General features: G+C 40.0%; 2 protein-coding genes across 2 annotated transcripts in view; both read left to right on the top strand.

Annotated features, from left to right (window-relative positions):
• Positions 1-8,250, top strand: part of LOC149283535 (integrator complex subunit 1-like) — a 24,006-nt gene extending 15,756 nt beyond the window's left edge. Inside the window, exons 35-47 of the mRNA XM_089497413.1 lie at positions 16-146; positions 647-734; positions 814-1,040; positions 1,227-1,350; positions 1,940-2,067; positions 2,776-2,968; positions 3,665-3,792; positions 4,188-4,300; positions 5,002-5,115; positions 5,825-5,895; positions 6,821-6,912; positions 7,468-7,577; positions 8,135-8,250. Coding sequence (XP_089353539.1) covers positions 16-146; positions 647-734; positions 814-1,040; positions 1,227-1,350; positions 1,940-2,067; positions 2,776-2,968; positions 3,665-3,792; positions 4,188-4,300; positions 5,002-5,115; positions 5,825-5,895; positions 6,821-6,912; positions 7,468-7,577; positions 8,135-8,250 — 1,635 coding nt within the window. The remainder of the gene's footprint in view (positions 1-15; positions 147-646; positions 735-813; positions 1,041-1,226; positions 1,351-1,939; positions 2,068-2,775; positions 2,969-3,664; positions 3,793-4,187; positions 4,301-5,001; positions 5,116-5,824; positions 5,896-6,820; positions 6,913-7,467; positions 7,578-8,134) is intronic.
• A 23,840-nt stretch (positions 8,251-32,090) lies between these two features.
• LOC149283534 (MICAL-like protein 2) lies at positions 32,091-51,915 on the top strand. Its single transcript, XM_089497476.1, has 16 exons — positions 32,091-32,233; positions 37,216-37,264; positions 38,850-38,991; positions 41,966-42,138; positions 42,279-42,400; positions 42,582-43,685; positions 43,796-44,019; positions 44,185-44,278; positions 45,319-45,794; positions 47,268-47,454; positions 49,024-49,145; positions 49,324-49,414; positions 49,846-49,919; positions 50,250-50,364; positions 51,215-51,264; positions 51,815-51,915. The coding sequence occupies exons 1-16, from the start codon at positions 32,091-32,093 to the stop codon at positions 51,913-51,915; spliced, it is 3,267 nt and encodes a 1,088-aa protein (XP_089353602.1).
• The last annotated feature ends 20,174 nt before the right edge of the window (positions 51,916-72,089 follow it).

Genomic DNA, 72,089 nt, shown 5'->3' with positions numbered 1-72,089 from the left:
TTAACTTTTTTTAAGGTGAAAGCTTCCGGTGGATCTCAGCCCCCTTCCTTTCGCCCATATCTGTTGGCTCTCCTAACCCATCAGGCCAACTGGACCACGTTACACCAGTGCATCGGTATCTTATTAAGCAAACAGAGAGAACAAAGGTACGTTTACCACAATCATACTGATAGTTCAGCAGAGCACAGCCATTGTGTATTATTGTATCATCTGCACAATACTTTTTTTTGTTTATTTTAAAATTGGAGGATTTAAGAGTTCTGAGAGTACATTAAGTGGTTAACCTCAACAAGAAGCTAAATGAATCTTGTGTGACTTTATGGTCTGGCTCAGCACAGACAGACTTGAGTATAGCTGATGGCCAAAATGTAAAAAGTGCACCCTATAACGTATTTCCTAAGCAAATTGTGCTAGAAGTCTAAAATACTCTGAACCACTGTCTGGCGGGTGGGTAAAATATTATTTTATGACCCAAAAGCAATGCAAAAAAATATATATATATAATATAAACTAAACTACTAGTAATAGTAATCTAACCTAAATCATTTGTATTTATTTGTTCAGTGGTATCGGTTTGGTGAATTGTTGTACTATTATGACGGCATTAGACATGTTGTAAAAATAAAAATGTATTTGTGATGCTCAGGTTTGACCCGTCGGCCTCCCTGGACTTCTTGTGGGCATGCATTCATATTCCGCGTATATGGCAAGGGAGAGACCAGCATACGCCGCAGGTAGACGCCGGAATTTTGTTGTGGACGCGCCACTGTGCCGAATGCACCCATTTTGAACCGCTTGCTTTGATCGTTTCAGAAAAGGCGAGATGAGTTTTTGTTGCATCTGAAGCCCTCTGAGCTGGTTTGCCTTGTGGACCTGATTATCTCTGAGGCGGAAAGAAGGAGCCAGGGGCCCAAGGAAGCCTCTCGTCCGCTGATCCAGTCTCGCTTGCCGTTATTGATCAGCTGTTGCCATGGAAACCAAGAAAGCATCAAAAAGGTCATGGAGTATCTGAACAACTGCATAAAACAATGGGGAAGCAGGTGAGTTAACCGTCCTGTTTCCTTGTAGCGAGAATCCATCGTTTACACCAAGCCTTTTCCCGGGTATCCCTAACCTACCTGCAGATTTGTTTCTAGTATTCGAGTTAAACGTATTTGTTTTCCTGATCCTCTCGCTAGGTATTGAAGGTCAGGCTAAACCCCCTAATGCTGTGTTTCTCTTTGTAGTTCTTTGGGGAAGCATTGCCAGGATTTTCTCCTGCAGCTATATCTCCAGCTGCCGGAATCGATAGTTCCCGTGCCTGATATCTTGGTGTCCAGCGAGGGAGCCACAGACAACAACACCTGCAAGGCAAGGAGGCCTTTTCTCTCTTATTTATTATTATTATTTTTAAATGCAGTTGTCCTAAATGTGACCAAGTTGCTTCTGTTCAAAACAGCATGAAGAATTGTCTTCAGGAGCTAAGAGGACAGGGTCATAAATAAGGACTGTGTGTGTGTGTGTGTGTGTGTATATGTGTATATATATATATATATATATATATATATATATATATATATATATATATATATATAATAACCCAAAAAAAAAACGTTACAACTAGTCTTTAAAAGTATGTATTCCTGTTTGAATAGATTGTCTGGATGGCTGACACTGATTTTTCCCACTGATTCTGCTTACTGGTTTTATAAGTATATGGTTTAATAAATCTTCTCCACCTCATGTCATTTCCCAATAATATCCTCATCAGCACTACTGATGTGTTCTATAACAGCTGAGAAACATGGAGATGTGGGTTAGCCGTCCCCAATATACAGCATGCATATTGTCATCGTTATACATACATCTCAAACAGTACTTTTACTGTGCAAATGTTTTGCTCACTGAATAGGCTAGTGCTAAAGAGTTAATTTTGCTTCTCTCCTTCTTGATACATCAGATGGATGCCCTTATTCACCGGTTCATTACTCTCCTTGCGGACTCGAGCGATTGCAAAGAGAGCCGGATGTCCGATGCCAATATGGCTTGTCGTAAGCTAGCCGTGGCTCATCCCATCCTGCTGCTAAGGTATACACGCTATGAATTGTAATGTGTCTTCTCTCGATGCTATAGTTAGGGCTGTTGGGCCTTGAAGTTCAATGGGAGGTAGGAAAAAAATATGAATTATCTTGGCTCCCTCTGCTGGATATTATCCACAGAGCTGGTTTATTGGCCCCGTGCTGTTGGCAGGACTGGCTCCATGACACCTTATATTACATTTTATTATTTTCCCGTTTTCTTAGTTAATGATTGGATTTGTGTTATTAGGGTAAGACAGCATCCAGCCAATTACATATTTAAAGTACACATTTGAGGAGATAATGGTGAACTGCTTCCACCACAACTTTTAAGTTTAAACCTTCCCATAGCTGGTGCTTTCTGTTTGCCAGTCTGCAGAATTCTTTTGAAGCTATTTAGTGATGCATTGACTTCACGTTTAGTCAATCAATGTTTCACCCGGAACATTTCTCTCTACTGTTCCCTCCATCCTCACATAGTGAAGAGATAACTTAAATGGAGGGATGATCAGGCAGATCTTAACACCAGGAAGTTAGGATACCTTTGGGATTCTAATACTTATATATTTCTTATTTTAATCTGTAAACAGTTACTTGGTTTTATTTAGTGAATGGGAAAATGTAGGATTTAGGAAGAGTGACCGACCTCTTTAACATCAAAGTACCGGATGCCATTATGTTCCTGATTACATGGCCTTGTTTGCTGTTTTGCGTGTAGGCACTTGCCCATGATCGCGGCCTTGCTTCATGGAAGAGTGCACCTGAAGTTCCACGAGTTTCGCCAGCAGAACCATTTGAAATTTTTCACCCATATCCTGGGAATTCTAGAACTGCTTCAACCTCAGGTGTTCCACGGTGAACACCAGGAAGCCTTATGGGACGCTCTCCTCTCCTTCATCAGACTTCTACAGGTAACAGCCGTCAACGCAAGCAGATATTTACCTTCTTCAAAGCTCTGCTGAGTTATAGAGAAAAGGAACAATGTTTGGATGGTTATGATTTCTGTTTTCCAAAACTGAGCTAAATGTAGGCCTATTGCCTGTCCACGAACATTGTGTATTAGACATCTTTTGCAAAGTCGATTCGTTTGAAGATTGGGCGATCTGTTCTGTGGCGGTTCAAGCAGTTGGCTGATCTGTAAGTCATAACAAGGCAATTACAACAATCCCCAGTGAAGTACATTTTAGCCAGCACTGAATCTGACTTGCAAGCTATGGCTTCTATGTCTTAAGGGCTCAGTACATAAACTGTTTGCACCTTCAAATTATGGCCAGTTTACCCTTTAATGCACTTTAAAGAAAATGAATTCACAGCAAGAAAATGTTTACATTTAATAGGAATTATTAAGGGTCCGTTAATAAGCGAGAAGTTTTGTTTTTACTTACGTGATCATCAATGTAATATACGTGTCTGATCTCTCAAGAGCCCCGTGTCTATTTAAATGTACGGAAACATGTGTCTTCTTGTTTCTTTTACTACAGCTTCAAGAAATAGTCTCCCTTTTTGGGCAGAAACGCATATCCTTGTTTTCTTGCATGTGTTACTTGATGATTTTGTGTTGTTCCAAAGATCTGTTTTATTTTAATTTGCTGATTTCTCTTTTACAGAATTATAGGAAATATTCCAGGCAGCTTAGTGGCTTCATCAGTAAATTTGTACAGTTCATCCACAAGTACATTACGTGCGCTGCACAAGCGGCCGTGTCCTTTCTGCAAAAACACGCAGATCCACTGCAGTGAGTGATTTTAATTTAGAATCTCCGTTATAAATCTATGTATGTTTGGTGACTTTCTCTTAATCTGAGCTGTTTCCGTGAAGGCACGTGTTACTAGATTCTTTGCGTTTGTGTTACTGCTATGTACTATGACAAACTTTGGTGCTATTAAATATATATCAACAACTGCTTAACACAGACGGTGTGACCCTGAGCATTCAGAGAGTTTTTTATTATTTCATGTTAATATATATATATATATATATATGTCACCAAACTTAAAGGCTTGTGACAAGTTCAAAAAATTGGGGGCTTACTTAGGTAACGTTAAGTTGCTGATTTTGTGTAAGCGCAGTGCTGAGTTGTAGGGTTCTGATTGTTCGGAAAAGTCAGTGAATCTGCATTTTATCTTCCAGTGGTTTGTCGTCTGAGAACAATGATCTTGCAATGCTAAAGTCTCTCCTGGCTGGCCTCAGTCTGCCCAGCAGGAGCGGAGAGATGGAGAAGAGTCCCGATGATGAGAGAGAAGGTAAGAGATAGAAGATGGCCCCCTGTAGTGCTGCCGGCTTATCATAGCTGTATCTCAATAGTTGCTTTGTAGTCGCTGCAATGATCAAAGAATGGAAACGCTCGCCACTTCATATAATTTATTTATCATCCACAATTAAGTCATAGATATACATACCATATAATACACAAATAGATACAAAGTAAAGCCTCAGACAACAAAGAAGCAGAACACACGAAAGCATACACACAAAGTACTTTCATATGTATTCATTGTCCAGGGCTTGACTGGGACACTGGAGTGTGTGTTTAACAGCTCACCGAGTTTGAAGTTTGCTTGTGTTCCTGACAAATACCTACAGTTATTCTTTACTGTATTTGATGAGCCTCAAATGATGCACTTTTTTTCCTTGTCCTCTTTGAGTTATCCTCATCAGTGACTTGACGCGCCGTTTTTAATACAATACTCCTGCTTATCAAACAGCTTCTATAGGAGTATCGCGGGTTTCTTTTTCATGGGAATTTTAAATGGGAAGCTGTAACATGTGTTATCTTAACAAACTGCAATTCTTCTATAACAGCAAATATCTTAGAGCAAGCAGAGAAGTTTAAATATATTCTTCGGTGTCCCATGCGGCCTAACCAACAACGAATACATGTTAAAGTCGCCTTTAGCTTTCTTCAAACTAACATATTTTTGCTTTGATTTACTCTTTGGCGTAGATGAGACCGCTGCGGGCTCTCTTCCTTTGGTCAGCGTGTCTTTTTTTACTCCACTTACTGCCGCTGAAATGGCGCCGTACTTGAAAAGGATCTCCAGAAGTAAGACGGTAGAAGGTAAGCATCGCTTTCACCTCCTGGAGAAAAGGTCAGACATATCTTCACCAGTACAGTATATATCATCTGATCCATCCCCTAACACCTTTTAATCCTTTTACCTCCATTGATTTTCAGCCCTTCCTCTCCCCTCTTAACTCATTTTGTATGATTAGTGTCGCTCTGCTCACTAACCTGTGTAGACATGTTGAGTATTATGGTATCATCGTTCGTCATTGTTGCCCAACAGTCAGGAAACACCACTGATGTTCCAGACAGAGAGGAAATAAATAAGATTTCTCTTTGCTGGATGATAACTTTCAGAAGAAGCCAAATATGGTTAAAGAAATCCCAGGAGCTGAGTATAAAGTCACACCGCAGTTCCATGTCCGCTTTTTGTACTCCTCTCTATAACTTTGCTGTCATAGTATATTTATATATTTTTTGTTCTTGTCGGTCTCTGGGCCTGCATGCAATCTGATCAGCTCTTGAAAGCCAAAAGTATTGCCCAAGGCAAGCAAGTCGTGCAGGGCTGCCAGCTGGGATCTTTCTCCCAGGATCCATGCCGATATGTCATCGCGTTTCGTTCTCTTTCCCAAAATGAATTGTCTGATTGAAAGACTGTTACATCCAAAGCTCTGAGCGTGTCACGCTGACCCGGCTTCTTCCCAGTCTCAGCCTGTGATGGATTTAAGCTGATGTCTGTTGCATTTGTTTGCTTCTCTTCCAGATATCCTGCAGGTCCTGAGTGACATCGATGAAATGTCCAAGCGTCGGCCTGAGATCTTGTCTTTCTTTGCGGTGAGTGTGTCCTGACTGCCGCCTGTGAACAGCACAGATAAACCCGTACAAATCACACTAAGGGGTTCTAATGCCATCGGTCCCTTTTATCATAAATCCTGTTTCTGTTTAATTATCTTTTTTTATAACCGGTACTGTCACTTTCTTCCTTAATAAAGTTTGCAACCCTGTATACCATTTTGCTTAAAGCTGTCTTTTTCGTAGCTTGAAGGTTTTACGGGTTTTCTTGTATTCAATGTACGTTTTTAAACTATTTATTTGCTTTTCAGTGTAATGTAAAGAATTCCTTCAGTTTAGAATGCTTTTTACATTGTATATCTAAGCATGTAAACACTTAATATGTGAGCCTGTGTCCCGGTTACCCCTACTCGAAATTGCTTTCAATGAGTTTTTCCCAAAAGACAGTTGACCCACATGTATAAGGAGATTTGTGTGTGTACAAGTGTTGCAAATGACTATTGTACCTTTAAACAATTTTTACTGTAATGTCTTCATAGGCGTATAGAGGCACTTTATCACTCCCATCACTCCTGTGTTCCGATGGCCCTTTATCACTCCCATCACTCCTGTGTTCTGATGGCCCTTTATCACTCCCATCACTCCTGTGTTCCGATGGCCCTTTATCACTGCCATTACTCCTGTGTTCCAATGGCACGTTGTGTTCACTAATCCAAGTTTAAAAGGCTAATTCATTATTGGAAATATTTTTTTACAATTATGTTACATCTAAAATGTCCTTATTTTTCATGAAAACCACTCCATACCTTTGAACGGAAGTGTATATATAATGGAATAACCATTGGATCCAACAGGAAGCCATCCAGTTGCGGTGAACCTGCAATTCCCGTAATTAATTCTTGGCAAGTCATGGGAATGCTTCCTTTAGATTTAACAAAACCATGTTTTCCGCATTTTCTCTCCACAGAGCGATTTCCAGAGGTTGATGAGTTCATCAGAAGAATCCTGCCGCAACCAGGCCTTCCGGTTAGCTTTGCGTGCTATCCAGTGTAACCCCAGGTACGTACCCTGTAACGGGGAAACTGCGCTCATTATTGTTTATCCCCTGCATGCATCTTTTTAACATATTGCTATTTATACCATTCTTGTCACTGCACTAGCATACCCCAAATATATGTGTAAAGCCCCTGAAATAAGTGATTAATTACATACACAGGGGTAAGACTAGCACAAGCGACATGAGTCTTGCATTTCAGCTTTACGGAGTAAAAATCTCCATTAGCATATCTGACTAATCTTGCTCATAGAGGCAGTCTGTGACTCAAACCGGAGGTAAATTTCCTATGACTTAGGCTTCAGCCTTCGTAGTGGTTGGATGGACTTGCCTTTATCAACAGATTTGCGCATGAAAAATCTGTGCGACAGGTAGATACCCCTCTTCCTTTGTGTTGGGCTCACCTGGAGATTAATTCTCCACTTTTGCATTAATTAGCATGCAAGGTGATGTCGCTAGGCTTCAATGAGACAACCACTAGGGCACGACTTCATTCCCGGCGCTCTGAATAATTTGTTTCCGCTTGCTCGGTGTTAAAACGTAATATCTTGTCTCTTCAGCATCGCCTCCGACTTCCTTCCTACCTTCATGTACTGTCTCGGAAGTCGGGACTTTGAAGTGGTCCAGACAGCACTGCAAAACCTCCCGGAGTATACCCTCCTGTGCCAAGGTATAGCTTTTACCCCGTCTATGATCATGAAACAAATTCGCTTCTATTGATTCCTACAAGATTTTTTACTTTTTTGCTGCTGGGATCAACAACCAGTATTACTAAATGGTTGCTCCCACGCCTCATACCTAGCTGTAATAAAGGAGATATATACATATTTATAATAAAGGCTATTAGAAATATGTAGTTCCATCTGATTTCCATACTAGTTTTGTAAGTATAACTTATTCCAAAGTGTGTCACATTTTCTTAGAATGGGGTATTGAAAGGTTACAACTGTCAAACATAAAGTTTGGGAAAGGTTTTGTTTCACGGAGCCGGTGATTTGCTATTTTGTCATCTATACATTGGATTCTCGATATAGTCTAGGCTCCAAACAATGAGGTTCTTTGCACCAACCCATAGAAATGCTGCCAAAATCCTTGAATGTCTTCACTTTCCCCGTTGCTTGGAACTCTGCAACCCCCCCCCGGTTGGCTTGCTTGAGAGCACAGGGTTGGCGGGGCATCATTGGTGTAGAAAAGGACGGTCCTTGAGAATCGTTTTTGTCTCCGCAGAACACGCTGCGGTGCTTCTTCACAGAGCGTTCCTGGTTGGCATGTACGGACAGATGGACACAAGCCCTCAGATCTCTGAAGCCCTGAAAGTTCTTCATATGGAGGCCATGATCTAAAAACACAGCGCATTCTTGAAATATGGACATTTGTCAAAAAAGGACAAACCTCTCTTAACACCTTATAAGACCTCTCGCACTTAAAGGTTTACGAGATACAACATCACCCAAACGCGTGTATTTTTGTAATGTGTTAACTATGTATTTTATATTAAAACAATCTGTGAGCTATTGGAAGTGCGTTCTTGGCAAACATTATCTTTTGGTAATTGGTAAATTTACATTCTTTTTGAGTAAATTAACCCTAGTGGCAAATGCTTGATATCTTTTTTTTTCTACTACAAAATCTCATTAAAAGACATGCCCAGGAGTAGTTTTGGTTAAACACAGAACTCTACGCTGTTTTGTAGCATAGCATTCAAAAAAAGGCTATTTTTATTACATATCGTACTAAACTTGTATTTTCTGCTGACCTGGAGGCTGCCATTGCTGTCAGTCATGTGACACAGCTAATGAGCAGCCATAAAAATGATTAGCAGTAAAAAAAAATATCCAGAATCTGGTGCCGCCATATTCTGAGGAATTAAGCGCACGCTTCCACAGTCTTAACACTTTTGCATTAAAAACACAACAGCAAACACAATTCGTACCAAGTCATTGCTATAGAAACTTTTTTATATTTACTAGAAAGCGTAAAAAAAATGTCTTGTCCAAGTGGAACAGCAACTTTAAATAATTTGCAATGTGACAATTATTTAGAATGTAATTTGTGTCCAAACAGAGGGCGATATATTCCTTATGATTTTACAATCTACCGCCCTACCCTGGAAATATTAGTTGAAGACGCAGGCATTTATTTTTTTTTTAGTTAAATAAACGGAATTTTCGGATCAATACACAAAAACATCTCATTGTCAGCCATGGTGTGGGTGTTCGTTTCCCCAGGGCAAATCAGTTTAATATCAGTCGCTCCCAGATCCAAAACCGAATTCACTAAAACTACTAAGATGAAACTATATAGAAAGCAGAAGAACTATAATAATCTTGGCAGGAGATTCAATGGATCTGAATTACCATTTTTAATGAAGTAGAATCATTATACTTTTTATTGCACTTTTAAGCATTATATTATTTTTTATCTGCAGTAATTAGAATACGGGGGCCAACATCTTGCTTGGTCTTGATCTTAAAATAAATAATAGAACACAATCCAACCGGTTCTTCTTCGGTTTATTCAATTACGATCGTCTAACCACATCATTGAAGCAGACACCTGGGAATCTATTCGGCTTTCATCACTTACTTATGTTTACAGCACATCGTACAGAAAATAAATCAGAGAGATCTGTCGGTGATATCTAAGGAGACAGGAATCCATAAGGACCTCATTCTAAAACTAAAAATGCGAAATGGTGTCCGGCCACTTCGATATGTTCGCATTTTGGGGCTAAGACAAAATGTTTTCATGTCAACTAAAAATAACTGATTGTCCCATCTCAGAGATGGGTTTTATGGATAGTACTCCGGAAAAGAACTAATTTCATCCTGGCTTAATCCACATAATGCATATACCCACAGATTTGAGTCCAAAAGCAAGGGAGATCTTCATTAAATGATTTAATTAGGGAAACCAGTCTCGCTGTTAAAAGGGGAGCTGTCTTCTTCATAGCACTTGGTATAAATAACTTTATTAAAATATTGTGCTTTTTTTTTTTAGTATAGTTTACTTAAAAGTTCACCTTATGGTAGCCAAGATCTGCGGCAGGACCAGCGTTATCTAATCGAAGTTCTCCTGCTTCTCCTCAGACTTTTACAAAAGCTGCCTGAACTAATCAACAACAATCAGCAACTTAAGCGGAAGAGATAAGGGAGGAATAATCATAAAAATCTCAAAAAAAGGCATTTTACTCATCAAATGAGCCTCTGGGTGATTAAAAGCTCACCCCTTATGTATGTAGCACGGAAGCAGCCATCTGAACGTCCTGTTCTTGGGATCTGCATGATTATTCCTCCTTGTTAAGATTTTCTTACACTTTTGTTACATTAAAATTTCTCATTTGGTAGCGTAATTTTTTTTTGGTCAGTTTAGCTTCCATACGTATCAACACGTTTTAAAATAGAAAATGTAAAAAAAAATATATATATATTCTTTCCAAATGTATGACATTCCAAAAAGAGTTCTTGAAATATATCTTTTTGGTGAACTTTGAAGAGCGTATACAGGCTTGTATCGGCAGATCAAGGTTATTTTTTTTTGGGGGGGGGGCTGTAAAATCAATTTGCGGATAGACTGGAATTTCATCTGGTCTCGATGTCCTGTTGAAAAGCTGAGCTATTGCTTTGTGCAATTAGCCGCTAACGGCCTGTCAGTCACCGGCGTTCTGGGTGAATTAAGCCATCGAGCGGCTTGATGGGGATGCGGGTGATACTCGCAGGTGAGTGGAGCTAATTAAATTACCTGCTCTTTTAAGGCGATTTGGGGAATGTCACGCTTTCCGTCTATGTTCGAGAGAGAAGGGTTTTTTTTTTTTCTCCTCTCTCTTCTTTGTGAAATTGATCTGACTTCAAAGCTGCTTCAGAGCTAATCTCGGCAGAGGTAAGTAGGCAGAGTTTATTTAAAACAGTTTTATGCTATTAGAAGGATAAAAACGTAAAAAACAGCCTAACATTAAAAAAAAACAACAAATAAAAAACCCACAATCATATAGTCTGTAAATAGAGATGAATTAAAGGCATATACTTCTGGTCACGATTCGTCTTGTTCTCACAATCTGAAATTTCAGGTGACATCATTTGTGAGCAAGTTTTGAAAAGTTACCGTAGTTTTTTTTGGGTGGTGAAAGAAGAGAAATTTGACGGCAGATAAGAAGAGTCTAGTCTGTTCTTTTTGCTTGGTTCAGGAGCCATTTGCCTGTCCCATGCATGGTTCAATTCACTCACTGTAGTAACCTTTACCACTTCTGCTGTGAGGCTGTTCCAGTTATCTACCACCCTCTCAGTAAAGTAAAACTTCCTTACATTACATCCAAACCCTTCGACCCTGCGATGCTAGATTATGTCTTCTTGTTCTAACATTTCTCCTCCTCTTGTGTTTTGTTCTTCAGAGGAAGGCTGGCAACATTAAGCCCGAGAAGTAATTCCAGCCAAGTAGCCCAGTGGCCAAAAGCACATTTTGGAGATAGCGTGCCCGATACATACAATACATACTATCTAGTCTTGTCTGAAACACATTAACAGAAAGGTCCCCCTGGTGGCTGCATGCGGCATTGCACGTACCGTCTCTTTAAATCAGAGCAGCCTACCAGGCAACTGCCCTCCTTCCCCTTTAACGGCTTCTTTAATAGTAGAAATGAGTTTAATGCCACTCCGCAGTATACATTGCCCCAATTGCTGGGGAAATCTGACTATGCTATACGACTCAAAAAAAACAAGTATTGACCATATAACAAAAAGTATAAAAAGTACAAAGTAAAAGTGCCGGGCCCTCCCCCGATCGCTGCCTGGGTGGCAAGGGTCAACATTATCTCCCACATGGAAGACCTGGTGGCATCTGCTTTTGGTCGTGAATATGCCAATGGTCTCAAATGGTTGCCGTGGGCAACCTTTGTCTCCTCCTCCCAGCTGCTCGACCTGTACCTTCCGTAATGACCGCAACCTTCTCCCGATTCGCTTGTTAGGGGGTCTTTGCCGCCCTGGGTGCCCTGGCCGTTTTCACTTCAGGCCCCTATGTATATGTTGAATCACTTATCGTGTAATGCTCAGTGTCATACCTTTGGAGCGCGTTCATGTTCATGCTTATGTTTTTCTTTTTCTTTTATTGTTTATTGACGATACCATTGTCATGATACATCATGATACTCCCTTAGCGGGAGCTGCTGGCACTTTCTTCTTGTATGATCCCAGTTGGTACTGGGCAAAGTAGAACATATGCAACGGTAATTCAGTTCATACATACAGCAAGCAGGATTCGGGGCATCGGGGCTCTTATCCGCTACCTGTATAAATCACGCCAATTTTACTGGGAAAAAAAAAATAGGTGATTTCTTTCACCCCACATATCCAGTGAGAATCTAGAAAACATCTACCGAGTTTATTTTTTTTCTGGGTCAACGCAATGGATGCATTAGGGATGTCTGTTTATTCTGTAACTCGATCCTGGATCTCAGTCACACGTCTCGATAATTGACTGAAGAGTTTCTTTGAAGTTTTGTGGGTTTTTTTAACCAAAAAAAAAAAGTTCTTTCTTTGGCAGGATGTGATTGAGCATCTCGCAAAGGAGACTCAGGTACGAGGACGTACGCGCTGAGAACACACCTGCGTGAGCTGGGGGTTTATTCCGGGATCCAGAATTACTCATTTAGAGTGTTCATCATTGCAGAAGTCATGCGGATCTCTCTGTACCGGAGAAATATTTTTAGGAATTTTTCGCATCTTCTAAACTCCGGGATCCGTTACTGAAACAGGTAAGATACAGAGACTGGACGTTACCAGTTCTGGATTTCTTTGTCTTTTGGGCGAGTTCTTTGACAGGGATTGACAGTTTTCTGAAAATATTCATTATTTTGCTATTCAAGAATGTTGTTATATTGCTAGGCAGCACTTATAGCAGAGGCTCGGCGGCGATGTCTCGTTTCGATGGATTTAGCGGAATTTAAGGTGCAGTGCCACAAAACATTAACTGTACTATACAGAAACTTAAGCAACTAGACCTTGGTAGATCTGTCATTTTATTATTTCCGCTTAAGGTTTAATCACATAAAAACAACACTGTAACGTTTAGAAGTGTTTTCAGTTTCTATGGCAATAACCTGCCAGTGCCTGTTTTTTTGTCACATGACAATGAATAAGGCAATGAATTAGAGGCAATTTTTTATATGATTAAGTAATTATTTCTGGTAAGGTTCTACAGGACTGGGAATGATGTTTGTTTTGCCGCAAAAAACCCCATAATATATTATATATATATATATATATATATATATATATATATATATATATATATATATATGTAGCAGGGCCCTCCTCACCTGTTGTTCTGTATGTCATCTTGTTATGTTATATACTACTTGTTATGTCCTGTCTACTCATTGTACAGCACTACGGAATATGATGGTGCTATAGAAAACAATACATATTAATACTATATATATAAGATTTAACAAAACCCATTCTATTTTATTTATTTTTTATTTAAAAATTGATTGTGGGTCAACTAATCCGTTGCATTCATTCCCACTGCAGAAAGCTCTGGTCCTCATGACTCTCAGCCAGCAGCTGCCCAAAGCCTCTGGAGAGCTGGATTTGGCTGTATCTGTTTATGTGATAGTGTATATTGTATATATATATAAATATATATATATATATATATATATATACATATACAATGACCTTATAGCGCCAGCAATTTACACAGGGCTTCTTAAAATATATATATTCGACGGGTCTGACAAAACTAGAACCGACAGACTAAGATTAGCCGTTATCTCTCACCAGGTCTCCATTTGGCAGATCATGTTCATTCCTGGGCACCCGCTGTCTCCCATGCCGATGGTCTCTCACATTTACAACCCTATCTTCCCCAGTCAACTCTCCAACATCTTGCTCTCACCCCCTTTTTTCGGACTTCAGCTTTTCCAGCCCGGCAGCCTCCTCGACGCACACAAGCCGCTTCGCTTGCCCGCTGCACAGAATGAATTGCCAGGTAAGCTGCCAAAAAGAGACACCTCTACACCACGCACGGACAGAGCTAGTTATAGCAGAGTCATACTGCCTCCTCATATGGATGACTTGGGCCCTTTTAAGGACAACCTGGCAAGGGTTGTGTTCTAAGTACCTTAGTACCGTTCCCTGCAACATAGTCCTAACATGTGTCCTAATCAGACCTCATGCTTAGCGAATCATGTGTGCCTATTTAGTCAAATAACGAACCATATTCTCCAAACTAAACATTAGGTCATTAGGTCCAGGAAGGTGGTACACCAAAAGTAAATGTAAAATACTTAACATACAAAATTTCAGCATTTTCCTAAATTCCTAAATTTTGGACCAGTTGCTTACAAAGAGTAATACATTTTTTTTTTAAATATATTATTATTTTTCAAATTCCATTTTTTCTTATTTTTTATTCCATTGTTTATGTCCAGTATCATGGTGTCTTAATAAAAAAATGTACAATTTCCATTTTATTTTTTTTACTGCATTGTAAATCACTAAACATAAGAGTCTTAGACTATTATAATATTCCTATCTAAACCAAAAAATACATTAAAAGCCACCATAGTAAAAAAAAAATTAAAAAAAAGTAAAAAAAAATTCTGTTTGCTTTCTCTATCATCTTAAACAAATTCTTAAAAAAAAAAAGAAAAGCCTACTTTACCATAAATCAGTTTTTCAATCTTCAACTTGGAGCTTCCGCAGTGTTTTACTGCCCAGCTGTGTGCAGACAATATTATTTTCATTAAATATTGATAACGGAGAATTGTTTAACATTACAATGAATGTTACTTGTGCCGAGACATTATCTATGGCTGTAGGTTTTGGAAACATTGTTTCATGAATTATGGATGACGGTATATTGACAACAGATTAAGCTACGGGGAGGATGGACTGTGTTGGGATTTGCTTGTAACCGCTAAATAAATAAGTTGGACGGCAACATTTGCGGCTTAAAAATACTCTTTATATTAATTTAATAAAGACCGGCCGGGGTTTGCTACTTCCTCTGTGTCAACGAACGGGTTAAATAAGACTTCAGAAAACATTCCGCTCGGTATCATCTTAATCAACTTATTTCTCTTTTTATAGCTGCAGGCAATATGGCACCCAACATAAGTTTGTAGGCCTATCCAGCAGGGATGGGGGCCAAAGGTGTAGTAAACAGAGAGACACGTTGAGTTTTTGATGCGACGTCCTGACGACAGAAGTCTTTTATACACTTAATCTTTTATTCTCTGTGAGAATTCTCATCCTCGGCATTGTTTGTGCTTTTGTACCCTTAAGATGAAGGTCGCCCTTTGAAGCAACGTCGAGCCAGAGCAAATTACAGCAGCTGGCAGCTAGAAGAACTGGAGAAAGCCTTCCAAGCAACACACTATCCTGATATCTTTATGAGAGAGGCCTTGGCCCTTCGGCTGGACCTGATAGAAGCTAGAGTACAGGTGAGATGGACGCTGTCACGCAACGAGAATATTATTATTATTATCATTACAAGGACTTAGTTAACCTCGACCAGGCCCAGCCATCTGGCCATCACGGACTGGAGTGTATATGCCCAGCTGCGTGCTATGTGAGCATAAACGTGCAGACCTCATCAGGTGGCCCTGGCCTTAAGGTCATCGCCAGGGCTGCCTCTTCGTCGCCATGACCTTAAGCGCAGGCTAAAGTGTCCTCAGAATGTCCTTAGCTTCGGTCAGCGTCTCTGTAGGAACACATTATGGTGTATGATAATGCAGTGACGGGATTTAAACATGCATGGGATAGACAAATGGCTCCTAAATCTAAGAAGAGAAGGTCTGAGTCTCAAACAGATACATTAGATGGGCCGGATCTGGTCTGCCATGAAATGATATGTTTCAATGGGACTTTTATGGGCTTACTGGGATCTCTGTAAAAGCTACGCCAAACGTATACAGATCAACCTGTAGATTCATTGCGCTATTCACAGTGCATTAGTTACTAAAAATCTAAGCAAAAGCAGAGTAGAGTAATAATATAAACATATATTTTTTTGAAAACTAAACTATTTGTCCTGTGCTACATGAAATTAATACGGACTAACAAAACTTCCTTTCTATGATAAGCACCTCTTTAAAAATTTCCGTCTTGTCAGCTGGAACAAATCACGTATAATAAGCTCACATATTCAAAGTGGAGCCTCTTTTTTTTTTTTACAGAACACTGTATTATTTTGGAGAATACTTTGCGCCAAAATCACTCCATAGCATGCAGGCAAGAGTTGTATTATTTTCTGTTTTTTAATATATTTTTTTAATTGAATATGGATGGAGAAGAGGCGTTATCTCCTAAAATATTTATGCCCATGACCTTTGATCTTCTACATTTTTTTTTATATTAAATTTGCTTCATCTGGAAAATCATCTGGTGACGATGAAGGCCAGCTATGTCACAGAGAGATATGATCTCATAAAATATTTATGCTTAATGCCTTTGGGATAGAGCTCCATGATATCTTTTTTTAATTTTGGATTTACTTAATCTAGAAAACTTTCTGGAGATGACCAAGGTCTACGACACTAATGTCACTGGGCATTTACTAAGGGTGCAAAAAGATATCATTTCTATTCTTTATGGCCCAAATTTCATCCCAGGAACCCTTAGGCAGAAACGTCACACACCTTAAAAGTATAAAAGCCTGGAATATACTTTAAATTGAATTATTATGGGGAAAATTCATGGTATATGGACTTAAATGGGAATTAATTACATACTGAGATGCCCCTGTCTCATCTGTGAAAGTGTCTTATCTGCTTAATGGGGTATCTATTTCTAAGTAGAGCATCTCACTAATGTGAGACCAAAAACATGGTGTAATTTCTACAATGTTTCCTATATTAGGACAGAAAGCAGACACAAAAATGCCTTTAAATATTTAATTTCCTATTCAATGAAACAGGTAGAGTTCTGGAATTACACATTGATTTGAATGTTGGGGAAGATGGGTAATATTTCCATAAAAGTAATGATTTTTTTCTTGTCTTGGCTAAGAAAATGCAAAAACCTGGTCAATTAGTAAATATATCAGTAATTAATTCATGTAATTTCTACAATTTTACTTCAGGTTTGGTTTCAAAACCGCAGAGCAAAGATGAGGAGGCAGATGAAAACGCAGGGTCCTCCAGATAGGTATCCGGAGTCAAAGAGAAGCCCACATTGTGATTTTGGAGAAGGGCCAGAGGAGAAATCTTTGGAGGCTCCAAATTCTCCGAACAAAAGAAATCAGGATAATACAAAGGAAACAAAGCTTGTATCAGACAAAAGAAAGAACAAAGAGATGCAAAGGTCAAACAGCATCGCCACTTTACGAGCCAAGGCACGAGAACATGTGGCGGGGATACAGAACTTGGTCATGAAGAAAGAAACCACAGAGGACTCAACAACATCAACAACAACACAGCACAAAACAGCCGATAGAAGCCAATAAGGAGACAATCTTTTCTATAACGTCTCCGGAGCTTTCAAAACACAGTTATCACTGCAGGGATGTTTTATATTGTTATACGTTCTATAGACGCAGCAGACGTGGGGGTCTAAGATGCATCACCACTGAAGTTCATTTACCATCTGTAGACCCACCGAAAAGCTGGTCATTCTCCGGCGTGCCAGCTGGCTTGTTGGTCTGCAATAATAGTATAGACAGGAGGACACGGCCGGATCCTTATGGGATCACGAATTCTTCCATTGTACCCTGTTTTGTGCTCTCGCAAGGCGAGCTTTATCAGATAAACTTCTCTTTTGTTTGGATAAAGCCTAAATAATCAATTTTTAGAAGGAGGTATTTCAATGGTCTCTCTTTTTTGTGCTTTTTCATATTTGTAATGGAAAAGCCCTACAAAATCACAAGTTCATTAATTATGATCATTTGCGTAAAAAAAAGAATATGTGAATTTATGTTTCAGCCTAAATCCTTCCTTAAAATAATCTTCTTTTCCTCCAGAGTTGGAGTTTTTGAAGATTGATGTTTTTGCCCATGACGTATCAAATATTTACACTGAAAGAGCTGGGGGGATGTTCGTACCAGTAATGAACACCATAAACTAAGCATTTTCCCAGGCCTCCTGAGAGCAAGAATCATGTATACACTTTCACTGACCTAATTTCATGCCTCTAGGAGATGTTACGCTTACCGTTGCCTTAAGCATCTACAGAAAAACACAATTCTTGTGAACTGTTCTGTGTTCCCAACATAATTGCATCCGTGAACTATCCTTGTGTTAGAGTCGGTGAGGTTATACCAGCTGACATACCTCACAAAAATACTTCTTCCTAAATATGGAATATACGGTATTTTATTATATCACCGTTATAATCACGTCCTACGGAGTCATCCAAACAATCATTATTAAAAGGCCTATCACCATGCAAAAACTCCATAGGAGGTACAGTGGACAACAAAGTCCCCAAACTTCATCTACCGGAGAGGTATGGCCTCTTCCTTCATTCTCTGACCAAAAGGCCAGCCGGAGGGCCTGATCTTCTTGGTCCCCCCATACCCTAAACAGGGGAGCCAATGAAGCCATCAAGGGAACGTGGTGACCAAAAGGCTAGTCCTCTCCCTCCCCCAAACAGATTCATCTTCAAGGCCCAGTTCCACTGTAGCATTTCCAGTTGCAACACCCCTATAATAAAAACGTAATAAACATTAAATCAAAATGTACTAACTGAAGCGCTGAGCGAAAAAAAGATTTATAGATAAATTCTTTCATTAGCTATCTCTGCCGTAATGTGTCTTCTTAATACTAGACCCCTATAGCATGGAACACTTTATGATGTATTGTGTATGTGTGTATATATTCATTTCACTGTGTCAGCGTTTAAAGGGTTACAGGCATATACTTTTACGTTATTGATGTGCTAATCCGCAAGGCTTCAAAGGTAAAATATACAGAATACAGAGTGATTTTACATGTTAAATTGATGCAAAGAAGTCAAAATGTAATAAGGGAAGAACATAGTTAATCAGAATGAACGATCTATGCTTAACGTACTAGAGAGTGCAGTAAAGATTTTGTCTAAGTGGAACAGCACCTTTAACGCAACAAAACATAATAGATTCATCTGTGATGGGGGTTTGTGTCAATGGTTTTAGACATGTTAAGATTTCTGTGGTTGGAAAATAAGGCTTGGAAATTCTGAGAAACAGCGTATTGTCAGCAATCTGTCCTCCATGCCACATATGAAAAATCTCGGAAAATAACATATAATATGAAATATTTGTATTATATCAACAAGAAAATCTTCACTTTGTCATATATGCCTCAATTAGCCTCTAGGCGGCGCTCAAACCTCGACAATGACAGCAGCCCTAACCTAAAAACTGACAAACTAAAAAAAATAAATAATTGCAATACATTCAAATATAATTCTTAAAAAGTATTGTGTTACGGTATAATATAAGAATACATTTGTATATATTTTTTATGTATATAACCTTTTTTAAAAATGTGAAAACGCTGATGTCATTATAAGTCATTATGTAATAATACACTTGCACGTGGCAATATTTTAGTCTAAAAAAACCCAAAGACTTTAAAAAAATGCATTTCTAAAAAGCTTTTTAACTATTTTACGTTCATACCACTACAGATATTTTATATTAGACACGATCATTTAAAAAAAAAAATCTAAAACATATAAATACGAAACTTTTCATTGCAAATATTGAAAACAATCCATCAATACAAGTTGTATTTCAATAATTGTATTATTAATCATTTTTAACAAGACGTTTAACCATCTGAGCACATTGAATTTATCAATAACATTGCCAAAATAAAATGTCTATGGTAATTTTTTTTTTAATTCTAAATCATTTTATTTGTGTGTTTTTTTTTTTAATTCATTTATTTTGTTTTCAGCATAAACCAACAAAGCTACCAATAAAAAAAAAAAAAAAAAAAATTCTCTGATCCAGCATTCAAAGCAACAAAGTGTTCCCTGTTCTCCAAGAATATGTTTTCAGGAAGGTCACAGGTCATTGGCTGCAGTCATGGTAACAATGTTTCTCACCAGTGATCATCAGTCCCCGCAGAGCTGTCTCCTGACATAGCCCTTGTTAATCTTTGTCTCTGGATCCCATTCATTACACGTGTGCATGTAACATGTTAACTCACATCTTCCGCCAAAAATATGGTTCAAATAAAACAAGGGTTATCGTTTCACAAAAGACTTTCCATATTTTCTTCAATGACGAGCTGAGAAGACAGCTCTACTAATAATAATAGTAATAATATTATTATTTATTGATAGTTCCGACAGGTGTGGAAGTTCTCACTAGAGATTATGAATATCTGGTTGCTCAATGCAATTGGAGTTCATTATCCCAAATTTGCAGAAGATATCAATGTTGTTGGGTTTTTTGTTTTTTTTGCACGTGACCGTTAGATGCCCTTAACCCTTTAACAAAAATGTAGGAAAAAATATAATTGATTTGGTATTGTAGGATATCGTTACATCAAGGGAGAGATAACATAATCAGAAGAACTAATCCTCAAGATTGTAAGCTTGCGAGCCGGGCTCTCTCCACCTAATGTATCGGTTTGTCTTAGTCTGTCGATTCTCGTCTTGTCAGACCCTTTGAAGATATCTATTGTATTAAGCGCTGCGTAAACTGTTGGCGCTTTATAAATAAAAGATAATAATAATAACTAATCATCATACCTGGGAACTGGGTTTGACCTGGAGTCTCCGAGTGAAGCGTTGGTTCTCTGGATCTCCAGATCCCATTTCACGGTTTGCTGGATTTTAGCTGTGTCCATTCCCTGTCTTCACTACCAGCTAGCCCTGGCCCCCTCATGGAACCATTTTCCCAAAGGAGAGAGAGAGAGCGAGAGCTCCGGGGAGCCTGCCTTGGTAACTTCCCAGGTATCCTACTCATGGATCTTGAGAAGTGGACGTCACTATGGTCCCATGGTGTACACAATAATTGGGTTATTAAAACATACATTGTTTATTGTCTTCTCTGAGCACAATTACATTGGTTTATTGCGAGCTGTAAAAGTGCAATTTTGGGAAAAGGGATCTGCTTTAATCCAGGTGTGTTCCATAGTAGACACAGATCACCTATATATTAGCCAACAATATATAGTAAAGCCACAATATGGGACCGTTTTTTTTAAACACAGGTTTCACTTCCAATAAAATATTTACTTATGCCTATTGAGGTGACTTCTGTTTCGAATATTGGGTTACAATTTGTTGCATGCAGAATGCCGTGGATGCTATATCAGTTACAAATGCTCTAACAATGAGTAAGCCGGTATTTTAGGGGTTCAAAGTGACTCATTTTGGCATCTGTTTAAGTAATTACAAATTTTTGAAGGGATTTCCCTTCCTGACCGGACTACGCATGTATCCAGCACTGCGAAGAAATAAAGTCCTACATACAACGTTTCCTACACATTCCATAATACTGTACATCTGATATCACGGTGCGTCCCATTAGTAAAGTGTTATTCTATGTCCTCCTTGGTTTTTCCACTAATTTTGTACAATTCTTTAGTTTCAACCCAAACACAAACAAAAAAAAATAACAAACTTTAAATAAAGCATTGATTATTATTATTTTTGTGCAGGTTCCTTATGCACATATTTTAGTTCAAACTCAATTGGCCAATTCATTACGAAGGTCCAACAGTACCAAGTTTCTACAGAAAGAGGACATGGATGGCCTTGAATAGTGTATAATTAAATAGGGAATGAGACTAAAGAAATCCTATTGATTTAATTATACATCACACAGAGACAGCCAAGATTTTGGCTCACTGGGCTTCATAATGCATAATGCAACTTCAAGGAGTTGACACCACAACTCTCCAGCAAACTCTTCAGTCATCTCTCCCTTTAGTGAATAAACCCCACAGGGTTCTCCAAAATGGACACCTGGGAGCTATGGGGCAGCTTGGTCCAGGTTATTGTCCAATGGATAATCAGAATTGAGTAGACCGTCTACAAAGGTGGAAAGGCCATCAAAATACCACTGAAAGCAACATCTTCCAAGGAATTGGGACCAGGTCAACAATCCAAACCTTCTACCCTTATGTAGATATACAACTAAGCATGTCTCTAGAGTCTCTAATATAGAGTGAACAATATAACACAAGGGTGGCGCAATATCTCATTCAACTACAAATTAAACTAGAAAACCACATGATCATTACCCTCAATTATTGGATGAGCCTGAACATTTCATCATATAGAAAATATGTGTTTATGTGAGTTAAACATAAAACGGCTACAAAATCTGAATATCTTTTGTGTAATATTTATCATGGAATTGCGCAAGAATTTTTTTTTATATAAATAATAGAACTCACAAGAAAAAAATAAAAATAAGTGAATAAATTATTTAAAAATATATATTTTTAAGGTCATAGTGAATAAATTATTTAAAAATATATATTTTTAAGGTCGGTGAAGCAGAGAGAGAAAGAGTAGCTGAATGTTAGGTCTGCTAACATTCCAATACATACCGGCGACTAATCCCCTTCACTTTCATGGGGTCCAATCTTTGGTTAGATGAAGTAACGTTTCACTTCGGGGATTTTAATGAAATTCTTTGCATTTTTTTTTTTCACTTGCACGCTTGCTCCGGAGAGATATCTCCCCACTCTACAAAATACAGCGACTTTATTTTTTTTCCTCTCGCCCCAATTATTTTTAGAAAATATAATCCAACCCAATTTTTTTTTTGCAGCACACATCTTCAAATCATGCCCTTTTACCAAAGGCTAATGCCTTAGCTAATGAAACCTGCAGATTATACCAGAGAACCGTTGGAACTCTGAGCAACAATTAAGAATTTAATTAAAATACAATAAGATAGTTATTGCTGGGTAATTATGATGGAATAATTGATAAATGTTCTATTAGCATTTAATAATTACAAATATAAGTGATAACATTAAATTAACAGAATAAAAATGACTTTTTTTTTTTTTTTTACAGTAAAATCATTTAAAATACAAACGCAATAACGACAGATTCCCATGAAGGTTCGAAAAACGTCCTTCAATTACTTTTCTGTGTTCTAAGAAGCATTGGCTTTTGTGTTTAAATACAGAACAAGGACAATGTTTTCCCTATATGCCCATTCTTAGACGTACCCTTTTATTTCAATCACCCCTGTTGGGATGTTAATGTATTCAGTCCTTAAAGTTATGGATTTCTGCCGTGCTGATATCTTCAAGGATATTCTGTTAAGGGAATAAAGAGTAACTAGTGAGATGTATGTACTTGACACATCATTACCAAGAATCCTCAGCTCTCTTTATACAAGAAGGAAAATGTTGACCTAAAAAAAAGAAGTTATATGGGAATATCAATCGTTGGACCAGATCAGCGTGTTAGCAATAGCCATTATATACATTAGGTAAGCACCATTCCTTTATAAGATCAGCAGAGGTGGGGCTGGACGTGGATGACGGGTAGAGCTGGTGATACATGGGTTGACCAAGATAGACAATACATCACTGGCCAGATTAATGGTCCACAAGATTTGGGAAGATAAGTGGAACAGTATGCCAGCACAAGTGGTAGTGGCTAATACAGTAAGGACATTTAAACATACATGGGGCAGGCATATGGCTCCTTAATCGAAGACAAGACCAACGACTGGCCAAGGTGGGCCAAATGGGTCTTTCCTATTCTCTTCTTAGCCCACCAAAGCTTTTTTTTTTTTTTTACATTTATAGGATAAAAGCATCATAGAATTTACCACCAATGGAAAACCTCAATAGAATCTTCTAAATACATTATTTGTCCGATGTATACCAGTTTTGGGATCATGAAGCAAATGCTAATAGACTGTTGAAGCTGTCATCATTACGAAAGGCTCGTTGAACAAAGGTCAGTAAACGAGATTAGATAAAGGCTTTATTGGAAACAGTAACAACATGCAAGTCTACTTTAGTTTCAAGAGGAGATAATGGGCCTTAACCGCATCACAGCCAATATCGGGAATCCTTTTACCCTGTTCGGATTCATTAGTTATGCTGTTTGTGGATCGGGACGTGTTAATCAGCCTCGTGTTACTTATACTGTAACAGTACGCCCGCGGTGAAACGCATACGGTGTTCTCACTGTATCAGGAAGCTTGTATATGTTTACACGGGGAGGGAGAAAAGATTCTCAGCTTCACGACTCCATTCAGGATCAGCTCAGGGGCCGATCGAACAGCAGAAGCTATCTTCAAACCCTAAGTTGCAAACTACTGAATGTCAAGTTCTTGGTGGTCTAGTGGGAAAGAGCAGCAAGATATGTGCTTTATATTAGCTTGTTGGTGCTTTAGGGTCATGATGAGACCTGAGAGGGCTTATAAATACCAACAGTCCCATATTTGAAGGGACTGTCCCGGTGTAGAATTATCCTGGTTAATTCTCATATTCCTTGGAAAAATACCAACTATTGTAACAATGCCCATAACTCTGCTCCAGTACACGTAATATACTGGACGTGTTCACGAGAGAGGCTCAACCCCTGGGATGCTGGATTTTGCAGTCCGTTTTCTGTGTTGACTCCACTCTGGACTCAAGCTGGGCTTTTATTGAAATCGATGACCCCTTTAATAGGGTCCCACGTCAACCATTTCCCAGGACACATATGCACGTGGAATTTATAGTATAAGCTCACAGCAAGGGGTCAATTTACTCAGCTTATAAAAATTATGGCTGACGCGGTCACTTTAGCCCGGAGCAACTTGTAAGCAGAAAGTCTGGTCCTCATGGTTACAATGTAAGCTCTACTAGGAAAATTAATTAGATACGCAAGTTTCCCAGAGCTGAACCCAAACTCCGGCTTCTGTCCAAATCATACCACACATGTGTTTTCATACCACTAAAATAACCAAATAACAAACTGGTAAAAGTGGTGCAGTCCCCATAGCAACCAATGCTTTTTCTGCCGGTTTTTGGTATGGTAGAACTTTCCCGGATCTGACCTCTTATGTCTCCCATTTCTGGAGAGTACGGCCAGCTCAGCTGTATGGGGTCCCCACCTTCCTACCATACACACACACATATATATATATATATATATATATATATATACACACACATATATATATATATATATATATATATATACACACACACACTTGTTGCCTTTTGATTGGATGTTGCCTTTTCTCTGGCTCATACAGCCGCCGCTCCTTTGTTAACGAACGTCAGCTTCCTTTTGTCCTCTGGTCACAATGTACCGTGTCACTGCGAGAGACAAGACGTTGGCAGCTCGTCACAGCGGCAGCCACCGCTGGGACTCGTTGCTCTGTCTGCGCATGTAAGCCGAGTTTACATTTCTTTGTGTTTACTTAGAGTGTAAAAAGAACGTGCAAAACTTTCAGTACTGTACTGGTGCATACGTGCCTGCATGCGGTTAATCTTTATCATGTTTGGGAGGTGTGTTTGAGTATCTGGAACATATGCTTACAATGCATTAACATGCAGGACTGGGACGTTACATGTCCACCGGGCAACTGGTACAGTGCTATAACTCCCATCACGCTTAGCTCTTCGGCTATAGGAAACCATAATAAAACCACAGTTGTGTATCATTTATTATGGCTTCAAAAAGTGGCTTGAGTACAGAACATGAACAGACGCAGTTACTAAATTGTAAGTTTAACCATTTAGCCTCTCTCCAAGGGAAACTCTAGGGGGGGGGATTTTTTTGTTGCACTCTACACTTCCTGTCGAGTCACAGTGAAACAGTGCTCGGAAGAGTAAGTACAAGAAAGTTGCTATGGCGGATCAGACTCCATGAGTGCTGCCATAAAGCATCAGCTCAGTGTGGTGACTGAGCAGGGAAAGCCACCCAAAATACCACATGACAAAAATGGCCGCCTCCAGGTCAGATAAAGGAAGTTGTTGTAAATGCCGACATACATTACTACGGTATATACAGCACTGTGATTTATGATCAAGGAGAATTTTTTTTCCCATGGGAATTGTCCTTTTAAAGTGAATTCTTATTTGATCAATCTTACATTATCCTGTGATAATTGTGTCTGGCTGCAATTACAGCCCCAACATACGTGACTCCAGCTTTCCACGTGTTTATATTATCTCAATGACTTCTATAGGCAAGCTCAGCCAACCGGACAGTAATCTTGTTATAGTTTTTCAGCGGTTTCTCGGAAGCGGCATGGGTTATTGTAAAGCTGTGTGAAGTTATGGGAAACCTGATAGCTCTCCAAGTGGAGCAACTTGGTCTGTATCGTATGGCGCGAGTATCAGAAGCCTACAAAGAACCTGCAGCATGGATAAGGAGTTGGGTCAGCGTTCTCTGATGGATAAATTCACAGTACAGTAATAGTTACAAATCTAAAGACCCTTAAATTATTTTACATAATTCAAAAATTATAATTTTAAAATATAAACAAATTTGTATATTTTGCTCTGTTTATTATTTAGAATTCTAAGTACATCTTCTATTCATATTGCCTTCATCAGGGCTCCAAACTATATATTTCCAGTAACCACCATGATGGATAGATACATGAAGGATACGGGGGGAAAAACAGGCCAAGCCGGGACAGGGCGTGGGACAAAATTCAGACATTTTTGGAGGTTTATGTAAAAAGTGGTCTTATTACCATAGCAACCAATTGAATGTTCCAGCCATCAGGAAGATTCCATTAGTTGCTATGTTATTAGACTACATAGTATGTAAAGTGGGTTAAATAATTTGAAGGCCAGTGACAAGGACTCAATCAAGCAATCGTCCGTGGCACAAAGGGAGGGCAGGAGAACCGCTATCAAGGAAAACCCAAAGACGCTGCCCTCCTTGCCGAGGTTGGGATGTAGCGGGGTTGGGCTGTAGCGGGTTGGGCTGTAGCGGGTTGGGCTGTAGCGGGGTAGGGCTGTAGCGGGTTGGGCTGTAGCGGGTTGGGCTGTAGCAGGGTTGGGCTGTAGCGGGGTTGGGATGTAGCGGGGTTGGGCTGTAGCGGGGTTGGGCTGTAGGGGGGTTGGGCTGTAGCGGGTTGAGCTGTAGCGGGTTGGGCTGTAGCGGGTTGGGCTGTAGCGGGTTGGGCTGTAGCAGGGTTGGGCTGTAGCAGGGTTGGGCCGTAGCGGGGTTGGGATGTAGCGGGGTTGGGATGTAGCGGGGTTGGGCTGTAGCGGGTTGGGCTGTAGCGGGGTTGGGCTGTAGCGGGTTGGGCTGTAGCGGGTTGGGCTGTAGCGGGTTGGGCTGTAGCAGGGTTGGGCTGTAGCGGATTGGGATGTAGCGGGGTTGGGCTGTAGCGGGGTTGGGCTGTAGGGGGGTTGGGCTGTAGCGGGTTGGGCTGTAGCGGGTTGGGCTGTAGCGGGGTTGGGCTGTAGCGGGGTTGGGGAAGAAGGTCTACAATGGCAGATAAGGACCATTCAACCCATCTAGTCTTTCTCCTGCTGTAGAGACTCATTTGATCCTTGATATTGTCATCATAGCCACAAGCCGGTCCCATGCATGGCTTCGCTCGACAACCTATGATAAAGAGCCAGTAATTTCCATACATTTTCATTTAAAAGGAGGTGTCAGTTCTTATTACTAGGAAAAGTACCAAATGATCATTCTCCTATCTCAAGCAATTTCCTCTTTATGGATCATATTAGAGGGCTCTCCATGGAGTACACCCGGCATCTTTAACTTACTCCAAGAACTTCATGTGAGCGCCTGTCTGTTTCCTATTATCCACAGGGAAACGTGATATCGGCAGAAATCAGCCATAAAATGAAGACTTTCCGTGTTTACTAGTTTTTAGTATTTTATAAAATCCATTTTAACATATCATTAGCAGACGCTTCCAGAGGAACGTCCCCACAGGCACAAAACCCATTTGAAATAATTTGATCAACTGGAATCCAATGCCGGAAACCTGAGTGAGTGTCTGCTCGGCGCTGGTGGATAATGGGACAGACCACTAATGCAAACTTGATAATAGAGCTCAATTTGTTTAGGTCACGTTATTACATTTGATGTCATAGAACCTGAGCATCATAAAATGTTGGTTTCCAGATGTATAATTAGGACCGGCTTTTAATTCCGTGCGGCTACCAAACAGAATGAAAACATGAATGGCAACTTTTAGCCTAGCAGACCAGACACACGTGGTGAGAAAAAAAGAGCAAAAAGTAACCAAAACACAATCAACAGACCCTTCAAACGCTTTAGAGGGACAGTTTACTGTCACGGGGGGGTGGGGGTGCAGAATCCCCCCATGTCTCTGCAAAAGGGACCCCACAGAAATGTAAAGCGGCCACTCAGCTATCGTGCGGATTAAAGAGTATACTGTATACAGTAATACCCCCAATACTGTATACAGTAACCCCCCAGCACTGTATACAGTAATAACCCCCTGCGCTGTATACAGTAACAACCCCCAGCACTGTATATAATAATAACCTCCACTACTATATACATTAATAACCCCCCAGCGCTGTATACAGTAATATAACCCCCAGCGCTGTATACAGTAATAACCCCCTGCGCTGTATACAGTAACAACCCCCCAGCACTGTATACAGTACCAACCCCCAGCGCTGTATACAGTAACAACCCCCAGCACTGTATACAGTAATAACCCCCTGCGCTGTATACAGTAACCCCCAGCACTGTATACTGTAATACCCCCAGCGCTGTATACAGTAATAACCCCCTGCGCTGTATACAGTAACCCCCAGCACTGTATACTGTAATACCCCCAGCGCTGTATACAGTAATAACCCCCTGTGCTGTATACAGTAACAACCCCCAGCACTGTATACAATAATAACCTCCAGGACTATATACATTAATAACCCCCCAGCGCTGTATACAGTAATATAACCCCAGCGCTGTATACAGTAATAACCCCCTGCGCTGTATACAGTAACAACCCCCCAGCACTGTATACAGTACCAACCCCCAGCGCTGTATACAGTAACAACCCCCAGCACTGTATACAGTAATAACCCCCTGAGCTGTATACAGTAACAACCCCCAGCGCTGTATACAGTAATAACCCCCTGCGCTGTATACAGTAACAACCCCCAGAGCTGTATACAGTAATAACCCCCTGCGCTGTATACAGTAACAACCCCCAGTGCTGTATACCATACCATTGTGATATTTTCGTGACCTTCCCTGCTGAAACACAACACTGAGCTGACGCTTTATGGCAGGGGCGTCCAACGTGCGGCCCTCCAGCTGCTGCAGGACTACATCTCCCATAATGCTCTTTCAGCTAAGGGGCTGGCTGAGGAGTATGGGAGATGTAGTCCTGCAGCAGCTGGAGGGCCGCACGTTGGACGCCCCTGCTTTATGGCAATGCTAATGAAGTCTGTAGCTCCATACACTTTTACTACTCGCTGTGTCTGACTGGTGATTAACACTGAACCATTCTATCATTTACCACAGGGCAGTATGATAAGGGATCAGGGTATTTGTCTGGTAGACTGGGCTAAAATAACAGACAGAACACTAACAAAAATGAAAATATATCATAAACAGAACAGTTCTAAAAAAAACCCCAGCAGAATATATAGGAATCATTTTTATATGGCTAGTATATAGGTTTTCCGCTTTTAACCCCTTTATACTCCTATATACGTACATACACGTCCTCAAAAACACTGCCAATATGCCTTGGCACCGTTGGATTTGCCTTTATGAGAAATCCAGGATAGTTGGAAGGTATGATGTGAGTATAAGCATTACAATCTTTAAAGTATTAGAATATTCGAAAACGGTCAATCTGCTGCATTTCCACTAAACTTCTAACAATAATAAGACTTGATAAATACAGTTTTTTCTTTCTTTGGGGAAAGCACCCAAGTGACTTATTACTAAAACAAATGATGTCATCTGCTCACGTGGTCTGTCACCAGGAAGTGCTGAAAGAACTCCCGTAGGTGTATTGGATATTATGTCGCAATCACATTTTAAGCGATACTCGCTTTGATTGTTTGCACTTTACGAATTTGCATCTGGGAAACCCAGACTTTCAGTTTATCTGCTATTTTTATTTAACAGACATTCTCTTTATCTCTTAATCTAATCTGTTTCTGATCCACACACTGCCAATCATTTATAGAAATACAAAAATATGATATAAATCATTTATAAAAATACAAAAATATGATTATAAATCAATGACGTAAAGATACAAATATGAAGACATTCCGGTCTACGGTTTATTTATTAACACAAACACACTGGTGAGCTTTATGTCACGTTATAGAACACCCTTCTAATGCACTTCTTCCAGCGCTATACGTAGATGAGCAAGTCCTTCTCCTCCTAAGAGGTTCTGCAGCAGCGGCAGTCCGTACTGAGTCCACGCAGACCTGCTAAACCACGCCCTCCTTGTGCAACCAGCACGAAATCCCATTGACTCCGCCTACTCGCGTAACACCCCGCCGGTCGTGTGCCCGCCTCTTTCCCAGGCTTGCTCTTACGCGGTGTTCCCGGGCTCAGACCTTAGGACTGCGGGCTGGAGGCTGCCTGGGGCCCCTGGGAGCCGGCTCTGAGCACGGGCTGCAGGAGGAGGAACCGGGCCTGAGCTTCCAACTCAGCGAACAGAACCAGCACCGGGGTTACACACAGTATAAAGGTACTGAGCTGTCAATTAATCTGAGCACCATGGCAACGGCTGGGCTGTCATTTACCAGCCTCAGCACACACACTCGCACTCACTGACACACACTCGCACTCACTGACACACACTCGCACTCACTGACACACACTCACAGTTTCTGACACACTCACAGTTACTGACACACACACACACACACACACACACACACACACACACACACACACACACTTACTGACACACACTCTATTACTATGTATTTGATCTGTATCTGGAATGTGTGTAATTGTGACAGTGTTTTGGCGATTTGGTTACATTTTAGGTATTTTTACATTTTTGGTGCATTTATTCAGTGTAAGGCAAGATACACTGGCATTTGTGTCTCATGTTATATATGTATGTGTATGTCATAACTACCGGTAATACATATATACGATATTATGTATCTGTATTCTTTATTTAACCCTAGACATCCTGTAAGGTACTGAAAGGGTTTCACGCCGGTTCTTCCTCTGTCCCTACTTTAAATGCCTCGTAGATTAACCCTTCATGTGCAGCCACGTAACTTTCTGGAAGATAAAAAGTGAGCCGAGGCTTCTCTTCTCCTTTACCTCGATCGGGTTTCGTCACATGCTATGTCATTTTGTTGCCACCGGTTTCCTGGGACAGGCGATTGTCTTGTGAGATCTGTCACCTTCCTGTTTAGACTCCAAAAGAGGACCTCTGGTCAGATAAAAGTCACGTTCAGGGTTCTTGCTTAAGACGTGGGATCGGTGGGATTTCCTTAGACCTAGCAGACCAGCCTAAGGAACAGGTGAATCCAGAACATCCATGGTGGTGCTGCCCCTTGTTCTGGTGGTTCCCCCTGTTCTCTTCATGCTTTGTATAATGTGAGAACACATCCAGGGACCGTAAAGCCGTAATGGTGCAGTCGACGTACGTATGACATCATATGAGGTGGACTTTGTGGGCCGGTTGACCAACTCTATCCCTTCTATCCTCTTCACCAGCCCAAGAACGTGTACTGGTTCTTCAAGATGGCTTTTAAATATCTTGAGCTGTTATCGTAATCTTGCAGCGTTCCCAGCTTCGTACATTTGTATGGAATTGTGCCATTTCATTAACCGTTTATGTGTTACAGCAGCAAGTCGGGGGTTTTGGTGCATTTTGCTTGTTCAGTGGCTTTAAATATTAAAACCCTGAGGGGTAGGATCAGGGAGTTGTGCACCCCAGTGGCGAAGACCTCTTTTGCCCAACTTATTGTTGCCTCTGTATAAGGGTCATAATGTACATTTCAGTTTTTCTTTGATTTTAGCAGAGTTCAACAATTTTTTAATCTCAATTTTAGACCCTTAGACCAGAGGGAGTGTGCGTGTGAGTCAGGGGTAGGCACCGGCATGGCTCATGGTGGACATTTACCGGGGTCTGTGATGATGTTCTATGGACCTTCACAAACCTTGCCGCGGACACGTTGCCTGTCGCTGGTCTGAACACTTTCATACAAAGCTCCCAGCAAGAACGGTGGGCTTCGGCTAGTGAGCTTACAATCTAAACAATAGCAAGCATTTTCATAAAAATGATGAGTATTTGTTTTTGTTGATTGTTCTTTGCTTTCATCAGCATGGCGGCGATCAAGGCTCTCCAGCAGTGGTGCAAGCAGCAGTGCGAGGGGTATCGAGATGTGAACATTACCAATATGACGACGTCATTCCGCGATGGTTTGGCGTTTTGTGCGATCCTTCACAAGCACCGGCCTGACCTCATGTAAGCGATTCCTTGTTCTAAGGGGTGTTTCACTAACGTTATTACCTCGGGGGGGGGGGGGGGGGAGCAATGGAGATGTGGAAAGTTGAGTCACGTAAGTTCCGCTGTGCTTAGTAGTTTTGTACAATTGTATAAACTTGCGGTCACTTAAAGACGAACTCCCAAACGTTTTTATTATTAGTATCGGATTAAAAATACATTTTGAACCATATGGCGCTGACTCCTTATCGTGCCGCCTTTGTGGAAAACGATAGAATGACTCTTAATCGCCCAGCTGGACGCGCCGAGTAATGAAAAACTCTGGAGGATTGGTCCTCGTGGTGTTTAAACAGGGAAAGTCACCCAAAAATATTACGTGACTGACAGCAATGGTGACCTTTATGTCTGCAGATATATAGGAAGTTTATGGGATAAAAATAGGTATTTGTTGACGTACATTACTCTATACAGCGCGGGGGGGGGGGGGGGTTATATGCTACTGTATCCAGCGCTGTCGCTTTCCCTTTAAATGAAACGCATTATATCCATGATGTACAATTCTAGTTTATATTGTACCTTGTCTGGTTGCTGCTAGTCTTATATGAGAGTTTTAATTAATTCAGTGTTTAGCTGTGACATCCATATACTAAATACACTTGCCAAGTAATCAGTGCTGGACGAGGAGCCCAAATTACTGGCCCTGGACTGTTTTGGAACTTAAGGGGGGGGGGCTGCATTGAGTTATCTGACCAAGTATCTCCCCCTCGTTGAGAGCAGGCCACCAACTTCTGGGAAACGGCCAAATGGTTGGATTTAGTTTGCTCAAAACACAAGACTTTTTTAAATATTACAGAGAAGCAACCATCATACTGGCAGAGAAAACCCAACATAAGACACTGACATGGGGTTGACCACACAAGCTGCGGTGGCTTGGCACTTCCGGTTATGCCACAATCGGAGGGACTGGTTGATTACCCATTGTCTAAGCCTTTCTCATAACCGCTTTGTGTTTTAACTGGCATAGATCTTGTTACAAACCTTTTCTGTTCTAAGGCATAAAGAACAGTAATCATACAGCAGAAGACATGACGGGTCTTATCGTTAAACTGCTTACATCATAAAAATGCCTCACGTTGGTTAAAGTCCTCTAGAAAAACATCACTTCTAGCTGCCACATTACAGCTGTTCCTCTGGATGAATGTGAATTCTTGTTTAAACGGCAAACCCTAAGAAGGAAAATAAATATTAACCCTGACTTCTAGGTTCGTGGAGCTTTCTATTGGCACGGAGATTTTTTTTATTTTAAATTATTTTAAAAAAGCATGAGATAATCTAAGAAAGTGTGATCTTTTACACATCGCTGACAATCGCACGGTTCGTCTTTGGGAACATTTCCCTGTTAAGGCTTTTAAGATCAACGGATTACGGCTAAACCCACGATGGCAACGGTCCAGCAGCCGGGAGATTATGTCCGTGTTACGGAAATTACGTGTTGAAAATACGAGACAGGCGTTACATTTTTGAGATTTGGTTGGCTGAATTATGTGATAATATACCCAAATGAATGTGGTATGTCCTTTTTACCTTGTGGGAAGCTGGAATAAATTGAGTGGAAATATGCACTTATTGGGTTTTTTTTTTGCCTTTAAGTTTCAAAGCCATTATGGAAAGGTTAAAAGAATCGGTGGTTCTTACATTGTGGTCTGCGAATCACTGGTGGTCACACGAATCTTTTAATATGATCTTTAGAATCAGAGCTTTAACCACAAGCCATGACTCTTTCAATGTTTCGGTGTCACATGACTTTACTTGTCAACTCGCGCTTGTTATTCACTAAAAGGAGAGTTGTGTTTTAGCCCTTTGACTTCACCATTCAATATGGAGGTCTAACCCCCAGTGAGCTTCTGCTGCAGGCCAGACCTTGATGGCCCTGGATGATGTATACTTGAAAGTGCCCTCACCCATTGAATTATGCATGATTCAGGGCCCTTCTTGTTGGAGAAACTTGCCAGTGTTGGCCCTTCAAAATGATTAGTGAAGGGAAAGAGGTCAACTCTACCCTTAGTGAGGAAACCCTAAACTGTCGTGAGAGGTAATGCAAATATTACAGGTAAAGTGTGAAAATAAAGGCATTTCCCAAAACGCTGAGGCATTCTATATATATTTAACCGGCAGTAATTTTAGGAGACACTGGTTCCTTACTCCTGTGTGTAAGTCATAAAGAGGAAAGTAATATTTGCTTTGTAGGTGTTCACTGACTGCGTTATCTTAATTGATCTAACATGTTGATTAACTGCTCAGCTTTCCATAGAATTGTGTGTTTTGTTTTTGGTTTTTTTTGTGTGTTTGATGGAAGACCTTACCTGTTCCCTAAACCTACCTATTGATCTTTTTGAATTTTTATTTTGGTATAAATTAAGGTTTTATTCTAAATGGGTCTATATATATATATATATACTGACTATATCAGTAGTCAGTCTATATTGTAGTACTAAATATTTCTATGCCTAAAGTGTGCATATGTGTGGGTTAGTGTGTATATCTAGTGAGTTATGGAACATTCTTAAGTCATCTTTTCTGGTTCGCATACTGAGGTCTTCAGAAAATGGAGCAAAGAATTCCTAATTAGTTCTATTTGTGGGGTTGGGAAATCCAGAAGTCGACAGGCCTTTCCTGTGTTTTGCAGAAAGGAATTCACTTAACGGGGCCGGTGGAAGCCATTGCTGATATGGCGCAGCTGTGCGTGTGGGTGAAGATAAGGGTTTCCGACATAAACAACAACAAAAACATATTTGACAAGAAGCTTCATGTAATTGAAAGGGACAGCCTTGTGCGCCATAGAGCCCTACAAATGAACACTCTATATTAAGGTACTTTTGTAGGTAAATGAATATAAATTCTCACCTATAGGAGAAGCTGAAGTACGCTGCCCTCCTAGTTCTATGTCTAGTTTTTATGCCACGTTTTATGCCACGTTCGCCCAAGAGAGGGGTTTGCACCCATACTTTTGTGGTCGGGAGGCTACCGCCCCTTGGACCTGCCGGCTTAGACCTGTTGCTGACAGTAAGAAATTGAAAAATAAAAATATGTTATTAAAATTCAAACGCCTTATTGTGACTTTTATGGCTGAAGAACGCTGTAATACACTCATACCCAGCAAACACTTCGAGCTCCTAGAAAAAGTGACAAAGGGATTTGGGTACAAAGAAGGGACTGTATCTCTTAAACAGGGACACTTGAGAGGCATGTGATAGTGTCTATCCGAAGATATATTCAACATATTATATGCCTGCCCATAAAAAAAAAAAAAGAATTCTGGTTTATCCTGTGAAATGTCTTAACTTTAGATCTTTCCGAATTGCCCGCAGCTGTTGTACAGAACACTGTTTCTTCTCCCAAGATTTGTCCCATGCAGCGAGTGATCATTTCTCCAGCGTGGGGGAGGCTGGGGGGGGGGGGGTCCTGGGGTTTGGCTCCGACTTGAAGCCCATGTTTGCTGCTTCCAGGAATGATGTGGCGGGGACTTGCATGAAATAAATCCACCGAGTACGGAGTATTGCGCAAGAATAAGGAATAAACAACTACTGCTTGTGCTAACAAAGCTATGGCTATAAATTTAAACGTGCAATTCAGACCTCCGTAAAGAATCGTTTCCAAAGATATATAGTCTTGCTTAGAAAGCCACTAATTAATAAATTAGGGCTCGGTAATCTTAATGGTGAAAAGAAATATCCTGTTTTGTCTACTTCAAATCGAGTCTAGCTCGTCAAATAGTCTTCCTGTTTTTTTTCCTTCTAGATGTTTGAAGTGACTTATCAAGTGTCCGTGTAATATGGCACATCTTATAATTTTGATTTTAATTAAATGGGTTTAGTATTTTTTTTTCTTCTCGATGTTTTGTTTAAACTAATAAGCAGTAGCAATGTCCGCATTGTTAGCGTGTCCTGTTTTTCTGGCTTGTATGATCCTTATCGTTTTGGTGTCCCCGACCTTCACATTACACAGCCGGGTTTTGCCGCGTCCGTATTGTCCGTGTAAGATACATTGTATTTCAGGAAGCACCTGGATGGACCTAAAGAAAAATCAGGGAACACAAATTGATTCAGGATGTGACTTCATTGTCACTGGTTTCAGAACCCCCGTTGTGATTAAAAGGAAAATTATATTTTATCTACAGAAACCTCTCTTCGCCAGGAGTGATTCCAGTCATCCGCAATGAACGCTGATTACATAAATAAAAATGTAATAAAATAATAATTAAAGAAAACTTGACATTTTTAGGGTTATGTATAGAAAACTGAAATTCCTGAGAATATTCCCCGGTCGGAGGTGAAACAGAAGTCTTGGAGAAAATAACAGTATTGTGATATTAGGGAAAAATGGATAGTTTACCCTCAGTGGAGCTACATGTGGGGGCTTAAGAAATTGAAAGTTATAAATATTTAAATATAAATATTTAAAGTTATAAATATTCAGATGGTGTTTGCTGAATCCCAACTCTGGTAATGTAGAGAGGCCTGGCCAGACAGGATTAGCAGACCCCACAAGCACCCCTCGCAAAAAGAAAGATACCCCAGTAAACAAAATCATACCAAACATTTGGAAGGGCCAGAGAGAGGCACTTTTGTTTTAGGGTATAGCTAGAGGCTTGGTAACTTTAATAGCTAAAGGTCACAAAGCTACATCACTTCTATATAACTTAGTAAGGCATTAGAAAAATAATACTGTCGTTTACTTGCACGCTTTTAATGTGTAAATACATGTGCTGTTTTTTTATTTATGTGATTGTGACTTTTTTAGGGCTGTGGAATATTCGTACCCATACAGGGGACATTTTTTGTGTTTGCCCCGGAGTCTCCGGGTGAAGCGCTACTTTCTTGGTCTCCAGGCCTGTTTCCTTTTTCTCTGGGCAGTGGAGTGCTGTTTGTTTTTGTTGCATTAAAATTAAATTCCATCTTCCTGTGTTTTTAACTTGCATTATTTTATTTTTTATTTTTCTTCAGAAACTTTAATTCTCTCAGCAAAGAAAATGTTTATGAAAATAACCACCTGGTAAGTTTGTTACCCTTCTGAACCCCTGTTCTACCTTCTGTACTTCTCGTTGGGACCCAGGCATTGTGAATGCGTCGGGAAGACAATATGTAACGTTAGAAAAGTAACCTTTTGAATAGAAGACTTTTCGTCTCCGCCGGACTTGTTTATATTCCAAAAGATAAATGTCTGCTAGAGAACGGAGCAGGTTATGGGAGAACAGTAGGCCTAATGGTGTCCACATATGGTCAGTCATAGAAGGGTTCTTCAGTGACTGACCATAAACCTTACCCAGTCCACCCTACTGGATATCGCACCGTACTGTACACGTCTCTTGGTTGGTCTATCACCAGCCATCTTGTCGGGAAGAATGCAAGGTTCCAAAGGCTCCTCTCAGGTATTGTGGGCCAGATTGGGCTGTCTAATGGTTCTGCAGAATAGATAAGAGTACCGACCCAGTCTTAAATGGAGCAGTACACAAACTATATACAGGGCCGGCCCAAGGCAAAATGCCGCATGCGGCGAATTTTAAAATGCCGCCCCCTCCCTTATCTACCCTTCCTCCCCCCCCTTGTACTTACCTTTCAGCAGTCCTGCGGCGAGTCTCCCTGTTCGGTCTCGGTGCCGGCTTGTAATGCTGAGCGCCGGAAATCTTCCGAACAGGGAGACTCGCCGCAGAGGAGAGAGAGAGAGGGGCGCCGAGCGGGTACTGACAGCTTGGTAAGCGAAAACCACTCGGCGCCCCTTTCTCTCTCTTTCGCTTTAAAAAAATAAAAAAAATTAAAAAAAAGGGCTTGGGGCGGCAAAGTGCCGCCCCTTCAAAAGTGCCGCCTGGAGCGGTTGCCCCACTCGGCTCCATTGTCGGGCCGGCCCTGACTATATATAAATATGTTTTAACGTTTCAGATGTAGCCGCTTTTAGTCGAGGGACTATTACGCATGGTTAGGTGGTTAAGTAACCTGTTAGATTGATTGCTGCATCTTACGCTTTCCCTTTCGTTTTTCCGTCAATGCTTATTAATTGCTTTCTGGAATTTCTTGGTGATTTCCCGAATGTCTTGTGATAGTTCTTCACGGATGACTTGAAATGTGTTTGCTATTTTCAAGTCAGGTTCAGGCTAGATTTGAGATTACATTATCGAGCTAGTTGCTAGATAACATCAGTCTTCCAAATTCAACTGTATCTTAAAGGGTTAAATTGTATGCTATGGAACTGCAATAGGCAAGTAATCTTATGGATTTACTTTGACGCCATGTAGTTACGAGTTACCTGTTTACCGAGAGTGGAGAATAGAAAGATAGACATTGAGTGCTGATAAGAACACTTACCAGGTGTCCGAATCCACGTGACCCCAAGGAGCAGCTCTACATGTGTCATATCTAATTTACCTAGACAAGACCAAGGTGCCAAAGAACTGTTTGGACTAAATCGGGACAGGTGATAACTATGATCTAGTTTGCCTGGAAATACATGCGTCCAGATGTCGCGCAGCTACCAATACAATATTCTGTATTTACAGTGGCTTTTCCACCATAGCCGTCTCATCACTGATCAGGTCTTTCTCTCTCTTTTTTTCCTCCCTCATTTCCTCCATTAAATGTGCCAGGCTTTTCGTGTTGCTGAAGAAAAACTGGGTATTCCAGCTTTGTTGGATGCTGAAGACATGGTCCAACTTAAAGTCCCGGACCGGCTCAGCATCCTGACTTACGTGTCGCAATATTACAACTACTTCCACGGCAGATCTCCCAGTGAGTATTTCGTACTGATCATCCTTCTGGGGGGAAAAGGGCCAATTTCTGGTAACTGTGCGGCTTCTCCCTCCCCACACTCAAGACTTTGAGAAGATAATGCCAAAAAAAAGGGCCAGTTGTCTCATTCTTGTTGGTTTTTTCTTAATTTTTGGCAAACGGGTAAATATTTTTCTTAGCGAGAGATATCCCAAATTTCAGAAACCCATGATATTAATAACAACAACCAAAGAAATGTAACAAGTCCCTGTTTGAGCAGGATTGGAAATCATGGGCCCCTGGGGATGAGAAGATATATATATATATTTTTTTTATATATATTTTTATGGGCTAAGAACAATGTACTTTGGCAACGGGGTCAATAAAGACTTTTTCTTTCCCATAAACTGTAGTTGTTCGCTGATCCGTTTGTAAACCGTTTGCTTCTGAGGTTAGTTATAAAGGGAGCGGCTGGACTTTATTCCCTGCTTTTTTTTAATGCTGGGAAACCCCAATTCAAGAGACTTTATCTCCCTGGAGGACTGCTTAAAATGTTTTCGGTTGTGCTGATAATACAAAGGGGCAGCTTTCTCCAAAACCACAGCGCAGAAAGGAATGTGCCCTCCGCTGACAAAATGACCTCTCGGTCTGGCCCCTTGTTCTGTTTGGGGTTTTTGCAGCCTTACATCACTTATGAAAGCATGAAAAGTAACCCCACCAAAATAAAATGGTAAATAATGCTTCTTTAGACAAAAAAAAAAAAAGTTGCTTTTAAAATCTAATTTATCTTAAGGATCCCATCCTACTTTTATTGAATTGTATTTGTAGAGGGTTGGCAGATTCTGTAGCGCTATTACAATAAGGCACAGTGAAAGTAAGTAAACATACTGCTACATAAGGAGAAGAGAGTCCTGTTCTTGGGAGCTTACAATCTATTAGTCTTAAGGGAGAGTTGCAGGTGACAAAGACTAAGGACAGGGGTGACTGGGGGCAATTCCTTGAGAATGGGCACGTCTCGGCTTCTACCCATTAATGTTTTTTTTTAAAAAAGCAGTGAACACATCTATTCATCACACGTGAAACTCACCGATCACTGCTTCTTGTAGTTGAGATGAAAATTTGTGTTTAGTGGAAAAAAAAAAACAACTTTGCTATTTCTTCTGTCCGCCATAATATGAAAATTGATCGTTTTTTTCCAGACCTTAAGAATTGTCAGCGTCGTCATTTTATGAAGCAAAGAAGAACATTCCTGATTCTGCATGTAATGAGGCGAGGGGCGATGTGATAGAAACTTTAAAATTCTTAAAGGGATTAAACAAAGTATAGGAGGGAAGTTTATTTAAGAGGAGAAATGTTAGAACAAGAGGAGATCATCAAAAACTGGGGGGGCAAGGGTTTACCAAGACGGTGGTAGATAAATGGACCAGCTTCCCATCAGAAGTGGTACAGGGTAATACAGTAAGGGAATGTAAACACGCATGGGAAGGGCATAAAACGTTTGTGACTCTGAGATAAGACCAGTGACTGATTACGGTTTGAGTCTTGGAAAAACGGGCAGACTAGATGTTTCTATGTAAATAATCATCAATCGTAAGAAATAGTTTTTGGCAAAATATATATATATTTTTTATTTTCTCTACGTCCAGCTTCTTTGCTTTCAGTTTCTCCTACGTAGAAGTGAAGCAATGTTCCGTGTCTGTTTGCCCCCAGATTCCCACAGCAGGGGGTAGAACACAAGAATGTGCCTATTGTTCTCGGGGTATCAATCACCATTTAACTCCCAGAATCCCCTGGTGCAAACGCGTTAGGTTGCTGTTGCGTTTCTGTGTATATTTTCCTTGGGCTTCTCTTTTTTTTGGTTGTTTGTTTCTTAATTTGTTAACTGGATTAGGGTGCGTGCTTCTCAGAAGGCAAATATTTTCCTGAATAAATACCAATGTTGTTTGAACAGAACTTGGCTGTGATTCTCCATAAAACTTGCCACGGAGGAGGTTAGAACTTGTTCTCTGTGCCTTCTCTGGCAAGATAAAAAAAAAAAAAAAAAAAAGACAAAAAATTCCTAATTCTAAATGTATCTTTTTTTTTTGCATACATGTTAGAGAATTACACAGTTTCTTATTCTCTGTTACGTTATTATGTTCTGAATACATCGATATGTAAGAATGAACCTCCGGAGTAAGAACATTAGGGTGACTTAATTATCCAGGTTAATGGCTTACCGGCTCAAACTGAATAAATATCCTAGCCATAAAGGCAGGAGGGAAATTCAGGGTCATATTTAGCCTTGTAAACAGAGAGATGTGTGTTTGTGGTTAATTGTTATACAGTTTGAGCGTTCTTCTGGCTAACTTACAGAAATCCCCTTTAGGGACCGATTTACTAGAGGTGAAAAGAGAGAAATACAGAAAGAGCTACTCTTTATGAAATTTTTCCATATATATATATTTTTTACCGTTTGGGAAAACAGAAATTCCTTCCGCGTTGACGTTTGTAATTTTGTTATGAACTTGGCCAAAGTCCATGTTGGGTTCGCTCAGGTAGACCTCATCTAAGCTCCCCCATTTACTGTGATTTGGGGAGGATTATACAAAATGTATATAAATCACCAAGTCCTGGTAAGTTGTTTTTTTTTCCTGATGTTCCACGTAGCTAAGCCATGGAAGCTGAATGTGTGGCTTTCTTAAATTTGGTAAAGATGATACCTTTATTGGATAACTGAAGTATAATGGAGTGCAAGCCTTCAAGACTATTTAGGCTTCTTCTTCAGGCATTTTAGATACTAGATAGTGTCAGAGGCTTGCAATCCATTATACTTTAGTTAGCCAATAAAGGTATCATCTTTACCAAATTTGCTCACTCTCTCGCTTCCTAAAATCAATACAGCACAACTCTATCACTTCCTCAAAAAAATTAAACTGTGTCTACCGATTAAAATAATCAAATCTGATTTTATTTTAAAATAATTTTACTTTTTTTTTTCTTTTTTTCCCCCCAGTTGGTGGCATGGGGGCGGTGAAACGTCCGCCACCAGATACCATCGAGGAGCCAATTGGAAAGAAAGTTACCAATGATATCCCACCGAGCACCAACCGTCCACAGCCTGCTCCGAGAAGCAACCCACCAGCATTAAAGGACAACTTGGTCATTGAAAACGCTCCTGTGAGAGCGGTAAGGAACCTTATTGACCAATTTAAATACCCACTTGCCCATAATCCTTTGCTGCACCAGTAGAAGTGCTCTGCCTAGCTATGCTGCAGATGATGCGGTTACAACCTTATGATGTAAGTGGTGTCTTCTCTCCAATTCAGGGAATAAGAGAAATTGACAGTAATGGATCAGTCAGCAGCAGCTGCACGCTCTGCGGAAAGCATGTCCATTTGGTCCAAAGGCATCTGTCTGACGGGAAATTGTACCATAGGAATTGTTTCAAGTAAGTCTTTCAAAGTAAAAGTATTGGAGGTTTGATGGGCTAGTAAAATATCTTGTTGGACTGCATTGCTGTTCAGCATCATTGCTTTATATGCTATATTTTCCCCGTAAAGGTGGAAACGAGTATTTGTTTTTTATTTGTTTTGAATATTCTGGTTGTTTTTTTTCTACATTCTTGCTAGATGTAAGCAGTGTTCACGCACTTTGCAGCCAGGAAATTATAAAATTGGTGATGACCCTGGCACCTTCATCTGTACAAGTCATCATCCCACCATCCCTTCACCGGTAACGGCCAACAGTAGTCCTTCTGGGCCATATAGACCTGCAGCAAGTGCCTTTACCAATAACCAGAAAAGCCCATCTGTCACAAGTCCGCTGGTACCCAAGGAGAATGACAAAACTCCAGTAAATAAATTTGTTCCAAACACCACAAACTCTCTTAATCACGAGCCAACTAATAGGACGGCAGTGGGTTTTGTAAGTAACAATAAAAACAGCTCAAATATCGGTATGAAAGCAGGACAAGGACCAGCTAGTAAAGTCACACCAAGCTTTCAAAAGGCAACTAATAAGGAAAGTTCAAGTGCAGCAAACACAGTCACTCCAGAGTCAACAAACAGGACAGAGGTGGGCTTTTTCAATGTCCACAAATGGAGTTCAAATGTCTCCAACGCATCTGAGTCTGAAAACACAAACAAAGCTTCTACTGGTTACACTAGCAGAAATGTCATTAATGACACAGGTCCTCGGGTCCATGAACAGGCAAACAGTCCAACCCCTTCTTATCTACAAACGTACAAAGGGAAAACGGATAACGCAAACTCTTCATTATCCGGCTCATCAAAGGAAGTCAAAAAAGAGCCATGGCAAACAAAGACTTCCAGTTCCACAAGTAACTCCATCAGTGTATTATCCAGCCCTGGTGGAAAGTGGTCATCTTCTCCAGTCTCAAAACATGAACCTCAAGACAGCGACTCTTCTACAAAGCCATTTTCATCAACTGCAGCCAAGAACAAGGAAGCTCGGGACAAGTTCTTCCAGGCAAGTCCTGCGGTCATTGAGCCAACAAACAGCAGTTCATCATCCGCCAAAGACACTCCTAAAGTTTCTAGTTCTAATGGACCTGGCAGATCTTTGGCTATCGGTTCGACATCAGGAACTTCAGAGGTGAACATGGAGAAAGACCGAGACAAAGCTAGAAGTTACCTTCTGAAAGCACTCCCTGGATCCAGTTCCCCAAAACCTGGAGGAGCTGAAAAGTCTAGCAGTGTATCCATTCCACAAAGGTAAATATTTCACTTTTAGCATCTGGTGTCTGATTTAATCTATAGTCAGACTAAATACATTGATGATACCTTTTAGCAGGTAATATTTTTATATATTTTTCCTCCTCAAGGAACCTTGAAGTTAATCAAACAGAATCCAAGACAGCCGGCCGCAAAGAGGAGCCCCAGAGACCTGTACCGAAAGAGCGTCAGACTAAAGCGGCCACTTCTGGTCCAGAGCCTCCTAAAACCACCCCGGTGTACACCTTCAGCAAGGAAACTAGCGCTCCAAATGCAGGGAAGAGTCTTGTTTCTACACAGACTGGTTTATCCGGTGCTGGTTCCGTTCCAAATGGTAAGTATTCTTCTTTGGTGCTTCCTCTCTTTCACTGGAGAAAGAAAAACATTATAAACAAAACTACATTTCCACTAGTCTCACCAGTCTACGCAAATGCTTTTAAGTGCGTCTTCGTGGAGACTTTAATTCTTGTTTTCTAATGAGGTTGATTTCACATTACAGCTCAAGTACCCAGCTCTAAAGTCTCAAAGTCAGAAGCCCCCGAAGACTGGAGATCTTTGCTTAAATCAGTTGAGAAGAGGCCCTCCATTCCCGGGTAAGTATGGGGCAACTGCACAGAATTGACATCTCAAATTACCCTCTTCGGGGAAACTTGATTATTAATGGCCCACCACAGTTTTGGATGTCCCTCTACTCCATAGAGTGAAACAGAATTTTCAGATGTTGTCTTGCAATGTACTGCGTGATTATCCAGCTTGTTCTGATTTGATATATGCCTTTCATGTCTTGGTATATATGTTTATTTTCTTCCTGTGATTGTTCTTTTGTCGTTGAACGTGTAATTCTATTTGATTGTGTCCATCTAAACGCGCTGACGGCCCCCTTGGCACAAACTTCAGTTCTTCTGCTTGAGTTTCCTTAAATAGCGTTGTCTGTTCATGGTATTGTGTATTTTCCGATTGATTAACTCCAGATTAGCTCTCCGCTCCCGCTTCTTACGAATGTGCTGAAATTCCATCTGTCAGACGGCGCGGGTTTTATATGGGATGAGACACACGTTTGCTTGCATGTGTCTGGGAAAGTCCTGGAAACTACCGGAGATCTGACCCTTTTGGGCAGCCGATAGAAGACAGAAACTCCTGTCTTCTAACGGGGATCCAATCTACAATCTGTAAAAAAGAAAAACTTCCTCTCTGCCAATTTTTTTATTTTTATTTATTTTTTTTTAAAAAGATTTGGGGAAAAAAGTGTAGTAAATTAGTTCGTACAATGGTAATATATACTCTTTTTGGCTCTATATATGTAAGTATTGATTATATGTTGAACAATTAAAGATCAGATGTGGCTAATCCTCTTTGAAATTATTTATTATTCATTTGGAGGCCCCACTATAGGCATTTTTCTGCAGAAAGAAATAACCACTGAGGGAAAACATAGTTCCTTCTTTAGGCCATGAAAAAAAAGGACTGTTATTATAGTTTTGTAAATCTTTCTTTGTATGTTGCTGTATGACAATGTTTTATGGGTGTTTGTGTATTTTTTTCTGTTTCCGTATAGTGATTTTTGTAAGGATAGATTTTTCAGCCAGTTAGTGAGGTTTACAACCATCCTTAATTGCATTTACGTTTTCAACAGGGCAATATTGGAAAAGGAAAAGCCTCCACTCCAAGACCAAGAAAAAACCTCTTCCCGAGTCCCGGAAAAAACCTCTTCCCGAGTCCCGGAAAAAACCTCTTCCCGAGTCCCGGAAAAAACCTCTTCCCGAGTCCCGGAAAAAACCTCTTCCCGAGTGCCGGAAAAAACCTCTTCCCGAGTGCCGGAAAAAACCTCTTCCCGAGTGCCGGAAAAAACCTCTTCCCGAGTGCCGGAAAAAACCTCTTCCCGAGTGCCGGAAAAAACCTCTTCCCGAGTGCCGGAAAAAACCTCTTCCCGAGTCCCGGAAAAAACCTCTTCCCGAAGTCACGATGCAACATGGCAGACAAAACCAACTTCGGTCACGACGACTGTGACGGTGAGCATCAATCCAAATCCATCTGGGAAGGAAAATAAACCTGTCCAGTTTGTCGTATCCCCTGCGTCACCGACTCAAGAAGGAAAACTGGATGAGAAAGGTAATTATTATTATTGTTTTTATTCTCATTCCTTTAAAAGGGGCATTTCAAACAAAACGTCTCTTTTTCTTTTCCATTTACTAGTCCTGCCTCTACAGCTCTGTTACAGAAGAACTACGTTAAGACATGGGGGCTAGACATGTCATGTTGGTGCCATTGGGATGGGCGATTCTGTTTTGGGATGATTGACCCTGTCTTGTGGTCTGACTCAACTGGGTCTTAGTGTTACCATTTACTATTTAAATCTGTTCCTGGAGGGGCTGCAGAGTATTTGATGGCAGATAGGAGAATGTTTCTTCGTTTTGTCTGCCATTGTCTTACCTGTTGTAAGAGCCAAAACCTTACTTGGTTCTTGTCTCATATTCAGGGTAGCCGTATGCCTGTTCTGTGTTGGCTTAAATTCCCTTACTGTATATACGCTGCCTCTTCTGCCGGAGGGTTGCTCCCCGTATCTACCCCCCTGTTAAGTAGTGGAGGCTGTGCTTTGCCTAGTCATGCACACTGTTCACTCCCTTAGAAAAAAATCCTGAAACTCCAGAATTATGTCCCTGCAAGATAGCGAAAGACGCCTACTTTGATAAAGTGTGCCTTGCTTGCAATTAACCCCTTCCGTGCTAGATGAGTGCGTTTGATGTTTATAATGTACCCTTTTTTACCTGTTACATTAAAACTAGCGCCCAAAAATAAAAACCCAAATCTTTTTGTATCGTTCTTAATCGCGAACTTAGTTCTGAAGGAGTCCTCGGAAAATACGTAGACTTCTCGGAGAGTTGGTCTCTGTCAGGGGATCGTGGTGAGAGGCGGCTCATGTTGAAAACGATGGAAATGCCGTTTTTGTTTTTTTTGCATACAAAAGCATGCACTTTGCCAGAATCCTTTTGCCCCTGCGTGGTGAGCGCATGAGAGTAAACCGGGGGAGCGGGGAATGCTTTGCTGTGTTTCGTGGTTGTTAAAGTTCCCAAGAACCTTGGTTTTCGAGTCCAAGCATGCAGTCCCTGCTGTGATGGTTATCTCCGCTTTGTAGATATCCGTTGTAAAATTCTGTTTTTGCCATCCTCTTCTGTTTGGAAACACCTGTGCGAACACGTACCACCTTCCGCAGAAGGCACGTGTTTGGAAATAAAACCTTTTGTGTTTGTTCTTCTATTACACGTTACAATGGTAGCAAATTTCTTTAAATATCTAACTTATGGTCGAAAAGAAATTGTTATTTTAAGATTTACACCACCAACTTATTCCACAAAATGTAAATTGTATTATTTTTCTGCTGGGTTCTCCGCTTATGTGTACAATGTGTATTTTTTTATTTTTTTTTTTATGTGATTTTTGCCCCCAAAACATTGATTTGCCAGTTGGTAAGCATGTTATAAGCATGACCTGTGTTAGCCTGCAGACCACGCATGAACATTTTTACCACTTCTTAATAGTTTTTATCTGTAATTTGAATCTTTATCTCTTTTCGACTCCTTTCAGCGTGGCCGACCGCTACGCCACCAAAGAAAAAGCTTCTTAAGGTCAACGTGGACCTGATCAGCGATTTGCCAAAAACAGAACAAAAATGGCAGGACGCGAGCGAGGAGCCCAAGCACCCTTCCTGGCGTTTCCACTCGAATAAAGAAGACAATGTGTCTTCCAAGAACACTGAGAACTCCGCGCCATCGTCTACAGGTAACTTAAGTACGCTGATTCGTCTGGGTATCTACACAACAGCTACGGTGCAGATTATTTTGTCCGTAATAGTACCTTCATATCGTAATATGGCCACACAACCTTCTGTGACCTGTGACGTAGCTGACGGCCATATTTGGTTCACATATATATATATATATATATATTTTTGCCTTTTTTTTTAAGCACAATGTCTAAAATGCGAACATCTTGCACTCCCACTCATTGCTTATGAAATAAATACCTTCACCTTTATCTGAATATTTAATATATATATTTAACATTAATATTTTGTAATATAATCTAGTTTTTTTGGTGCAAAATTCCTTTAAGACTGTGCATGACTGATTATAATGGTGAATGTAATTTAATCAACAAATGAAAGGAATAGATGAAGAAATTGGGTTATTACTGTGTTGGCCCCCACTCACTACTTTATTATAATATAGGCTAATAAATGTAAAAAAAAAAAATACCGGTATATATTTTCCCAAATCTGCACTTTTTTAAAAAATATATATATTTTTTATTTTTTTAGTTTTTCTATGCTTAGTTGTTTGCTACTGAACAAACGCGCAAAAAGAAAAGTATTTTCCGCGCATGCCCTCCCTTGCCTTTGGCCGTGTGACAGATTCTCCTTTAAAATGTTTTTTTTTACGCTCCCTTAGCAGATGTAAAGTGTACCCGGCAGACAAGACCTGAGGTCGCTGCATGCCTTGCGGTGACGTGAGGTGTATAATGCCTTGCTTTATAACATGAAAAACCTCCCTGTCAGCCTCTCCCTTCTGAGTCACGCTCGCTGGAAAATCTCAGCACGTGTCGGATCTTCCCTTCGTCAACGTTTCTTGCTAAATTTAGAAGAAAATTATTATTTACCGGTGTTTATTAATACAACCTAATTTCAATACGGGAAACTGCACAGCACAGATCTCACCTGGGGAGAACAAGTGAATACATATGTAGCATTAAGTAATTAATTGGAATGATTGACATGAATTTATGAGTTCTTTTAATTTTTTTTTTTCCAGTTAAAATATCCAAGTTTTTATCACAAGACTTGTCGGAAAATGGAAGGGCTCCGTATAAGGTTAGTACAGGTATAGGTGTTACTGTAGAAGGAGATGTCCTGTATAGAAGAATAAGATAAGAAAAGAACTTATAGTGGTCTGAACTTATCCTATGAGTTCCAATGGGAATGCTATATACTCCCAAATTCTAAAGCGTAATTAGAGATTTATCAGAGGCACAAATGACTTCCTTGAGTAGGGGAGAAGACTCTAAGGTAAAAATCCATTTTTAAGACAAAAGGGGGAAAAAAAAGCAAATTTACTTGTTACTCCCTGTCTGTTGACTTTGAGATGAGAGCAACTTGGTTGTCTCTGAAGGACTACCTGATCACGTATAGCAACTTATATGTATGTGTTCTATAGGCTGATTAGAGATACGATATGTGAATTGGTGTGTGTGTATATTTATATATATATATATATATATATATATATATAATCTCTCTGAAAGTATGGGGTTGAATAGCTTATCGCATATTAAAACCTCCGCAGAGACATTCAGAATACATCCCAGAAGATGAAATCCAGCAGAGACTGCAGAAAATAGAGCAGGAGCTGGACGTCCTGGAGCTGCGCGGCGTTCACATGGAGAAAGAGCTGCGTAGCAGCGATGGAGGTGAGGCTACGTTTTGTTGATAATCACGTCTTTAACCGGCGGTGCTCAAACCATATAGTGACGGGAAGTAGTCGGGGTCCATGTACGATTTTGTCGTGTGGCTTAACCATTCTTTTGAGGATGTTAAAAGTAGGAAGTGGACAAACCATTCACCAAGAAACTGTCTTGTTCCACGCAGATGACTCGGAAGACGCGCTCATGGTGGACTGGTTTAAACTCATTCACAAGAAGCAGCTGCTGCTCAGGGAAGAATCCGAATTAAACTACATGTAAGTATCGGCCCTTCACACCATTATTTTGTAGCATGCTGGTAAGCGCCATAATAGATCCTTTAAATCTTGTTTTTGTAACGTTTAAAAATACCACTACTGGTCCCACGATGCTAATAAACCAATAAATTATTTTATAATCTGTGTCCATCTTATGTTTCCGAGTTCAAATTGTTCTGTGATGCACCACTTGCTTACCCATTGTACAGCACCCCAGAATATGATACCGCTATATAAATCAATAAATAATAATAACTTCACGTTTTGTTAAGGAGAACATTCCAATTTTTTCCAATGTTCCTAATATTGTCTTAAAAAAAAAAAGTGATGTCTATATACCTGAAATGAAGTTTACTACGAATACTTTGATCAGCAGCCAAACCGAGCGAGTTTCCTCCGGTTCCTAACGATCGATTTGTTAACGTTTGCAGTTCCAGGACGCAGATGTTGCGGAAGCAGCAGCACGAAGTAGAAACGGAACTCCGGAATTTGATGAACAAACCCGGTAAGCGAATGAACGGCTGGGACGGGCTGTGTATATAAAGGGAATGAGGTGAGCGGGGGTATGAGTGACGGCCAAAGAAAAGGTAAAGAAAGCCCTGGGGTGCAATGCAAAGTGTAACCGCGCCAGCAAATGGAATTAGAAAAGGCTCGCCCAACGCTAAAACAGCACAGTCCATTTTTTATTTGTTACTTGGGTGGGACGACATCTTCTGAACGTCCCTCCCATTGTGTATTAATACACAATAATAATATATATATTAATATTATTTATTTAATGTAGGTACCATACGTTCATTAAAATCTTACCAACGTTTTTATCTATTTTTTCCAGACCACCAAAAGACCACGAAGGATGCGCAGCTGGAGCAGGAACTGCTGGATAAGTTATTGTTGCTTGTCAATGACCGCAATGAGATTGTGCAATGTCTGGATGAAGACAGGATCCGGTAAGACACGGCCTTCGCACGTTGCTTTACAATCATGCATGTACATTACGTACGGAGCCATAGATTGAGTGAAGTGTATGAGAATATGCTCACAATATGTGCATGTAAGACTGTATTCTAGGGGAAATCATGTTAAAACACGATTTGAAGAAAGGTTGCATTATTTAAATTAACTGCTTTTTTTTTTTTTGTATTTTATGATCATTCTAATTTACCGCAATAAAAACTCACAGAATAAATATTTCATCACTCATCCGGGTCATCACCTGGCTGGTCTCCTTAATGGAACATTCAGCCATCGTATGTACTTCTTTGCGCAGAATCGCCCCTTTTTCCAGCACCCGGATATTTTCCGTAGGCGACACAATTCGGCCAAACACCTCTCCATGCGCGTACTTACTGGCCATACGTACCGGCCCCTGCTCTGCAAACGCTGCAGACGGGAAGTCAGCGGTACATCAGATAAAGTGTAATTCCGTTTTCACTTTAAGGGTCACTTCCCTGGCACAGCGTTTAGCAAAATAGTTTTAATAAAAGCAATCGGTGTAATTGCTCAGATTGGAGATTGGTGACAGCCTGTGGCAGGGTCAGCATTTTCTAATCAATCTCCTAAATGTTCTCTCCTATCTCCTTATCACCGAGCAACCCAACAATTTGACAATATGGGAGAAAGAACTTATTGAGGAAGAACAATCATGTAGATCATGAGAATTTAGGATTATTTATTGTACGGAACGGTGAAACCTAAGATTTGGAAAATGAAATAAGAAAATCTGCATGAATGTATTCATTCCTTCACTCGAATCCTCCACTGTCCAAAAACGCATTATTATTTTTATTTCCACCCCAGGGAAAAGGAAGAGGATGAAGTCATAGAAGCAATGATACAAAGACATTCAGGTAAAACTATTTCAGTTCCTTGTTGCATGTAAGACAATAATTTGTTTTTCAGCCATGATTTATTTTCATTATGTCACTATGTATACTCACAGGGACAGAGAAAGTAGATATATTCTCCCTGGGAGAAACGCCTGGCTGCTTACACTAAATGTGCCCAAAAAAAAGTTTTTTAATGATCATGACAAATACTGTGGGATCCTGACATCATGTCATAAACGTTTTATCTTATATTCATTTAAAGCAAGACGTGCTGCTCTCCATTAGTTAAAGCCGTTGCCTTTCATTCAGCAGTTAAGAACCATTCGGCCCTCGTCTTGTCTGCCTGTTTTTCCTGATGTTTTTTTAATTAGCCGTTGATCTCGTCTTAGATTCAGGAGCCGTATGTCTATCCCATGTATGTTTAAATTCCCTCACATGCTGGAAGGCTGATCCGCTTATCTACCACTTATGTAAAACAGTGTAACAATATATTTGTATGATACAATTCACATCTTACAACTCTCTGTATTTTTTTTCCTGCTGAACCTCACTTTTTTCCCCTTGTTTTTAGATACCCACCAGAAAGAGGAGAGTCCAGACCCTAGTACTAAGAGAAGGTCCCGATTCAGCTTTTCTGGGCTATTTAAACCGAAAGATAAGAGCAATGCATAGGAGAGGCCCCTCTCCTCCTTAGAACCCTAAGAAAGTTCAACTTCCCAAGATACATGTGCATTACTTTATACTGACACGCTGGAACACAACCGTGTTCTAGAAGGAATACGACGCAAAGTGCCATTGTACTCTTTGATGAGTCACTGATGATGTCATGCAGTAAAGAAGACATTTTATATATGTTTAGAATATGTTGGCCAACTACTGAGACCGCCTCAAATAACCTATGGCCTACAGTGACTTTAACCTTGGACCTTCAGGACTCCTAGGATACAAACGCATAAGTATATTTGAAACATACCATGTGGCTAATGGATTCAGAGTTTTGGCACCCATTTTTTTTAGGGGTCTCGTTTACTCCTCTTGATCAATAAAGTGATGCCAATTTACAGATACGGTAAATATGGCTTCATTAAATTAATGGTTTGTAAAGTAACTTTTTGGCCCCGGGCTTTACCTTTTTCTGAAGGTGAGATGGCCACCTAGTGGACAATACAAGTAGAGAGGTCTTGAAAACGTAACATTTCTTTTGCCGAGCTGTGACATTACATTGTGATATATATTCTACTTAAAGTGCCTTAAAAACATTAAACAAATAAAATCCACTTTTAAAAATACTAACGGATATAAAGAAAAAAACATATTTTTTCATAAATATGTAATATATTTTTTAATGTGAATTTAAATGGTGCTCCGTTTAAAATAATGCAGTGGTATACTCCCCCCCCCCCCTCATGTTTACCAGATGACTACATGTTTGTTTTCAGAGTAAAAAAGCACTCCAGTCTATATTCACTCCTGATATTACTTATCTTGTGGCTTCGATTTGCACATTTGGGTTTGTTCAAGCATTACTGTGCTGCAAGTGTCTTTCTTTAAACTCAAGATGTCTTAAAAGTGCTAAAATATTTCAATGATTCCAACCAATGCATTGGGCCAAGCATAATGATATTGAATAAATCTCAGGTAGTTACACTCATACTCATACTTGGGAACTCTCCGGGTTTGACCAGGAGTCTCCAGGTATGGCCCAGCTTCCACTGGGTCTCTGAGTCCCGTTTATTTTTATAATGGCAGCTGAATGGCATTTAACTATAGCCACTGCCCCTCCTATTACCCACCTATGTGTGACTAGCCATGCTCTATGCCCCAGAAGAGGAAGAGCTCCAAGTTTCCTACTATATGAGGTTCCCAGGTATGCTCAGGAAAACCTAGTTGTGTCATTGGCCATGACTGTTTTCTTCCTTTTTCAACCAATGTAGATAATAATAATTGCCATTCATTCATTCATTCATTCACTCTCATTCATTCGAGGAGAGGCACATCTTTGTATGTTCATGCTTGAGACAAATGCTTGATAAATATTGCACATTCAATATGGTCTGTTTTATTTTTGTATTTTTCCAAAATCTGACTCCCTAAAGCTTTTTATGTACTTATTCTAGTAAATCATACTCTTGGTGTGGTTTTGTGCACTTTTGTATTAAACAAATGAATTGTTTATAAACTTATTTTGTAACTAAGATATAAAGTCTTACTCTGTTCAATAAAAAAAGTTTAAAAAAGCACAAGAATTGAGGCTTCTTTATTTTTCATTAAAGAACATGATTTGCAATTGTGTGGATATAAAATGCTTTGTAAAGTCCTGTATTGGAACCTCCTATGGTCAGTGGGATGGCAGTACGGAGCAAAGAACAGCGCATTCCTTTCAATGGTTTGACTCGTGATGTCTTATAATATAAAGAAGAAGTCTAGAATTATTGTAAATGATAATGAATGTCATGAGCTGTCTGGAAATCTTGAAGATAGATACTTGCTTTGTTTCTCTCTATTCCATACCAAGATGTTTAATTACCCTGGCCATCGAACCACATCCTAGGTTCTCTATGGTTTGTGTTGCAGCATGTACATGGACAGCACAGGGACTCGTGTATGATATTGTCATGACACTTGCATAGGACTTTCCACCAAGATTGTCGTGTTCATCAAAGACACGGTTGTGCTGCACTTCCATCTGAAGCCAATACTATCTCCAGTGGTGACTTTGTTTTGGTGCATCCTTCATCAAACGTTTGATCCTCGACTTTCTATCTTCTCTCCTTTCTGCTAATGTTGATAGTTCTACGGAATCTTTAAACTGCATCGGAAACATTACTGGGCTTATAGTTATGGGGTTTTGCTGACCAGTCTTTGACATAGACACAGCGCTACAGAATTTGATGGCGATATATAAAACAATAAATAATAATAATATATCCATCCACGCAAGTTTTGTTTCTACTCGCTGCACCCTGTAAAGTATTTATTGTCGGTTTGTTTTAAATACCCTTAATAAACCTGAAACAAGAAGCCCTTTTTATAACTACAATAAACTCCTAAAATGTCAGCGTTGAATATTGCAATTTAAAACGCGAAGACAGAGACTGTTTGTAGAATTATGATATTGGGAACTTGCTAACGAGTTCTAATGCCCCACGTAAGGGCTAAACCAGGCCAGACAGAGGTGAAGAGTTCATTAAGACCTATCCTGAGATACTGAACTTTGAGAACATCTTAAGGCTGATTGCAGTAAGTTTCATGTACTTACTGTACTTCTTTCAGGACCCATAGGTCTATATATTATATAGTCTATAACACTAAATACCACCAAATTCCCTCAAAAGTTTGGTGGTGATATTGGGTCCAACTTTAGTATTGTTTCATAAAGATGTTTCTGATACTAGTAATAAAAAAAATAAATCGTAGACGTTCCTATTTAACCCCTTTATGTCCGTATAGATGTACATCTAAAAGCAGTGCCATGATTCCCCTTAGGATGTATATATGCGTCTAGCCTTTTTGCAGTGGCAGGGACATCTCTCTGCCACCTGCATGGGAGATCAGGCTGCATCGATTGGGCATTCCCTTCAAGTGGGCTGGAAGGACGTGGAAGGAAAGGAGAGACCCAGGATGGTCTGTCCAGACCATGCAGGGATCTCTGGTGGCGCACCCTGCTGGCTGATCATACCCACTGCGATCAGCAATGCAAGGCAATGCTGCCATGCTTGCTGATCATAGTGTGATCAATACATGAATGATCAGAGGAAAGAGAGGGAGAAAGAAGGTGTCACACATAATTTGTGTGGGTACATCAAATATGGAAAAGGGAAATCAGTAAAAATTGCAAATAATATGAACATTATAAGTTAACAAGGAGCTTGATATAGTTATAAACTGCAAGTTAAACAAACCCTGTAAAGACAAACCAGCAGTAAAAGCACAAGGCAATGTTTACTATTATTGGGTCAACAACGGTTTTGGGTTTGATATAAATGTATGGAAGTTTTACCATACTGAGAAGGTGGTAATTAGCTGGAACAGCCTCCCATTAGAAGTGGTAGAGGCTAATACAATGAGGAAATGTAAACAGGTATATGGCTCCGGAATCTAAGATAAGACCAAGGACGGGTCAATGTCTGAGTTTTTACGAGATGGTTCTTATCTGCTGTCAATTTTTTTATATTTCTGTTTCTAAATTTAGTTGGTATTTTTGCAGGACGGTGCGTTACCAGGTCCTGGCCAGCAGGTGGTGGTATAATCCTCTTATATTTATAAAAGATCCTCTGTTTTGGAGACATGAGAAAGCGTTGGAGTCCTTAGATAAATGTCTACACCGTTCTGCAGTGTACATGTACAGGGTTTGTCTTTGTCCGGCTCATGTTGATTAGTGTGCAGCCTTTTTATAACAAACTTTTTTTTTTATAAAATACAAAATATAAGCAATGCCCATTTTTTTATTATTTGTACTTTCCCAACATGCCTTATATAAACTCTCCATTCAGCAGTGTAACTATTTGACTGTATTCATGTGTGTTCATGTTTATACTAGATAGCTTGTGACTGTAGCACGTTAATCACGCTGTAATGCATTAAAAGTTTCTAGCATGGCGTAGGTACAATATGATAAAGAATTTGGAAACTAGCAGGATGGTGAGACCCCCGATGGTGAAAATAACAAATATTTAAAAAAAAAAAACCTAAGGCCGATGCTAAAAAGGCTTTTAAAGAGAAAAATACTCCTTCTACTTAGCCCAAGGCCACAATATTTCACGTGAAGACTCACTTGGTATTCTAGCAAACGAGGAGAGTGTCGGCATGCACTGCATGTCACACAGAAGGTTAAAATTCCATTCAAGGAACAAAGATTGTCTTAAGAGAGTGGAAAAACTTATTATATGTCATTTTCCTTCAAGGAAGGATCATCTAAAGGTGGTGTTCTACTTACTGAGTTTAACAATGTAACTTATAAGACATTCCTAGTAGCGTTGGATACCCCAAATCCTTCTCAGCAATAATTCATTCATCGTGAAACATTCTGTCTCATTCATAACTTTTCAAGGAATGCTTGATTGTCGCATGAGGCAAAAGTTTTGCGTTATTAAACTTTAAGAGAAAAATACTTAAATTATACATCTGCTTGCCAAACGTAATAGAGAATACAATTAATGTTTTGTCTAAATGGAACTGCACCTTTAAATATTAATAATGTAGATGCGCTCGCTAATATAAAGATGACTTAAAATACCATTTTCTAGCCTCGTGTTACAGTTTTCAATATGCTACCAAGATCAATTCACATTTTGTGTAAGTGGAACAACACCTTTAACATTGCTTTCACTGAGATCCCATATCTCACAATTAACGCTAAGTACCCTCGTCCGATGATGTTCTTGGTTAAAGGTTCGCTGGGGTTCCACGCAGGCCCAAAGCAAACTACTCCACGATGCCTTGTTGTAGGTTAAAACCAAGTGATCCCGGTGTTATTGTTAATTCAATCAGACAAGTCTAATTATTTTTTCCTATTAGCCTGGAAACGTCTAATTATTTCCTCATTTCATTTCATGAGAAGAGGAAGGAGGGACGGTGTCGATTGTTACGAATATTTGCTTTGTTTTATCAAGATTGTATAGATTTATCCTTATGTTAAACAACCAACTATAAAGTCAGGATAATTTAGCGATTAACCTAAAGCTGTAGTTTTATATATACATATATATATATATACCGTATTGGCTCGAATATAGGCCGCACTTTTTCCCCCCACTTTAAGTTTTTAAAGTGGGGGTGCGGCCTATATTCGGGGTCTAGCGGCCGACGCCCGGGACATGCCCGGGGGGACCTGCATCCTAATCCCCGATACGCTCAGACAGCCTCCCCTGCCAGCACTTCCCACGGGGGGGGGGTGCCGGCAAGGGAGGTTGTCTAAGTGCATCGTGCGGACCGTCCGCACGATGCGTTTTACCTCTGCCCCCCCCCGACTTACCGGAGCAGACTCCTGGGTGTCTTGCGGGCCCGGCGGGGGACATCTACGCAATACGCGTATACAACTTCCGGTGCCGGAGGGAGGACAGTGGCAGCATAACTCGGGGGGGAGAACAGTGGCAGCATATCTCGGGGGGGGGGACAGAGTGGCAGCATATCTCGGGCAGGGAGGAGGACAGTGGCAGCATATCTCGGGGGGGGAGGACGAGGACAGTGGCAGCATATCTTGGGGGGGGGAGAGTGGCAGCATATCTCGGGGGGGGGGCAGAGTGGCAGCATGTTTTTTTGGTGCTTTTTTAAAGAAAAAAACTTTTTCTTTAAAAAAGCACCAAACTTTTAGGGTGCGGTCTATATACGGGGGCAGCCTATATCCGAGCCAATACGGTATATATATATTGCTTAGCCCGCCACTACGTCAAGGTACCACAATACTCAGGTGCTTTTAAATAGTATTTTTGGGGTGTGTGCTGATCTGAGCGGCGCTAAGCGCCAGATCCATTGAGGCCGTCATCTACTGCACCAGGCAGGACACAAGGTACAGACTATGTAGAGAGGCTGAGATAGTCTAACATGGTGGTGGGGTGTAACACGCTCAGAGGAACAAGTAGCTGGTATGGTATGGGCTTAACCCACCGAAGTTCAAATGGGAGATTCCACAGAAGGTTGTGCAGATTAGCAGGGCTAAGATCCTGTGGGACTTCCAGATCCAGACAGACAAGCAGCTACTGGCCAATCGAACCGACATTGTGGTGATAGACCAGGACCAGAGGACAGCGGTGGTGATGTAGCGGCGCCAAGTGACAGCAACATCAGGAAGAAGGCGTATGAGAAGCTGAAGAAGTTGCAGGGCCTGAAAGAAAAATCAGAGAAGATGTGGAGAGTGAAGACCAAAGTGGTCCCAGTGGTCACTCGGGGCTGTGACTCCTAAGCTGGGAGAGCGGCTTCAACAGATTCCAGGAACTACATCGGAACACTCTGTCCAGGAGAGCAAACATCTAAGAGACTGCGCAGAACCCCCAAACGCCCAGACTCATTGGCTTCATTTGTCTGGTATTAACCCTTGGAATTTAGATAACTGTATGGCTCCCTAACCGTAACTAGACTTAATTTAAACCTAATGTTGAAAGTCTGGAGTATTTTTATCTTATGTGGCCTTTAACTATTTTAGAACTTTCTGATTTTAACAGTGACAAGATTTCTTTGAAGCCAAAATATTTTTTTTTTTATCCTAAAATTATAAATATATATATTTATATAGTTGCTTTTTATAATGTTATGATATTTGTGTTAAAGGAAGTTGATTTTCTGAAGAAATAAAAAAAACCTGTTAGGTGTTAAAAGTATTTTTTTTTCTTTTTCACGTATAATAATTTGAAAAAAGAAATGTCTTTATTTAAAGGGTGTGCGGAGAACTTCTCCAACGGGATCATGTATAATATTGCCATTTAATGATAGCGTTGGCTGTCTGCCTTATTTTGGTGAAGCAGAGAGTGAGATTGTCCCATCTTTCGACCTCAGAATACCATGACCTCATCATGTGATCACACTGTGTGAAATGGGAAAATGTTGCCGTAATTGTGGCTTTTTTATCCAGTGATTTAAAACTAAAAATTTCCCATTGATGTGAGTGCTTATATCTAAACACACGGGATGGTTCATTACTCCTGACATTCCTTGTTTCTCCTGCCAATGTTTGCGTTAGCAGCAGAGCTGCCAACACTTACTGATTTTTTTTTCTGTAGTTTTATGAATTTAGCGTAAAACCAAATCTTATAGATATGTGGCCGATTTTCGGAATGCTTTTTGATGCAAGAAATGCTGGGTTGGGATTAAAATCAAACTTTCTCTTCAATTAAATCTTTAAAAATAATATTATATTAATTATTCGGTTTTCAGTTTTGGACCAAATGTGGGTCCAACAAATTTGCTAGGCATCCAAGGAATTTTTCTGCTACCGAGTGCAGAATTTGTTGCATAAAGCTCCAAATATGAAGTCACAAATTGTGGAATCTGATATTTTATGTTTTGGAATTCATATTGTTCTAGAAGTTGGGCGGCCTGGGATGGCCAGTCTGATAACTTCTGGAGAACAAGGTCATCCAAAGAAATGAAGAAGTAGAATAGTGGGCCTTCAATATTTTATTTGGGAACTGTCCTGGATTGGCCATCTGGCACACCGGGCAAATGCCGGGTGGGCCGCCGGCCGACAGCACCAAACACTCGATCTGCCTCATCACCTGATCCGGCTGTCATCAGATGACTTCTGGCCTTGAAGTGCCAGGGCCACCCCAGCATCGCCAGTCTGGCCCTGTTCGGAAACATTGGACTCTTAGGACAAAAATGTAAAACAGATGATAATAGAAGTTTGTATTTTTTTTGCAAATTCCTCATTCTTTTGAAGACACATTTCTTTCATGGTCCCGAAGACCACTTTGGAGCTCCTTGGGAGCCAGTGGTGTGTTACTGGCTTTTAAGAACGGCAGATATCTTCCTCGCTAATAAATAATTTCTGCACTATTGTTAACTTGATGATTATCGTTGATTCATTTAGGGCAGCCTTTGTAAGGGTGGGGTAAGTAGAAGGGAGATAACATTGGGACCGAAAATTCACAGATTCCGTTACCTTTAAACGAAAACATCTTCTAACAAAGAGTAGAATCTATAGATATTTTTAAGAAATGAATATAGTTTTGCTAATAGCCCAGAATGTTACGGTTTAACTTAACATATTCTTAAATGATTTATCCTTATCTGAAAAACAATATAACGTATGAGCCGAATAATAGAAGAGCAGCACGTGATTTGCAGCTGCTGGTTTGGAGGTTGAAGGAACTATAACTACCACGTTGCAAGCCCCAGAGGTTCCCAGATGCCTTCTCTTTGGCGTCCCTGTGGAAAATCTCCTTAATGACATCCCTGGTGGTAATTTCTAAAGAATCATTAAAAGGTGCAAAATAAACAAGGGTCATGCTTCAAATCGTAATATGCCATAAACACTGAGGAACTCTGGATGATGAAAGCCATTTTCCCTTAATAGACAGCTGCTTGCAGAAGTACTTGTGTGTGCTTAACAAACCATTCTCCCGATATACATGCCCCGCGCCGCGGTATACCCTGTAGACTTAGCATTGCTTCTATTACCAGGATTATTGGAAAAAACAGGCTATACGGTGAATACTGTAATATTCATGTGTGAGCATTTTATTAAACATGCTTATTGTCATTCTAGTCTTTGTGATTCAAACAGACTGTAGGGTCACATCAACAAGAAGCCCGTTGTCATTATACTAAAGAGATTTTGTAGAGCCCAACGCATGAGGCCTGCGGTATCCCACTGACAGCCCAAAATTTAGTGACCTGCTACCTTTTGCTTTAGGTAATCAACTTTGACTATGGGTTCCCACGGAACAAAAATGGCAGCTGAGCCATGGACAGAGAGCACTTTAAATTCCTGCCCATTGTTTCCTTGGTTGCCCAAAAGGCCAAGTGATGGAGATCCACATCAGGACTCACCTTTAGACTTAGAGAGACCTCCATGACACGCTGAAGAGAAAAATAAAAAATGGCGAGGCTGGCTCAGCTCAATTGTTGGTTATTAGTGTAATATACTGATGGAGGATGACACCAGCGAGCTAAAACAGAAATGTGGCCCCTTTACTACTTACCTATGGCTATTTAGGAGGACATTCAAGAGAAGCTCAACATTTTTTTATTTTTATTTTTTAAAAATCATCCTCAAACTTAATAAAATAAGTTAAATTACAGAAATTAGCCAAGTCTGCAAAACTACATTTAAATGTATCAATATATTATGTATGTTTTAAATTATTTATAGATTAATAAATGTCCCAAAAATGTCAACACTATAATTGATTACCTGAAAGTTTGATATAATTAATATATTTCATGAGTTAGACAAAAAAACTCAAATTACAGCATAAATTGGATAAAACTGACTTTTTTTCTTTGTGACATAAAGTATCAGAGAAGTTATTGCTACGCAATTTATTTTCACAGAGGCACCTTGGTGGATCAGCCTCTTTACAAATCCCCCTGGGTGTTCTGTCTCTCAGACAGGGTGCAAACGAGGCCACCGACCAGGATGATGAAACTTTCAAGCAGGGTTGCCTGTTTAAAAATACGGAGGACTGTAAATCTGCACCTTCATACTTCTTTACAATAGTTAATGTATACGAACTATAAAGATCTCATTTTTACCTATTTAAAACGTCTTAGCAGGTTTGGGCATATTTTATTAACTTAACGTGCCTGCCTCTTGTGCTTAGAGACATAAGAATCATACATTGTAAAATGCAGTGGGTCTTCTATTCACGTTTGTCTCCTTTGTATTTTTTAGCCATTTCACCTGAACGCATGCATGTGAGATTGGAGTGTAGGATTCCACCGAATGCAAGCAAGGGTACCTAGGGGAAGGAGATAAGTGGGCCCTGGGGCAGCACAATCCAATCCCCCGAATCAGCTCATCAAGGGGCACCTAAGTGTTAAGCCAGACTTTGCCGATATTGTAAGAAGTGGAGAAGGTGTTTTAACCAGTTCAGTCCTTCATTCCTACATTACTTCCCATATACAAGCTCTGCCGAGCCAGGCACTTAACCCATGATGGGCTGGAGGCCATGTTGGCTCGCTCAGGCCATAAGTAAGGGGAAGCAAGCCCATAGGAATCTCCTCAAAACTGATCCTTTTTTTTTTAAGCCCAAAACTAGACTTTGCTATTTGTGCAAATGTTTAGACCGAAGAACTGCTCTTAAGGACAGTTTGAGGGCCCCAATACAAAACAACCAGGTTTGGTTTATTTTGCTCCAAACACCTTGCAATGATTTTTGGGCTGGCCATAATATACCCTCTTTCTTCTCTATCTAGTCCTCTTATAACAAAAACAAAAAGGTAACTGTTTGAACCCTGAATATGAATAGCCTTTTGCCCCGGGGAACAGAAGACAAGGGGGTTAAACTCACTTCTTTTTACCTTCCCAATGCTTCGTGAGAATGCGGTTTCCTTCCATTTCTCCACTGCGTTCATCACTGTTTAGATATACAGGGTACAATATACACCAGGAACTAGGGAGTTAAAATGATTTGTAGAAATTAATCCAGAAGGTATAAATGAATTAGCATGTAAATGAAGACACTTACTATACACAGTTTAATATAGCCCGCAGCTGTAAATAATGCCGGGACGGAATCAGAGTACAGAGGCAAACAACTTCATTTTTTATTTTGGATCCATCTTTCTTCTGAAGAAAACACATCTATGGCCTCAAACCTCGTACCTTGGATGTGATCCGAGTTCATGTAGCACGTATTATCATGTGTACTGGTAAACGTAAACAACGATTCATTTGAGGAAATCCGAGTTCAGTAAAGCTCCATGGTACGATCAAACCAGACATTTAAGGGGAATGGCCACCATTTTTATTTGGCCTTGACTTACCAACTTTGTAGGGTATCTACCAATTTTTGCTAGGTAGGTAACTATTACTAGTAGAAAAGCCTTGGACTACAGGCCGCTACTACCGTGCCCTAACATAAGACACCCAATACATTAAGCCACGTAGTATCGAAAATAAAGATGCTTTTTGACATATGACCTGCTTAAGGATGTTGGACACCATTCGTTGTGTCCATATTTACACGGTTATGTTGAATGATACTTTGCGTGTGACTTATTGGTACAAATTCCGATGGCAAGAAGGCTTCCAGGTCGTGAGGACTAGCTTCGAAAACAGAAGATGGCCCTAGGTACTCCCATGATACGTCACTATTCAGCTTTGGCGAAAGTGTGTATAACTTACATACTTAATGCTTAATAAACCAAACATGTGAACATATATGTTTTATATATGTACAAGAACGTAACATGGATAATTACAGGACTTGATCTGGTTTCTCGGATACAGGACTGATAACAGGACACATAATAGCCCAGAAAGGGTTCTTTCACGGGAAACCAATCTGGGTGATTTCTCTACACTACAACATTTTGCTTATTCTGTAGAAAAAAATATATATAAGCAGCATATTCTAATTCCAGAGGGGATTGACTCTTACATATGTCATGGGTCACGACAGACAAACTCTAAATGGTGTTGCTAGAGAGGAGCTTGTTATAAATCCTTAGAAGATTACTCGTAATTATTATTATTATTGGGTTTTTTTTCTTCAGTGTAACAGAATTACAGTGAAAAAAATAAAAAGCTAAATATTTATTCTTATGTAATTAATTGTCAGATATAAAGGTATCAGAGCCTCATTACAGATGTTAAAAAAGCAATCGTCTTGACTAATGATCTGATACCATATGCAAAACAAATGAATGTGCTTGTAATTAGTCACTGGTGATAAACATACTTTAAAGCGAAAAAGCACAGAAAATGTTAAAGGAAGATCTATCATTAAAATTTGATATCAACATATTTACATTTGAATTCAGCCTTAATTAGTATAACGTAATTTCCTGTTTTACAAAGATGGAAACTTACACAAATGCAATATTTTAATTGTTCCAGAAACAAATAGTTTCATTTTGGCCGAATTGGAATGTTTTCAAATTTGCTTTCCCCCACACAATCAAACCTAGGATTGTTATTGGGTACGGAACCTGATAAACTTGGCAAAAGGTATAATTGTATTCCCGTGGGGGGATTTGTGGACATATCGTGACTTTTTGTACTCTTTGGGAAACTTTCTGCTAGAACATCGACAACTTCAAACATAGTGCTGAAACTTGAAATATCAGTTTAATGACATCATGATGCAGGCTACGACTCTATTTACTTCCTAAAATGTTGAGTTATTCATGACCTATATGTTATGACAGGCCCAGACTGGCAAACTGGGCAAATGACTGGTGGGCTCGTGGCCAATAATGTTGCACACTCTCTTCGGCATGTGGCCAAAGGCTGGATACATACTGCAAACGTGTAAGAGTGTAGCTGGGGATGTAGGCCTGACCTAGAGCAACCCCTGTCCCATAATCTCTGCCTGCACTGCATTAATAGGTGCGTTGTGCCTTTAAGATTTAAGATCGTTAAGACAAGATCAAAGATCTCCCATGTAATTAGCCAATTGAGCAGCAGGAGACCAGGGGGCCTGATTGCCCAAGAAGGAGGTCTTCCCCAGGATTTGCAGGGAGACTGCCGCCCAAGGCCTAGTTGGTCTTTACAGGATAGGTCACATATTAGGTTGGCAGCCACGTACACATGATTTAGTGTCTCCTGGCCTTAAAATGCCAGTATGGCCCTGGGCCACAATATAACTGGCCACAGAAGCTCCCAAACCATTGTGTTTCAATGAAAACGTGTTGGAAAGTGCAATTTTTACAATATAAGTACACAAGTGCTCTGCAGTGATGATGTTTACATACAGACACAGTCATTATTTCACAGATTTTGACCAGTGACCCTCTGACACAGAAAACGCAAGTGTGGCCCTATGCAAACATCTGTTGGAGGGACCAGTAACATACTGCTTTATGGGAGTTTGAACAGATGGCTAGCGTATATTGTAGCCTCTCGGATCTGTGCCGTAGAGCTTGTCATCTTCTTTAAGGAGACTAATACACCATTCTTTTTTTGTTTATGTGTAACAGTCATTGGCCAAAAGGACCACCTGGCCATTTTTGATCCATGATCTTTGCATAGAGAATGCCATTTGACATATATTTTGTGCCAATCAAATCTTCTAGGTACACCAAAACATATTTATGTCTGACATGTCCTCTTCTGATTGGGCATGTGTATATCAAATAGACAGTTGCGCTCTCCATTTGTGTGTGTGTATACAGTGTACATGTCTACATGCCATTGGCAAACTATAGATCCATAGATCTATAGATTTTTTAATCTAATTGCTTTGCAATTTGTTAAGCAATTGCATAAATTAATTCTCTTTAGAGTACATTGTATCGCTTGAATGACAGGCAGCCTGACTCATGTTGTGATGGCCTTAATAGAAGAGCACTTGCAAGTATAAGTGTGTGTGTCTGCTTTTCGGTTTGAATTGTTGTAAGACAGGTGCACTTTGAACGATTCCGCTCTAATAAATTAACCATGGAAGCACCTTTGCCTCCATGTTCTACTCGCAAATCAACACAGACCTGAATTATCTGGGTTTTCAGCAAACGATAGAATGCGGAGGAAAAAAAAAAAGAAGCAGATAACTTGTTACTCTTATCAAATCTTTCTCCACATATTTAACACTGATAAGTTTCCGTGTTCCTTCTTTCGTTGGGCCCGGAGTTTTAGGTTCCATATTATCTGGAGATCCCAGGTGGTCGTCTTCACTGATCAAAACAGATTGAGTGAACACCAGTCCGTTAAATTGTTATTAAAGAAAATTAAACATATACCTTAATCTTCAACTTGCCTGACACTTTTTTAAAGTGCATTAGGATGTAATCCAATTGCACACGCAATATCAGGAACATCTTATCTCCTCCACAAATTGAAATTATATCATATTCCTCATTTCTTAAATTAAAAAGCTAAAACCTTTTAGTTTGCTCCGGTACACTTGTGTAGAACTTAATCAGAAGATGTAACAGCATTATATTTCAATATGGGCCATTCTTTCCTCGCATCTATTTACGAGACAGAACTTCCTGGTAGCTGCTATGATTCAATTTGCGAGAGGATACATCAAGCACTTAAGGATTTTTGCTAAGATTGATTGATTATTTATCACGTTAGATTGTCTGAAGTGGTTTATTCATTGCATTGCATGTAGTGTTGCTTGGGGTAAGTATCTATCTCTCTGCTGTTATAATGATGCAATGCTGAAGGGGGGAGAAAAAAACCACGAAATTATTTAATGGAATAGATTGCCTTAGAGAAATGCGCTGCTGTTTTCGCAGAATATCTTGATTTTTTATTTTTTTTTTGAGGAATTTTTTGAGTAGCAGCTCTAGACAGCTGTTGGGTAGGATAATTAACTTTCTGAATGTAAATACCCCCAATGATTATTGCTCACATTTTTTCCCCCCCTTAAATAATGTGTGTGTGGGTGGCTGATGGGGACAGTTATTGAACTATGGAGACGTCCAGATGTTTTGTAATAACCCAACGGAGAGATTCAATGACCAGGTCGGGGGACGGTGAAGATAAGTTAAGAGGTCACATCTGGTTGATTAATGGCCCATTTAACAATATCTGACACTTTGAATAATCCATATCGCTAGTCCGAAAACACCTTGAAGTGCTCCCGTCAACAATGTTTCGAAACATTACGTCATAGAAGCTTTCATGAAACAAGTTTTCCAGAATAGGAAAACCAGATATTATAGGCATTCGTCAAGCTTACAAACACTGATTTTTCTTAGTAATATAGTTGGTTGAAAAGTAAGGGGAAATAAAGTTAGTAACTACTGTGAAAAGAACAGTAACAACAATTAAGAGAATTTCTAAAGGCTTTTGCGGGCTTCTCATGGTATAGGCCTTGGCCAGTGCCGAAGGTAAATATGGTGCTGTCTCTCACTAGATCCCTGTTCCAATTTTTTTTTGCTCTATATTATTTAACATTTTGATATCTAAAAATCTACTGTTTTGGGGTATGATATATATATATATATATATATATATATATATATATAAATATATATAGGGGTATGTAGAAGTATGAGATTAAACACTCATCTACAGACACCAGACAAGCCAGAAGGCTTGTTTTTCCCTCAGAAATCTCATGGTGCTGCCACAAAGGATTCTGGGTAGGCGCATACAAATAAGGTCAATAATATATATATAATAATATATATATATATCATTAAGCTAAATGATGACGTTAATTTACAACTGTCCTTAAAAATTCAAACTAGGTTTTTATTTAAATGGCGATCACAACAGATCTATATGATAAACTTTGGTTTGCTGATGAAAGCCAATTAGTGTGTTAAATAAAATACAAAAGCTTTATTCCTGGCCAGCTAAACAGAATAAGACTTTTATGCTGAAATAAAGTACACCGACCCTCGCCGATGCGATTAGCACCGAACACAACACCCTACTAAAAGTCACTGCCAAAATCCGGGACTTCAAGGCCTAGTTTGGACTTTGCGTCGATGGCCGACGTGGCTAGTTATATTATCTGTAAAGGCGTCGTTTGGTTTGGCTGAGCTCCAGACAGGCTCGCTTAGAATGCATGGGTTCCATAGAACCTTCCTCGAATCTCTTGCGCGATACCACAAACCCGTTGCTTTTGAGGCACCGCAGTCATGTGACCTGTCACCTGATGAAGCAGGATGACTCAGCCAGCAGCTGTCGGCTTCCTAAAATAATGACAAAAACAATTAGCAATCCATGCAGTAGCCTCTCCTTAATTATCTCCTCCGAGTTTAATTAACTAGCTAAATTATCAGCAGTAATGTAGGCATTAATTATGTCAAATTACAGTGTAAAAATCACAGAGTGTGGAAAATGTCAATTCAGCTGTGTTCACCTGCCGAGCTGAAATGCCAGTGAATGTTTGCGTCTGCACGACAGACACAGAGTCGCGGAATTGAAGTCTAGGTAGAATTTTTTTTTAGAAAAAATAAATAAATAAATAAAAAATTCTTGTTTGCCACAAAAGTAGAGACAGCGAGAAGGGAGAGGGGTATTCATCGAACAGTTGGGAAGGGGGGGGGGGTGACGATGCCACATTTTTGATTTAAAGTCACATGGGACGAGCTTCATTTAAACTGCAAAATGTAGAGGGCTGTGTTTTTTTGGCTCGGAGAACGCACAGGAAAGGTACAGTGATCCCTAAACCAGATGGCGTGGATGCTGAATTATTAAATTATGAATATTAATACAAATCATACACAGAAGAGGTAATAATTTTGCTGCCCTGCAGAAATAATTAACATAATTTTGATAAATTATGTGATAACAGGATCTCAAAATTAAGGTACATTTATCTTAATTAATATCTTGGACTGGATATAGCACCGGGGATTGAAAATGGGATTTTGGTTGCTAATCTTTCAAGGTCCACCTTTGTCTGTACTGTTTTGTCCAGTTTCATGTTCAACATTGTATCTAGTAGCACCGTTGAAAGAAATGCAATGCTGATCCGTAAAGCAAATGATCAGAGCCATCTAATTTCGCAGAATGTCAGGGCACGTAATTATTGGAGACCCAAAGGATGGCAAAAATAAATAAACAAAACCACCACTAATTACTGTGCGTTCTTGTACCACCACCCTGATTATTCATGGTTCCATGAAAAGAAAAAATATATATATAATATAATGTATATTTACACCTGAAGGATATGACACCTCGCCCCTTTGGGGTTGAGGACTTGATATTTTAAAGGTTTAATGTGTGAGGTTTCTAGAATCTTGCTATCTTGCCTCACTACAGATCTGGATGAATTCAATTTGCTGGAGATAAAACTTGAGATAAGAAAAACAGACACATGTTGGCCCATTTTTTTAACTCATTCCATTGAAGTCTATTGGAAGATTGCTTTCCAAAACCTTCATCTCCACCATTATCTTGGACTTATTGGCTACTTGTGTTCTCGGTAATGGCATGGGGTTTTTCTTTTCTAATTTTAGAAAAAATGGCTGTTAAGATTCCTAAGGTCGTTTATACAATTTTTACAGTTGTGTAAATGACGAAGATACATTGACTAAGGAAGGGTTTTTCCTGGGACAGTAGAAAAAGCCAACTCTGATGAGTGGCCCTCTGAGGGTGGTTGAGGAACCTGGACAGCTTTCTTGTTTTCCCAGATAGCATGAAGTCCAGTTTCAACAACTAAGTACAGTTCTGAGTTTAAAAAACACATAAACTTTTACCTTATAGCATATGGAAATCCAAAAACTGGTTGTGGATGGCAACTCATAACACACAACTCTCTTGGATCTCTTATCATTGAAGGAAACATAAATAATACATCTTGTAACTTTCTTGTGAAACTTTCATATATCTCACCCCTATTCCCTGACGTGGAGTAGTTAGCACCTCCACTAACGCAAAGAATAACCTTGTTATATGGCCCGACTAGGGGGCCACCTAGAGCACCAAAGCGTACAGGCATTCTTTGCAACCCTAACAATGACAAATACATTCCGCAGTGAGATGTGGAGTATAATGCCCCATTGGGGCCGGAGTGGGTCAATTGCCACTGAGCCAGTCCAAAGAGTGCTTTTTCATACACCCATAACATTAATCAGGAGTGAGCGAGCGAGCATGCTCATTTACTTTGTTTTTCAAAAAGTTGTATAATTATGCCTTTAGAACATAATTTCGGATCTTTTTTTTCAAAATACAAGTAGGGCGAGTTATCATAAATACACTAATTAGCACCCAATTCCTTCACAAATAAAACTAGCAAATTAGGAGTGATTACTGTACAAAGCCACTTTAAACAGTATCACATTATAAGTTTACACGTTTAAGTGTGTATTTTGGCTTATGGCATGTGCAAATAACATGCCTAGGTGCAAGCGCAAGAAAAACTATCACACCTGTCAAATGGATAACACAACATTTGACACATGGAACTGTAAATGTATTTTTTTCTGCTTTCCAGTGTTTAGTATACATTTAAAAGTAAAACTATGCCGGAAGGGTCTGTTGTTATAAATTAAGCAAAACAGTTATTTTAAAATGAGGAGATTTCGGAATCAGTTTAGATTGCGCAGGCTTATCATATTTTCCAAGTACTTCAACAACTTTGGTTACATTTGTATCCTTTGACTGGCTTCCCTGACCTGCTTTCCAAACCTGTTCTGACTGTTCGGACTTTGATGTGTTACTTAGATTCTGAACGGATGCCTTTATTCATTGTAGCTGGGCATTGAGAGCCTGCAAATAAGGTTCCTGCTACATCTGTCAATCATGTCAAAACTTGAACCAAGCTGGATTTTCATCCCAAATGCTTGAGAAATATTGTTGATCGCCTTACCACCAAGAGCAGTATGATATTTAAGGTTTTGGACGGGGATGTTAAAGCATATTGCAAGGATATGCACATGTAAGTATATGTAGAATGTTCTAAACTTTGCTACATCCTATAAGTGGTTTGTCTAACTGGAATCCAGGCTAAACACCCAACCCTTGGCATTCTTCATAGCACTTGTACTTTCAAGTCCTGGACTGCCTTTAGGCTCCTTGGTCCCACATTTAGTATGGCCCTCAGTGCTACAGCTTGCTCATCTCCCTTGTGCCCAAGTTGTCTGAAGCTCTGAGTAAATATATGTTGTCTTATCTCAATGTTCCATTTCTCTAGGTTTGGAGACAAACAAAACGAGGGACGGTGAGAGACCCGCATGGCCCTTTCCTGAGCGAAAAAGGGCCCTGCATTTGTCACACTCTATTTTCCCCAACATGACTATTACAAAACAATATCCACCTCGATGATTCCACATGGACCATACACTTGTGCCATTACTAGTGCCTTGACATTAATGCTCAAGTAATTTATCCCAACATGAATAAGACACAAGATTCGGTCCCAATATGGACATTTGTGTTTGTCCTGCTAATGCATTGTCCACAATGCATTGGCGATACTGTGCTATATAAGTAGCACTCTTAAAGACACATCCTGCGATGCCCATCTACTGTGTTTTAGACAACATCATCTACACTCAAGGCACTCGCAGTTAGTCCCTCTTTTTTTAATTATCGAAATACAGTAAAAATATATAATGTGTGAGAAGTGATTATCATGGTGGATTGATTAACATGGCTGTGTTCCAAGTCAATATTTGCTAGGGCATGTCTGGATTTACAATTCCATCACAACAGAAAGATAGTGCGGTGCTATGTGTAATTCCCAGGGCATCTTGGTGTTAAATTCAAAAGGAAGTTATACATTCACAATTTCATTGAAATCATTAAGGCACGTGCATGGTGTGCTATTAAAGTAAGTTACCCAACGCCCCTTGCAAATACGGACTCTTATTTCCCAATAGGAGCATCCTACGGAGCTGCGGTGACTTGAGGATACATGATACGTAAACTGGCCGGAGGGGAGATTTGACCACCTTATAGTTAGCTCTTATAAAACTGCCTACCTTCCATTTATATCACATTTAGCCAATGTCCTGCTTTCAAAGATAGTTCACATTCCGATAAACTATGTATAACGTAAAAGGCCACTTTTGGGTGCTAATACCCATACGGAAATTTAAATGTGTACCAAAAACATAATTTAGGATTTAGCAGCAATGACAGCCACTTAGCTGTTTCTCCACAGAACTGACCATCGGGGTTCTGCTTGGGGATGTGGGGCTAATTCCCATATTGACCACTAGATTCAATGGCCTTTCAAAGATTGTCAAGGTTAGGGCGACCTATACAGGCTTTTCAATCCCTCACCAACATCTAGAGACCATCTATGGTCATGTTGACCTAGTACCATAGAATCCTTAATTCCAAGATTAAGTGTGGCTTTGGGGTGTGCCCAGTGTGCCAGATAGCCAGACTGGGCCTGTATTTGGATTTATTTGCAAGGGTAAATTGAGGGCATGTGACAATGTTATTGCTTCGTCATTCATAACATCATAATCACCCTCCTTCCTTTTTTGTAATCTCAAGGTTTTTCACACTTTCCTTACCCTTCACAAGAAGTAACACTTTTTACTCCGCGTCAGTCTTGTTGGGTATGTTATTTCCAATTTGTTTCAAGTTTTCCCTCTGTTGGGATCCTGGACCCTCTGCTTCCTCCGTAATTGTATAATTACTTCACAACACGCTGCAGAAATATTCAGGCAGACAGCTAACCACCAAAACAATAACGACAACTCAAACATTAATTTCTACAGTTCTCCTAATTAATTCATCAGGAGCCGTGCTGTGCAAAATGATTACGTTAAAGTGTTTAATTACAAATTTATATGTAATGATGCACTTTAATTACTTTGGA

The sequence above is a fragment of the Sceloporus occidentalis genome, unplaced genomic scaffold (assembly GCF_023333645.1).
Source record: "Sceloporus occidentalis isolate IW3139 unplaced genomic scaffold, rSceOcc1.0.p SCAF_103, whole genome shotgun sequence".
Classification (NCBI taxonomy): domain Eukaryota; kingdom Metazoa; phylum Chordata; class Lepidosauria; order Squamata; family Phrynosomatidae; genus Sceloporus; species Sceloporus occidentalis.
The sequence above is the reverse complement of the archived record's forward strand: the minus strand, read 5'-3'. Positions and strand labels throughout refer to the sequence as shown.

Excerpts from the sequence above, each read along its gene's own strand:
- LOC149283534 (XM_089497476.1), top strand. The coding sequence starts at position 32,091 with ATGGCGGCGATCAAGGCTCTCCAGCAGTGGTGCAAGCAGCAGTGCGAG. Across the intron at positions 44,020-44,184 it reads TGCTGGTTCCGTTCCAAATG|CTCAAGTACCCAGCTCTAAA; the intron begins GTAAGTATTCTT and ends TTCACATTACAG. Across the intron at positions 49,415-49,845 it reads GAATCCGAATTAAACTACAT|TTCCAGGACGCAGATGTTGC; the intron begins GTAAGTATCGGC and ends TAACGTTTGCAG.